Genomic DNA, 72,089 nt, shown 5'->3' on the forward strand with positions numbered 1-72,089 from the left:
GAGAAAAGCCCATGTAGCTCAACTGTAGCAGATTGTTTAGGGACATTGATGGAATGAACATTAATCAGGTTCGACGTTGTTAGTTGGCGACTGGGCTTCTGCTGCAGTTTTCATTTTATTATTGATATTCAATATAATTAAGTTTGTTTGCATGTTAAAGTCATTAAGCAAAATTTAGACATCCTAAAATGTATAAAACCTTCTTGGTCTCTGTAAGAAAAAAGAACATTGTCAATAACTCACTTTAAATTGATATCGTTGTGAACAGCGCATATATCTGATATAACACATCGCTTGGGACACATATATCTTCGCAGTTTTTGCGTATTTTTCTAAATCGAAATTTACATAGCCAATTCAAAAATAGCGTCGGTTATTGTATCTGTTATAATCACTTGACTTTAACATGCTAAATATACACAATGTGAAATAGGAAACCATTATGCGCTAATTTTTAACAGGTAAACTCAGCTGTGACACCGACAAAAAAGTATTTTAACAATGTAAACTGATGTATTATAGGCCTCATACTAGCTCGTTTTGACAATTCTAGGCCTGTCTTGTGGACATTATGTATTTGCTGATTTTGGGACCATCTAGTGTGTAGTCCGTTTACTCTTTGTTCGCTCCATCTTCTGGGTATCGCCCATTTCAAAATCAATAGTTTACAATATTACATTGGAAACAAGAAGGACTATTCTAGAAGCCAATCAAAACACATGAATATGACACTAGACGGGTTGCACTTAATCTTCATAATTAAAAACCGTCAGTCAATTTTACAATTTCATTAATACACGCATAGCACTTTCTCTTTTTCGATATGTTCTTTTATATGATTATAAGTAATATGTTAATAAAATATAATGAACACATTTAAAAACAAAAGGAAATAAAAGCTACAAGGACATGCCTAAAAGCCTCATATTTAACAAACACCTTTCACTTCACTTGTCGCTTTTTAAAGTTTGAAACCACACCATTTCCAACATTGAAAGATGTATCACACGAATAATCCACTGTAAAAGACAAATACAGAAGATGTTGTCCTTTGATTGGAACTCTTCAATGGTAATGGTAATACCCAAATTGCTAACACCAATAACACTGGCTAAGGCATTCTAATTAAAACAACAAACCACACATACAAATCTTTTGATCACAAGGAACGACAAAATTAACCTATTTGAGGTAGAAATACGGGTCCTTCCTTGCTTTCGGGAGCATGATCACGTGTCCTAGCTGGATTCTGGGAGCATGCTTATAGGTTGTAGCTTGCTTCTTGAGGTAGGAATACTGTGTTAGCTTGCTTCTGGGACCATGCTTATAGGTTGTAGCTTGCACTTGAGGTAGGAATACTGTGTTAGCTTGCTTCTGGGAGCACACTTACGGTCCCTAGCTTGCTTTTACTGACAGATGTGCTGTATGCATTGTAACAAAAACAAATCCAATAGTATGTACGTATACAGTTATATTTCTCTACACATGTTGACTCCATTCGTTAGTTGTCGTTTTGTGAAAATAAAACAATCCAGTTTTATGGCTCTTGTTACGGAATGTTGAACACAAGTAAACGCAATTTGAATTCAGTACAGAACTGCGAATAGAAGCGTGCGCGTCTTTTGATAATGACAGATGAGATAGAACACTCGTTCATTACAAATGGTATATGACCGTCATAACGGACAACATGTATTTGGGTTATAAAACAAAGAAAAAATGAGCGGGTGTATGACTGTAACTTTTAAAGTGTGGCAAATGACTACACGTGTGAACAAGAACTTTATGTAACTTGCAGTGTGGCTAAAGGCTAATAGGTGAACAGGAACATATATAATTTGCAGTGTGGTGAAAAGTTACATATGTGGACAGGGAACACATGTAAGCTATATACGTGAGCAGGAATAACTGTAAGGTTAAGGCAACATAGGTGAACAGGAAGATATGTAACACGCTGCGTGGCAAAAAGCTACATATGTGAACGGGAACAACCTTAAATGTAAGGCAGCATATATGAACAGGAAGAAATGTACAGTGAAGTTTATACAAGTGGGCAGGAGCCCCTATAAAGTCAAGGCTGCATATGAGAACAGAAACAACTGTAAAACTTAGGCTACATACGTTAACAGGAACAAGTCTAAAATTAAGGCTACATATGTGGACAGGAACAACTGTAAAATTAAGGTTACATATGTGAACAGGAACAACTGTTAAGCAAAGGTTACATATTTAAGCAGGAACAATTGTAAAGCGATGGTAACATATGTGAACAGGAACAACTTATAAATTAATGCTACGTGTATGGGCAGAATGGGCAGGAACAGCTGTAAAGTTAAGGCTGCATAAGTGAACAGGAATAAATGTAATGCTAAGGCTACATGTGTGTACAGAAGCAAATGTAATGTTAAGGCTACATGTTTGTACAGGAACAAACATAATGACAAGGCTACATATGTATACAGGAACAAAAATAAAGCTAAGGCTACATATGTGAGCAGGAACAAATATAAAGCTAAGGATACATATGTGAGCAGAAACAAATATAAAGCTAAGGCTACATATGTGAGCAAGAACAAATATAAAGCTGTGGCTACATATGTGAGCAAAATAACTATAAAGTTAAGGCTTTATATGAATATGGACAGGAACCTAGGTACAATTAAGGATAGATATATGTACAGGAACAACGGTAAAGCTAAGACTGTAATACGCGTGAAAGAAATAAGGCAGCTTTCTATGTTTTTGTCCGTATATCAATTTGTATTTACGAAAACGAAATGAAAAAAAAATGACTAGCAGGTTGAGGGATGCTTATTGAAAGCATCCCATTATCCTTCAACTCATTAAAATCGTTTATAGTTGATCAACGCAAAAGAGTATTTCATGGGCTGAAAAACACATATTGACGTATTTAAAAAATTACAGCTCAATGCATTTGTGTAAAAGGAGAATAGAAGAGAAACTAGGAATTACCATTTGGCGTAATTCTGTATTTGAATTGTGTGTTCAAGTATTGACAATATTTATGTTTTTTCTTCATATATATATATCAGCATATCAAATTGATAATATATATTTCTGTTTCTAGCTTTTAATCCATAATTGCATTATACCAATGGATGTTGAAATCCAACACCTGGTGCCTTGTCTTTTCTCTGACATTGTTACTTGTGTAACTTATTATGAGTAACAAAGCTTTAAATTAATGGTAATGATTATGTCTATATAACGATATGTATTCTTCTCATAAATAACTGTAAGGTAATACACACATTATCATTGGTTCGCGTTTATCATTTAATTTTATGTTACAATATTACCATTAATGTTTTACTCGATATATTATTTAAAATCCGTCGAAATTTAATACAAAAGCAGTAGATTGTTTTGGTATTGCAAACACATATACCCTATTCAACGATACAGGTTTGGAAAATAAAGAATTCTCTTTTTTCTTTTTCTCGTTGTTCTCAACAGTGGGTAAATTAGAACTATCGTAATCGTAATCGTAATCGCTATCGTAACCTAATTTTATACAACAATGAATGCGCAGATAAAATAATTCCTTATTTATATGTTTATTTTCTATATTTTCAAGGTCAAGTATATTATGTACTGTTTTGTACAGCATCTTCAGCATCAGAGAAAAAATATTTGAAATTTCTTTGTTTATTGCATACATGTAATGGAATCAGGTCTTTTAGTGCTTTTAAAGCAAACGTATAGTCAAGGCAACTGCAGAAATTAAACACACATCAGTTTGCCAGGAAAAAACAACTCAGAAGAAAATATGTAAGTTAGATGCGGTTTATTTAATTTGTTGATACTTGTATACATATACATATGCTGAAATTTGTTTTTGTGCAAAAGTTGGCATCCTTGACCCACTTGCGGTCAGAAACCAGGTCGCTCAGCATCCATTGTTAAGATGCGAGCCCTGAAAGCGCTTATGTAAAACAAAAAGCCGGTTATTGACGGTACTTGAATTTACTGAATAATGCCCGTTTTCTACCGATAATTCCCGGGTTTTTGCGTTTTAACACACCACGATAACGGACCGAAAACACACATTTTATGCAATAATGAATAAAGAAGTACAATTTGTAAATATTAGTGTTGTAAAAGGTGTAAAATTAAACAGTCCTCCATTTTGGACGTTATCGTGTGAAAATGATCGAAAAGGATACAAATACTTACGTCTCTTAAGATGCATAAACAATTCCGTTTTCTTCGATTCAAAAACTGATTGCTTAGTTGTTGTCCCAAATATATCCGGTTACATAGACCTAACACTTAATAAACGACAATGCTCTGTGCTCACAAGTAAACGGTATCATAACTTATCACGGATCTTTTATTTCACATACTCAATACGTTAAAAGATTGACATATCAATGTGCACCATTAGCATAATTAGGCAACGCGTTCAATTTAATATGGCTTACAGAATATGATTATGTATTCTGAACGATTTAATACTTAAACGATAAGGGTTATATGTCAAGATGGATGTGCAAAATTCAGTAATTAAACGAATCTTAATTTTCTCCATTTTAAACTTATTTGTTATTTATACTCAAGGAAAGAGATTCGCAAGCAACGGAACTATTACAGGAACTAAGATATCTTTGTCAGGAGAAGTGTTTGTGACACACGGAAATACAGTTGTTTCCCTTTCTGCAAATCTTTCTGTTATAAACAATATTCAAATAGGTATGACTGAGTTGTGTACGTACAAAGGATATTGTGTGCACAAGGAGATTAATAAAGTTTCGGCACTGGATATAGTGACCTCCTCATCCGAGAAAACGACGTTGCTGTTGGCTTTAAAGTTAGGAAACGGGAACATTTTTACTGTTTCATCATCTAATAACAGTCTGAACGCAAACGTTGTGAATGTTGACTTTGACGAGTTTTTTGACAAAACATCACATTCGTTTGTATTTCAAACTGGAAAAGATTCATGGAATGTAATTTTTGCGAAATCATTGAACCTTCACACATCTCATGGAAGGTCAAGTCTCTTTGCCGTATATGAGATAGGAAAAAATGTATCATATAGTATTCGTCTTCTTGATATCTACAAATTGCAGCCGTCATTCAAATTTGATATTCTATACGAGTTCAAGAATGGATCAAACGCATACTTTATTGTGAAATACTATTCGGACCGATACCCTCTAAATTCGTACATGTACTCCTTCATCCGTGTATCCCTCTCAGGGACTCTAATAGAATTACCGTTCCGAGTTACAAACGCAAACATGTCATTCGTTTGTGCAAACCTATATGACAAAAACGACACCGATAAAACGCTACTTCTCCTATACCAAGACGCCTCAAACAATTCCAATGATTCTATCCTTTACCATGTTGCCCTCGGGAACATAGACGAGGAGTTGGATGAAGCTTTGCGGGGATGCAGGGAAGGAGGGCGTGGGGCGTCTCTCTATTGGCTAAATCGGCCTACCAGCTGCCCTCCAGACACTGCATGTCCTTGTTACCTCATGGTTTGTGCTCATATATTAAGTATTTAAATTACATTTACTTATATACTGTTAAGTTGTTTCATAATTACTAAGCAATACTGTTAGATAAGCTAGAAATAGCTGCACGTTTTTATACCTAAAAAAAGCATATCAATTTTAGTTGCATTAATACAAATGCTGAGACAGCTCTATAATCAAAACAATGTTATATATTCTGCATTCCATTCCTTGTCCATTGTAATGTAAACATATGTATTTCCACATTTTTACAGACAAATTACAGCGAAATTTCATCGGCCAAAATCCTCACTCTTGCTCCTTTTACCTATCCAGTATTTCATGAGGGGGATGTGCTTGCCATGGTTGTAAGCGAGGAAAAGCAATACACGGTCATTTTCTTCTTGTTTGATTCAGGAGTCGTACAAAAGGTGAGATTTAAAAGTCATATAAAGGAATTTTACAAATGAAAGCGTGTCGGTAATAAAGGGCGCGCACATCCATAACCGTGTAAAAGAATAGCCCAGAACAACATACTACGTTAACTATGCTGCCATCCAGATAAAAATGACAGATATGATAATTTTAGGTAAAATACGGATTGTTTCCGCACATTATGGCCACAATTAAAGTTAAAGATACGGAATCGGAAACAATGCTGGACGTCACAAACGCTGCCCTGTGGGTTGTTGCAGAAGGGCTGTATGTCAGGTTTGGAAGACAGGTGATGATTATGCGCGTTCTTTAAACACTTTTTATACGTTTTACACATTTTGTACAACGTCGTATTTCACATTTTCTTTTATTAGCGATGTTCAGTATCAATTGATAGTTTGTATCCCTGTACCTTTCGCTTTATTCCAAGTTAACTTCTCACTTCCGTTCTAATAAAGTCATTGTACTAGATAAAATATATTACTTTACTCTGTTTTACTTTATGTTCATTAACAATAACACAATGGTAACTTTGCCTTATACTATACACTGCGTGTTCAATGTCTGTGCTCTTGACTGACACTTGGGTAATTCTTTATGTGACAACTTCTTCATAAAAGTGTTTCTATCGTTATTATAGTTGATCCTTTTGAACATAAGCACGTGCAACATGCAGGGGGACGTTGCAAGCTGCAGACGGGATACAAGTGCGTGTGTGTGGTGTATGGACTCAGAGTCGTGCGTTCGAATAGAGGAATGTAGTGGTGACCATAAAACCCACTTGGTGAGTTTTAAATGTTGCGCATTGATTAATCAGCTATTTCAAATTTAAAACAAAAAATAAGTGTATTATATATTCTATTTGGCTTTATGCTGTGAAAGTTTTCAGTACTCAAAGACGTACTGAACGGTTACCACAGCATTGACATGAATAAGGCAAACTATTATTTGAAGCCGGGGTCAATATGCCTCGTTGACAATCTATTCATTAATGTCGGTGTGTACACCTATGATGACTTGCTAGAGAAAATCACAAAGATCTGGAGTAAACGGCCGGGGCGCAAACCCATCTGGTAGCCGACCAAGTGGAGAAATATCGTGATCGCAGTATTGAGCGGCCACCAGTGTCACACGACGATGATGTCAGCGATGTAGACCGATCGGGATCGGAGGTTGAATTCGAAAACGAGACATTATGCGGGACGGACTAAGATACAGGTCCTATAAAGATAAATATTAGCACATGGAATGTGTTGCTTAAAGCGTAGAGTGACTTTGAAAAAAACACTTTTGATAACAATCTTAAATCCTGTTGGAAATTTCTAAAAGGTTTCTACCGTTATGATATAAAGGCACCCCTAAGCAAGAACCCTGAAACATGGCAAAACCATTTCCGAGATTTATTGCCTAGAGGTAATCAGTCAAATCGGACTGATATAACTTGGGATTGGGATATGATAAAATACAAATACAACAGCCTTTTAAATACTGAACTTACTGAATAGGAAATTACTAAACACTTTCTTAAATTAAATAGTGGGAAATCTCAGGGGGATGATGTATTTGGTCCTAAATTTTACCAGAGCTCAGGACGTATTTTACTACAATCTTGCGTCCATTATTTAATAAGGTTTTGAATACAGGCAGTTTTCAATACATGGAAGGATAGTATTATTTTCCCCATGCACAATCAGACTCCAAGAAAGATCCGCCTAACTATAGACTTTATGTTCACAATGTTTTCAATTTGTTTAGCTAGGTGAGGCACAGGCGTGTTTTCGTGATGGACATACGCCAGAGGACAATTTATAAACGTTGCAAAGTATTGTACCAACATATCTTAGAATACCTGCGAATAAATTTTGTGTCAATCCTTGAATTCCAAAAAGGCCTTAGGTGGATTGGCGCAAATTAATGTTTTGCTTGTATTCTTAATAACAGGGTTCAAGGAAAGCTTTTTCGTGTATTAATGTATATGTATTCAAATTTACGCCGATCTGTGCGAGTCGGTGGCGATAAATAAAACCAGCTTTTTACATGTAATGTTGGCACAATACAAGAGGACGTATCTAGTACGAATTTGTTAATTTATTCATATATTATTTGTATTCCTTGCTTATATCAAAAGGAATCATGGATATTGTTGGTCACAAAATGCTTGCTGCGGAGGCCTGGAAATCAGTTGATGATATAAATATTTCAATGAAAACTACAAGGAAAAGAACATGGGTCGAAGGCATTTTTTTACAAATTAAATTGATCAATTTTTATGTATTTGTTTATATATAATCCAACAGGGAGATCCTCCGAGAGCCTCATCTATTATTCCTCAAACGTCCTCATTGGTGCCTGGCTCTGTGTTCCGCATACATGGCGTTAATTTGGACATGACCAAAATGATTGCTATTGCTATCGATGTGGCCGGTGAACAGTGCCATATTCAACGGTAAGTCTCGTGTTTTACTGTTGCAAACTTGGACCCTTGAAATACGGTTGTTTCATTATTCTAAAATGTTTTATTCTAAACACATGTTTTCAAAGACATCTTGTAGAGCTCGTATTTATTGAGTTTATGGAACGACATTTTTAATAGCAGGTTTAATTTAATTTTCTTATTGAAATGCAAGGCATGACTGTTTTTTAACATAAAAATTATTCAACCTATTTAATGAATTAAAAATAAATTATAGCCAGACAATATGACACAGTTTGGATCTGTGCTTTCAAAATATCTCTGTTTCTTTATCTATGTTTGACAAAAAAATATTGTTAAGGGAGACGATTAGTTCCAGTGATTTCCTCTGTGTTTTACTGACTGGAGTTCAGACAACTGTAAATACAAGTATGAATATTGCCATCGGCAATGTAACCAAGACGTTCATTTTGAAAGTATCACCACCAGCTCATCTGAAACACGGAGTTATAACTGTAATTCCAAGGTTTGTCAAATTCTGAAGTGTTAAAAGAATAACGCTAAATCCGAGTATAAAAATAAATATGTTTGTCAGAACTTAGGAAACTCATGATGTACGTGTATGCGGCGTTACAAAAATATCATTTTACATGCTGATGAATAAAGACATACAGTTCAAGTATGATTTTACCACCTGTTAAAAAAATAACATTGAATTAAAGGATTGACGAACAAAATAATAATGTAGATTATATTTTATTCCACTACATTTACTTTCTGTTACAAATTATACCTTTTAGTGGCGGAATTCAAGTTACAATGCGTGGCAACAATCTTACTAGTTTAGGAATGGCCTATATCTTCTTTAAAACTGAATCAGGAAATATTGTTTCTCAGGTAAGGATTTTGCCAATTATAATCTAGTACAAATTCCGTATTATAAAACAATTAACGTTGAAATCTTCCAAGAAATAGTTTGGAACCGGGTGTCTACTTTCAATCTTTATATAACAAAACAAATGAACATGTTAATTCCCCCAGTCACTTTACTAAATTAAGACTTCATTTTTTACTTTCAAATGTCTGAAATGTGGTCATTATCGTATGTATCCCTCAATTATGAATATTTGAGATTCCACAGATTATCAAGTCAAGTAATTAGTGTATATATAATGCCCAAGTCCAGCCGCAAGGGCTGTTCAAAGTTATAGATCAATACTTTCAGAGTGGTGCCATGTGTGAAGCAAGCACGAACACAAATCTTCATTGCTTTACACCCCAGTTGATTGGTGGCAATGGTTTGGAAAACTCAACGATCTACATATCTCAGGAATATGTCCTTCGTACAAATTTGTCACATATTGGTGACATCAATGAATCACATGACGAGAAGGGCCTTTATGTGCAAGTGGTTGAAGATCCAGTTGTATTTGGTTTTGAAGAACTTGGACAGGTACAGAATGTGTGCAATCTACCATGGCATGAAGATGCAGTCACATTTGTACTCAAGGTAACGGCTGATGTATCATTCAAAAACATGAGAACATCAATGACTGTGTTGCTTATAAAACTGTATCTATTCAAACAATGTGTCTACTTTGGATGCGATAATGGTATTTCAATTACAATTAACTACGGAGTAATAATTACATTTCAGGGAAAAGGACTACTGAATGTCAATAAAGAAGACATCCGAGTAAAAGTGTATAAAATTGGTCATGTGAACATTTCCAAGGTAACGAATGTGGAGTTGAACTGCTCAATACACGCTGACGTGATCTGGAACAAGTTAGGAATCTTGTCGACACGAAGAAGTCATTGGATGAATGTCGTGGTAACAGAAAAACAAGAATACCTTTCAATTATTGGGAAAATAAAACTTATGTTAGTGTACGTTTCTCTACGAAAAGATACAACTATTGCGGTTTTCTAACTGTATGTTTCAGGTAACAATTGGAGACAATCTAATGTACCACCCTGGAATCCTTCACCTTGACCCACGCAAACCCTTAAATGCAAGTTCCACTGTTCCGACAGGATTAATCGGCTTAACCAACCCAACAAAGCAGTCACACCGTGTCGACTCGGAAGGACGCAGCTCAACAGTGATTGCGGTCATCACAGTGGTGGTTGGTGTAGTTGTTATAGGATGTATAAGTATATTCATCTACAGAAAGATTTCGAATCGCTCCCACAGAAACATATTTAGGTAAAGGACCTTTCTCTGTTTGCGCTTATTTTTCAGTGTTTATGCGGCGCTTAATTAAAGCACTGATTTGAATATATTATCATAAACTTAATTTCTGGTGAACAACAATCTTTTTATTCTTCTGCAATTGAAGAAAAATGATAACATTGTTTCCACAGCAAGACATATTTACATTGTTTAAATTACTTGGAAGAAAAATATCCATTTGGCACACGTCTCTCGTGCCATTTAACAAGGTATATGATCACTTCGCTTGCTCTTGTTCATAGCTTTATTGCATTATTTCCTTCTTTAGAGGACGGTTCGACAGGGACCGTCCCCCAATTGTGAGCTATAGCGGGGAGCGGGTGCATTCAGAGGATCCGAGCACACAGTATAGTCACAGTCTCTCCAACAGAGATATTACCTTAGACGACCGGCCCCTTTCTGGTTAATATGCATTGAAGAATATATTTTTTCATGTTTGGTTGGAAAAAGTGCTGTCTTATCCATTACAAACAGCTTCAGTTGGCAGTATACACGCCAATTTTTTTAATTCATTCACAATTGTTAAATTCTTCCATTGAAGGTTCAGCAGGTCTCCATGTACCATTTATTCCATTCAGTTTTGAATAGTTTTACATTCATTTTCTCAAATATGGCACATTTTTCAAAACTCTCCGAACGCAGGGCTTTTTAATCAGTTTAATACTTTGCTCTATCGAAAATACTTTAGGCAAGATTATTACACGAGTAAAACATGTTTAATGTCAAAAAACGATATCGTTCCTTCATTAACTATATGTCAAAACAATATATACGTAATATATCTCTTGAACCATTAAGTGTGCATTTTTTATCCAGACGCATTGGAAGATTCTACTGCTAGCCTCCTTAAAAGGTTTGAAGATGAAAGACTACTCATCAAAAGGGAACTTTTGTGTTTGGAAAAACTTATTGGAAAAGGTAAAGTATGTTTAATGGTGTTATATTGATAAAGGAGGGACTTATAACTACGACATTGCTTTCTGCTATGTGTACCACGTGATACACAACTTCCTGGAAGGAAGTAAAAATACATATAAACAATGGCTACATCTGATAAAGGTTTTTGCAGTAACATTGATTGAAAATGATGTTGCTGGTGCAAAGTTTCTCTCAGCCTTTAGTTATTAAATTTAAGTGGTGGACTCAGTGCCGAGGTCTTACTTCATCTGGGAAAAGACCAGAACTTATTAACAGGTTAGCAATTTATGCATATATGTTTACATTTAAGTAAAAGTGTAAACGTGTAATAATTTGGTATGTTGTAGGTTTAACATCAAATATTTAGTCCTACAATGCCATTGGAATTGTATTAATATATTGCATTAGTATACCTTACTTCTAAAGAACATGAAGTAAAAACGCCAGGGCAATATTTTTGACTATCATCCTGCACTATCACCCTCTGATGTCATGAAATTGACAATACGCTACAAATACGCCGCCATGTTGGATATTTATGTGTAAATTATGATTAATGAAACTGGCATTACAACCGTAAAAGATATTTAATATGTTGCCTCATTTTTATAGAACATTGCAATTTGCAAAACGCTACGAATACGGGATTACTGATAGTATTTTACTTAAAGTATGTATCACCTAATCGCTTTGTTCACCGGCCGGCAATTGTTCGGTATAATAAAATACATATTGACTGCCTTGAGGATGACAGTGCATATTGTCAACCTGAGGTAAATTCTGTCGACCGATGCAAACCCTCAAGACAGTCAATATTTATATAATATGGTTTCTTGCCTAGAATTTAGGAAAACATGCATATGAGATGAAAATATATCAGTCGGTCAGATCCAGGTACATTTTCTCAGTCTTATCATACAGCTGATTCTATCTTTGTGTTCTTATGTGTATTTGTAAATACATTATGTTTATCCAGATATCAAATGTATACACTAGGTTTCGATGTTTTATTATTTAGAAGTTAATTGCATTATTTATTTTAGATGCTCAGCCTGTATTTAAGCTGGTTTATGCAATGTCATTATAGTGCCTGTTGATGAGTGATAATGCCAGTTCAACAGTTAAAATTTACATTTAACTGACCGTTCCAAGGCAGTACCTAACAAACCTTGATAAACATACCTAATTTTTTATATAATATGCACGGTGTTGTTTGTAGAGTTTTGTGCTGTTGTTCCATGTTTCTTGTATGTGTGGGTTTTTTGTTTTATGTCCTTCGCGTTTACCCTGTGCCATTAAACGGGGTTATTTTTATGTTTGGCTACTGAGCATGTTTCTGTATATTTTCACAATAAATTTTGAATGATGTAAAAATAAATGAAAAATTTCCACAATATCTTGATTTGATTAGAAAAGTGTGTAACCTGCACACATGTTACAAATAATTATTATATATATACAACAATGTGTTGACAATTCATAATATTAAATATAATACTAAATATATTCTTGTGTTTCATTTTAGTGTATTATTTAATGTAATTATGTTTCTGCATGTCGCTTAAAAATGGTGAAATGTCCGCAAACTGTAAGGCTATTATCATATCCCTGTCACTCTTGCTCCCTTTATCCACACCCGACAGAAATGTTATAGCACCAGTGGGTGAAATGCCCATAAGACATTTCCAAGTTGCATGATTTTTGTAAACAGAATACAAATTCCCTTACTCTGCAAATTGTACACTCTGTCTAAGGGATTGATATAAATGACTGAATTGATGAATGATGATGCAAGTGTTAAATGTTTATAGATAAACATCATTCAGAAGCTGCTCAAACGACACCTGTTTTTTTTTCCTTTACAGTATGTATACCCTTTTTCTCTTATTTGCATTATTCTGAGTGGAATCTGTTTTACAGCTTGTCGCTGCATTTCAATTAAATTAAAGTATCCCTTTCAGTTGTTTGAATTGATGTGACTGTATATATTTTCATCTAAAAGATCTACAGCTGACTGACATAAGATAGCATATTAAAATAACTATGCAAGCAATGGAAATCACCATAACATATCATTAGTAGAAACACTTCAATTCATGACAAACATTAGTAAGAATATTCACACGTAATGGTCTTCCTTAATTATATGATGTTATCAATGTATATGCAAATGTCACATTTCCTGCAAGACGTGATCAATCTGAATATTGTGTTTTTCTGTATTTTGGGGAGTTGAAATTGATTTGTCATACTGCAAGAATGCCTCTGAAACTTCAAACAATTTTGTTTTTTTTAAACAGACGCGGCTATTGGTGTTGGGGTGTTTCTGTTTAATGTATATTTATCAATCTGCAATAAAATCATAACCGTATTAACATCACATTCAATAGTTCTAATAAAATTGTTTCTTAATATCACTTTAGTATATTATTTGTTTTTATACTTATTTAGTCATAAGGTCTCCATAAATTGAAGCATACAAAACGACAATATGGCTATATTACATTCAGTTTTAAAATACCTGTGATGCGGTGTGTATCTGGCAATTTTATTTAAAACACCTGATTAAAAAAGTAAAACTTAAGTGTAGAAAATTTAACTTGCAAAATGAAACATGCAAAATTCCCATCACGTTTTACGTTTATTATTACGTTATCTAGAAACATAATATTGTTTACGATTGGTCCAATGTATTAATCTAGTTAATAGCGTTCAAGAAGATCTCAGAGACTTGCATGTGCTTACATGTGATTATATGTGCTTACAAGTGCTTACTTGTGCCTGTTTTTGCTTCCATGTCCTGACAGGGTTTTTTTTGTTAACATCTGTTTACAAGTGCCTATATGCTTGCATGTGCTCAAGGTTGATTATATGTTCCTACATGTGGCTGTAAATGCTTTTATTTGCTTACGGGTGGTTATATGCGCTTACATGTGATGAAATATGTGTACATCTGCCTGTAAATGCATTCATGTGCTAACCGGTGCTTATATATGCTAACATGTGCCTGAAAATGCTTTCATGTGATGACGGGTGCTTATATGTGCCTACATGTGGCTGTAAATGCTTTCATGTGCTTACTGGTGCTTATATATGCTTACATGTAATGAAATACGTTTACATGTGCTTACATGCGCCTGTAAATGCTTTTATGTGCTTATGGGAGCTTATATGTGCTAACATGCCTTTCATAACTACTTTTTTTCAGGTCACTTTGGCTCAGTGTACAAGGGTTCGATGATCATTGATGATATAAAAAGAAAAGTCGCTGTTAAAACTCTGCGTAGTAAGTTAAGTAAAGTTGAGAAGAGAGATCAATATGTTACAAAGCGGGTTAAACAAAAAGTCTAACAAAAAGCTGAAAATACTTGCAAATGACTTCATAGGTATTGCATTTATATTCTTTATCCCTTCAGGATATTAATTGGACAAATCCAAAATAAACACAACAAGTTAGGGTGCACTCGGGCGGGTCAGTATGAAATGAAAGCACTTGTTTCGGTCTGATTGAAACTGTTCATTGACAGTTATAAAACGTGCAACACTTTCGACTCTCGAAAATTAACTTCATAAAATAACGTTAATAACTGGGGAGGGGCGCTAGAATGATCAACTTAATCAATTGCATTTACATGAAATTTATTTTGAAATACCAAAGCCCACTTTTTCAATATCTAGAGAGTGAACAGACGGAGATGAACGTTCCGCAATTCCTGAAGGAAGCCTACGTGATGAAGAATTTTGACCACCCAAACGTCATGTGTCTTTTGGCTATTTGTTTGGAAAAGGAGGAAATGCCTTTGATTGCTATGCCTTATATGAAACACGGCGATCTTTTGTCGTACCTACATGATGAAACTCACGTACGTTTCTAAATATACATTGACAAATGATATGTTCTGCATGCATTAACAAGTATCTGATATATTATGCCAAGCATAGCTTCAGTCATATAGGCACAAAGCGTCTTAATACAAGTATAAGGTAGCAACAGGATATGTATTACACAATGTTTGGAAGGTAGTGGTTTCACAATAGTCAGGGCAACTAGTGTTATTAAAAACTGACCAATACAAGAGAGGAGAACTCATGATATATGTTGGAAATTCGGTATTGTGTGGTCTACCCTACATATTTTTAGAATACATCAAAATGCAATCATTCAACTTATTATTCTACATTGTGTGCATTTTGTTCAACACTAATTGTGTCGCAGAAGAGGCCGATTATCGGAATCATCTAATTGGGAAAATCACAGTAGCTCTCTGAATATTGTGAACAATGATAGTTGTTATTATCATTTAAAGTGCATCAGTGCGATTTTTGAAAGTATCATTTATATTGCTAAATCGCCATTTTTACCAAAAAGATGTTTGTTAACAATATTGTGATGTGTCATAACATTGAAGTGATCAAGTTTGTTCTTCGTTTTCCAACAGATTCCAACCGTTAAGGACTTGGTCTCGTTCGGCCTTGACATTGCTAAGGGTATGGAGTATCTAGCACAGCTCAAGTTTGTACATCGAGATCTCGCCGCAAGAAATTGTATGTACGTATGAATGTGTGATTTTAGTTGTTGAGCATGTCTCTTAAACTTTTGAAACGTATTTTGTTATACAAAGCGTCTTGCAATAAATTGTACATCATTTTCTTTTGACAACTGTTCAAATACAAAAACATCGTGAATACAAATCCGTTACAAGTAGCTAACGAATGGTTTGCATTGAAACTGTTTATTTACAGTATTTAAAAGTGCATCACTGTCATCGCTTCCTTAATACGGTTTGAAAGCGGTATGCATGCTCAATATTTATGCAAAAAACTACAGAAACAAGCTCAGTAGCAAAACGTTTAAACATTAACCCAGTTTAATGGCACTGGATAAACGCCAAAGACATATCAGTTAGGATCGCAAAGAACATAAACATCATGAAAACATTCTGCACAGTGTGCACGTTTTTATGTCTATAGTATGAAATCATGAATACAGTTAACATAGAAGTTTATTCGATTACAACCTGACGCTTTAAACGTATGTTATTGTTCAAAAGGCTAGACGAAAATTACCAAGTAAAAGTCGCGGACTTCGGGTTGTCACGTGACATTTACGAGAGCACGTACTACGCCACTCAAGCGAAGGGTGCCCAACTACCGGTCAAGTGGATGGCAATAGAAAGTTTGTCCAGCGGCGTCTTCAACGAGAAGACTGATGTGGTACGATCTGTATCAATTTGTTGTTTTTTTGCGTTAAATGCAAATATCGTTCATCGGATCAATTCATTCTTCCCCAAGACCGATGGACATATGTACCCGATGGGAAGTTTACAACCCGAAGGGTATTTCCATATGTATATATCTACACACAATATCCAGATAAATAATGATAAAATGTAGGATCAAACAAGAGAAACTATGATACTAGTAAATTATTTTAGCCAAAAAACTTAATGTTTCACGAATAGTTTGTTTCATTCAGATACCGAACATGAAACACTATTGGATATTATGACTCAGGGTGTCAGTCCGTACATTGTCGTAGATAAGTGTGTTATTTAACGCCATTTATTTTAAATGGTCTTTCGGCTTTACGTGGACAACTGTCTTATTTCACGCCATTATTATACCGTCTCTCGAAGGCTTATTAATATCCCTGTCTGTTTTCAGTGGTCGTTCGGCGTAACGCTGTGGGAGTTGATGACTCGAGGTGTCCGTCCGTACTCCGTCGTAGACAACTGGGATATGGAGAAATATGTCAAGTCTGGTCGACGACTACCACAACCCAGATACTCGCCCTTACCTTTGTATGTTCAGCTGTTTGTCATAAAAATACAATCATAGTTCCCTACCCATCAGGACATGTTTCGAATTTTGTTCGATTTCGCAAGCATGTTTGTACCTTCGATACTGCACAACCAAGGGCGATATCACTCGGTACAAATGTTTTTGTTCACTGTAGGGTACGTTTATGGTCTTGTCCATGTCAAATGTATTGCCCAACCAGCTTCCAAAATGAGATGTTATGGTCATATCATATATTTTTCTAAGTAAAATGCGTTATTGCGTACGTTAAGATAAATGTTTCAGATGAACGTTGAATCTAAAAGGTACGCATGGCTGTGTTGAATTGTAAACAGAATAATATGTAATGCTCTACGCAGAGCATTTCACACATGTGTTTGACTTAGTTTTTTTTTGGAAAAATGAACCTGTTCTCCCTATTTGCAGCCCATTGCATTTATCTTAATGTTAATGTTTTTCTCCTTGTCAGATACCGACTGATGCGGAGATGCTGGCTAGAGACACCGGTCAAGAGACCGTCATTCGCAGATATCCGGCAGTGTATCTCAGGCATGTTAGAGCGTGTGCAGCTTCGTCTAGGAACAGTTGAGAACGAGGCAGATATTGGGGCAGTGTATGTGAAACTGAATATGGGGTCGCAGTATGTATACGCTAATCAGGATATGGAGGAGAGTGTTGATCAGATTGACTCTGCTGAAGCAGTTGACGACTCTGAGAGACGTGATATGAATGAAATCATTAATGATCTATCTGAAACATAAATGCATATGCTTTTGTAGGACTTCTGACTTTTACTGGCTCTATTACTTTTGACTTGCCCCCATAGCACAAGATGCTAAACTGATCTACTTACCCTATACTCTGTGGGCTCAAGGCACTTTCGGGAGTTGTAATGGACTGCATCAGTCCGTTTCATTAACTTCATGTGGATATGATACTTTACAGGAGCATATTAATATATATTACGTTATCACGCGAAACGGTCCAACTCATGCCTCGATTACGTAGCGCTAAAAAGGTTTAAGCATACCTCAAAACTTCGCCAAAAACCTTTAACAAACATGAATATTTATTCGATTTTGGTATTGATTTATTGTTAAAGTAAGTATTCTTGACAGAAAAATTGTTTTCGCTTTTGTACCTTCCACGACTTTCAATGTTTAGTTTTTGTAAGCATAAGCTCATTTCATTAGTTTAAATACATATTTTTCACAGAAAACATATCGGTGATTTCCCATATTGATTGTAGTGTTATCATTTTCCTTTATCTACATTATATATTTCAATTGTTTAATTGAGATGCTCGCGATATAAATAAGCGTTTTGGTGAAAATGTTCATGTCTATTGCATGTATGTTATTTGTATATGCTGAATGTATTCTATAATAATTGTATATACCTGGAGATTTTCAACAGTGTAGTACTACTGTAGGACATATCCCCGGTTCCAGGATTCTTGATGCAACATAAAGATCAAATTTATTCAATGCTGTTTGATCCAAATACATGTACGAATGGTAACTTTAATGCAAAACTACTAGTAGTAACAAACATGTTCGTACTCATAAATTAAACTTACTACATACATAATATAATTATTCTTCTCATAGCTTTAATTTCAAAAGCACTGCATCAATTCAATATGACTTTCTATTAGTTCGTACAAGTCCCACAAAAGGTTGGATTAAGTAAATCTAAGTCACAATAAACAGATTGTTCCACGCCACAATCAAGTCATTAATAGAACGCAGCTTAACGACGAGTTTATCGGTAACATGTTGGCATTAATTCCGATTTATTGTGAAATCACAACCAGTGTGGTCATTAACTTTTATGTTCTTGATGATGGTTTCTCTAGTTTGACGAGGATGAGCTGAAGATGATTTCAAACCATGCATTGAGATTATGCTAAACCATAATGGGACTATCCTATGGCTAAATCTAAACAAGAACGCATATAGAATCGGAAATATTCATTTGTAGGGTATATATTCGTTGTGATGATTCACCTATTTATACTATTGTAAATGTTGCTGTCTTTGATCTTGTATAGAATGGCATTAATGACTGTATGGATTTAGGAGCTGTTCATTTAGTCGGAGAATTGAAAAGAATATTGTATACTGAAAACATTATACTTACCATGCACGTTTGGGTGTTGCGGGGTAAAGCCCTGATTCATATAAACCAAGATACCTGAAACTACGCAAATGTATTAAGTAATGTCACAAGGTACTTTATCTTTGTAAATCTACAGTTTTAGAATTGCAAAATGGAAAATCTTATAATGATGTAAAGGGTAAATATACATTTGCAAAAAGTAGAGATGCTTCAATTATTGATATATGTAAATGTGTCGATATAATATGAAGAAATGCGCTGTGGGTGAAGATGAGTATCCAGAAATTCAAGGTAGAGTTCTACTTATGATTAAAGACTTTGTATCAAAAGGATTCGTCCTGTGTTGGAAATCGTTAAAGCTATAATGAATATTTTGACAATGCTACTGGACTGAGGTTAGGAGAAATCGTGTATCCTTTGTTATTTTCTTATTTGTAGAAGATTTAGTGTTACGATGATATTATACTTATCTAAGTTTGGCAGTAAGAATTAAGGAGTAAGAATTAATACTGAAACAAAGTAAAATTATTTTTTGCAGAACAGTGGAAGAGAAATGAGAAATTGACACATAAAAGGCGTGATTTTGAAGTTGTTTTACATAATAAGAAATCGTTTTCACTTACGCAGAGAAATAGGTCTAAGATAATATATCACTGGTAACAGTTTGAAAGCCTTAAATATATTGCTAAATCATTGTAAAACGTCTTAATTTAAAACAACAATACAATATCAACAGTTCGATGTTTTTGTTAGTTCTGTTGTATGTTGCTCTTCGAATGAGGGGGGGGGGGACTAAATATAAACATATATAATACACTTGAAATTATGTAAACGTGTTCTGAATGTACGGATCAGTATAAGTTGTGTTGGTATTTATAGTGCGTTAGGAGGGCATACGATATATATTGTAAATTGGATAAGAACTATAAAATATCAAATACAGATAATATTATAATACAAAATGAATATGAATAAGCAGTAGATTCTTGTAAAACGGTGCTAAAAAGCGGGTGTAAAATATGAAGAACTTGTTTAATACAAATTGCTATATATATGAATGGGATAATCCACAGAGAGTGACTTAACATTATTTAATAAGTATGTTTAAGAATATACTGACCGATAGTTTTGTACTAGAGTGGTCAGCATGTTTTAATTCAAGAAATGCTTTATTTCTCTACAAAAAAGTAACGAGAGTTTTATATGAAAACTTATATGATATACTACAAAAAAATCTTCAAACTTATGATATTAGATTACAAATATTTGCAAACTCTTTGCGTATGCATACAGGTATATATAAAAGTTATCGTAACGCTTTATGAAGAATTATATTATGAATGTTGCAATACCAGAGATTTAGAAGATGAATATTAGTCAATATCTATCTATGCATGCTAGTTGTTTTAGAAAGCGAGATATGGTTAGACCTTGTATGTTAAATGTATAGAGCTAGTGAAGACTGAAATGAAACTATACTTAGAATATCTAGCCTTTATTGTAAATATTCTACAATTAAGTTAAACATTCGGACATGTATAAAAATGTACATATGTTATAGATTGTTTTAAATAAAATTGCAAACAGCTATAGAGAAACTTTTCCAATTTACGTGTTCTATACTTGCAACCCTATATATTGAGCTTTTTCACGAAAGAGACGCGGTAATAAAATTTAAACATTAACCACAAACGATCGCACTCGAATGTTGTACAAATTGTAGTTTATAATAAATGTTGTATTTACCAGTGTAACTTTATTATTAGATTCTAAGAAATATACAACAACGTATCGTGCATGCTTATAGTATGATTTCCTTCCACTTTGAATTGTTATTTTTTCGGAATGTTAACAGTTATCTTATCTGATGTTGCTGAACGCCTGTCTTGTAAGCGTTATTTAATAAAACACCATGCATTAAGTGTCATTAAGACATAGTTTTCATTAAGTGATTCTCAAAATATGCACGCAAATACTTGAAATAAATAACAGCATTTTATATGTTTAAAACACGTGTTCTTAATAAAAGGTCGTAAGTAAACACATACATGTGATTCGATAGTAAAATCTGGTGACCGGTATCGCGAGGAAAACCTCCACTAATAGTAAAAATGCGGTACAGTTAGTTTACTGATATGAAGAGGGGTTTAAATCGAAATTAGTTCAATGAGGTCATAAGAGATATAAGATAGAATTTTTTCTTTTTTGAAAATATGCTACATCCTCGTTACATTAAAACGTTTTTGTAATATGTTTATGGAAAATGTATTACTTTCTTTTCCAAACTACGCTCTAATGTATTGTTAATACTTCATGTTTTGTAAATTTTGTATATAGACGATTTTCTATGTAAAAACCTAAAATAAACACTTCTGTCTGCCTGTCTGTCCTGTTAAGATTTTCCATCCAACTATCTAAATGGCCATAACTCAAGGAGTCGCATTTCAATGTCCATCCTTATTACGATTATGACCGTTTTTAAGTTCTCCGGCAGTGAATTGCCATTACATGAACGTTAGACAACATAGCTGGCAATCAAAACTGAAGATAGTAAGAGCATTATTTTTTCAAAATAAGGCCATGATGCACTAAACTTAATCCAATTTGCAACCATTTGATACTAACTGTTACTTTGAATGGAAAACATTGCAATTGGGTTTGTACTAAGGGAAAATAGGCTATAAAGAACCAGATTTATTGTGGACGTGGAAACAAGCTGATTTCCTTTATTTGAAATTTGACATGAAAGTTCTTTGATACGAGTTCTTAAAACATGAAGCTCTTTTGTCCTGACCTTTAGAATATGAATTATTTATATTGGAAATAATGATATTAACAGAAGTGAAAAGCCGAAGTCAGAAAGCCATACCTGATTTGTGAGATGGAATATTAAACACCAATATACCTTTACCACTGTCGTTTGGTGCAATTCAGTTATTTTATTTTATGTGCAAATACATTTTAAAAGATAATAACAAACTTATATAAACCTTACAGAGTTTAACTTAAAATGTTTTCAAAGCACCGCATTATCTGAAGTTTAATTTTTAAAGATATGTCATTTCATCAATAGAACATTACATTGTCATCTAAGATAATTGAATTCCATTTCGTAGTATTCAAATAAAGCTTTGAATAAAATGTCAGAAAAAAATATAAAAGAATATAAAGTGAGACAACTTTGAATAAAAGTGTCCTGAAGTGAAATTTTCTCCGCTGTTAACAACTAAAGATTGTTATCAATCGATATTCCAAGTTAATTCAAATTATTTGAGAAGTAACTGAGTAACTTTGAGACAAACTTTGTTTGAAGAAAATCAAAGTACAAGGGGAGATCACTTTGCATGAAAGTGACAAAGATTTATGCGCTGTAGACAACTGCACATAGCCATCTATATCAGTTCAGTTTCACATATGTCAAGTAGTTTTCATTTTTTCAAGATTGTTATCAATCGATATTCAAAGTTAATTCAAATTATTTGAGAAGTTACTGAGTAACTTTGAGACAAACTTTGTTTGAAGAAAATCAAAGTACAAGGGGAGATCACTTTGCATGAAAGTGAAAAAGATTCATGCGCTGTATTCAACTGCGCATAACCATCTATATAAGTTCAGTTTCACATATGTCAAGTAGTTTTTAATTTATGTTTTGTACAAAAATATTCAAGTACATGAAGAGAAATAGGACATAGTACTCAAGTCTAGATGATGTGTGCAAAGCATCAAAGACGTCGCGAATGTTTTGAAGCATGACCAAAAGGAAGCAGATGCAATACATCAGCATACCAAGTTTGAGGTATGTGGATATAAGCATTCTTTAGTTATTGAACGAATTCGGACTTTCAGCTCAATATTTAAGCAAAAAGCTACAGAAACAAGCTCAGTAGCAAAAAGTTTAAACATAAACCCGGTTTAGTGGCACTGGCCAAACGCCAAAGACATAGAACACAATATCACAGACAAGAAACATAGAAGAACAGCACAAAACTCCACAGTGCATAAATACTACATATATAAAAATTAGGTATGTCACCACGACCTTGACCTTTGATCAACTGACATAACAAAAGTTAGAGAACTGGTCATGTTTGAGAGATCTTAACTAAGTTCGAGGACTCTAGGCCTAAGCGTTTTTCATATATTGATTGGAAACCGATTTTCAGCTGAAGGTAACCTTAAAGTTACCACGACATTGAACCTGTAGGTCCATGTGTCGACCATCTATATATCTCTTTTTTAGTAAATATCAGTTCAAATCATTAGATTTTCCTTAAATTTTATCACAAATATACAAGATTCAAAATACAATAACTTTTATTTAAAGTCGGGATTGTGATAACAATGAGCTATTTTCCGACATGAATAACAAACATAACAATGAGCTTGTGACCTGGAAGTAAAAGCATATAGTTTAAAATAGGTACAAATATTGCAACAAGTATTTATTTTAGTATTCATTTATTTCAAAGCTTTTATTTCTTATATTCATGCATACAATTACAAAAAGTAAGACGGATTTGAGCACTGAATACAGTAATGACATCAACTAGTTTTCCCGGCTGTATGGGCAACCCACATGCGCACGGTTCCGTTAGTTGACTATACCACTGTCCGGTTAGCTATTTAACGCGTTTAACTTAAAAAAAAATCGTATACGTTAAATAGCAAAATTGTAAGTTACATTATATACATGGGAATTACAGCATGGAACATTGATGTGAAGTTGGTAAAAGTGTTATCATTAATTTAGCTTGATGGGAAAATTATCTGGAAGGTGTTACTAAGAGGAGTTATTGCATTTTTCATGTAATTTAAATACTACTTGATTTTGCTGATATAATCAGAAACAATAGCGCACAAAAGCATGGTTTCTTCCATGATAAGGTCAATCCTACCCACAGGTAACCACCCAAACCTCTGCCCAGCCACGGTTCTGACAATATCAACACCTACGTGTAAGAACGTTAATATTTTGGTATATGTTATACACCCCTCCAACACAATATAGTTTGAACCCTAGCCGCACCAACCCCCTTCGCATACTCTATTGTATATACTTATGAACATTAAAGTGTTTTCCGGTGTTTCTGTTTTCCGGTAATTCCATCGACTCTTTCACAACAAGTTATTCTTGCGGGTAAACTCAAACCGGAAGTATCTTAACTGATGTTCCTGCGATTTGATTGGCTGACTGTTTATTGTGTGAGCCTATGTAAATTGATGGGTTACGTACAATTCCAACATTGATATCAATGATAGTGTTATATGTAATGAATTGTCGTTGACTATCGTTGTTAATAATCAGTTTATTAAAATAAGAAAAAAAAAACATCTTCCGAAACGTTTTCCTTGAGCTTTGATGAATCGGATCCTAAGGTTCGTAATTAAAGACACCAAAAAACTTAGCCTACGAGTTTGAAAACAAGTTATTAAATACCCATTTAATGTGCCCAAAGGTATGAAATAACGGTATAAGACAAACGTTGTTTTTTTAGGTATGCTGATGTTTTCGTTTTCTTTAAACAGTTTATACAATTGTTTGTTTATAAAGGTTTTTTTTTAAATATATCTTATAGTGTTTTTTTTTACAAAAAATGTAGGCTGATCCATTTTGATCTCGTGATCGTCGATGGTACAACATTGAGACCAATCCCAAACTAATATAAAATACCTGTCTGGTTGAGTAGCGGATTTCTTACAATTCAATTGCTATCAAAGCAGCGTTAATAAAGTTACAACCACCAACAAGCCGAATTGTAGATACCGTTATATTTGGACATTAATCTTGTTACATCATCTTATCGAAGATAGAATTAGTGAAACATATTTAGATTTAACTATCCTACTGGCCGCCCCTATAGCCTAGTGATTGGCTTCGGTGTGTACGTTCAAACCAAAGGAGTTTCCTTGTCTAACACTCGGCGTTAAAAGGTTAGAACTGGGAAACTAATGCACTTAGTACTGGTATTAACACGGAAAAGTTTTATCCCGTGTAGTGTTGCTTTAAACAGAACACGTTAAAGAACCAAAAGGTCTATTCGCGAAAAGCCAGGGTATCGCATCCGACCAATATCTGGATTTGACTTGGAATCACAGTCACTTCTTTGCAACACATTTTAAATCGTGATGACGTCACGGCGGGGTCAATAATACAATGAAAATACACGGACAAGCCCAGTAGTTTACAAGTGAAATATAAACCATGTTGAAAGAAACAGGGCTCAAGCGACACTGAAAGAGAATTAAAACAAACAAGCACCACAAACAGTCCACCAACACATCAAAAAACGCTCTATCAATAAACTATTTGATTACCGCCCTGAAACGGTCAGTGAATCAAAACTGCACTGGAATACGAATTCAGATGATTTCTTAAAACATGGACATCTAGTTTTGCTTTTACTGCGCGCAATTTTCTATCATATTTTCAGTAATTTCAGAAAGGAATTAACATAGACATCAGACGTTTGGAGAACTAAATTTGTTTGTCAATACTCCTGGATTTGGTTAAGTTGACATTTGTATAAAATCCTTCCTGTCTATTTAAGAATGTCCTTTTTCATTTAAATAAAAACATGTATTGAATTTGTTATTGTTTTCAACATTTTGATAATGACTTGATCTTGACATTATATAACCCGTTTTTAGTAAAATTTGTATAATGTTTGACTTAAATAAATATTGAATATGGCTTGTATTTTCCAACTCATTCCTTGTTAGGTCAACACGCTCACGCCATTAATGATCTTATTCCACAGACCTTCTTAATCAAGATATCGTTCTTACATTTTTTTCATTTAAAAATATATTGTGAAAATGAGGCCCTGCCTTCAGACACCACTAAAAACACACCTTCATTAGTTTACATTTAAAATGAGTTTTTTTTTTCACTTCATTTTGGTCACTGCTTAAAACAAATACATAAAGGTCAGCAGCGATATTGTTGTGGGTTAGCTCTGGCCCTACGTGTATTACAGTTCTGGCGCGGACTATAGGCTGACATCCGGGTGATAAGTCACAAACGATAATAACCGTTAAAATATTTATTCAGTTTACTATGTTAACATCAACAAGAAAACATGCATGGTAAAACCGTCGTTTTGAGAAAGGCTAAAATGTTGTTATTGTTTATGACTAAAACAGTTTTATTTCCCTGTCAATCAAACACTAAAACAGTCAGCCATCAAACGCCTTAAATTGATAAAATGTTAATAAAACTTTAGCAAAATCTTATAAATTACTTAAACGTTGTAAAACGGTTCCACTTATTATTTAACTAATGTTCTTTAATATTTCTTGATTCTTTTATGCTATAATTACTTTTAAAAAATGCCGAGATGTTAAACGCAGGCCTCCGCCACGAAAGAAAACTGGAGAACTCCTGAGCAAAAATCTACGCTCCTTATATATATGCGTGATGCAGACTACTGCATCGACTCGTAGATCGACACCAAAAAAGCGCATCGACTACAGCTGATCGATCTAGGAAAATGCGATCGATCGCCTAAAATTGAATCGACTAGTAAAACTTTGATCGGTCTAAAAATAGAACCGCTGAAAATATGGCGATTAAGATAGTTATGCTAGAATATACATTTTCGCCTTAAGTTTTCAGGGCTAAAGCAAAGCAAAGTAAAAATACAAGGTAAAATTATCAACCTCTAGAGTTTAAACTTCGCGGTTATAGCAACCTTGGTAAAAGGATGTGACGTAAATGTCAAAAATCAATGAAACAAGATGGCTGACTGACTATGATATTGCAATAAGTTGCTATGAAACAGACAAAATTACGTGATATTCCTCATGTTTTAAAAGTAAGAAGCTTCTGAAATGAAGTCATATAAGTCTGTTACACAATATAGCTAAGTTGCTTGCATGTTCTAAATCGGAATATACGTTGGATTAGCAGAAAACAGTAAACGAAATGCCGGGTGGGGTAATTCTACAAAGTAAACTCGTGTCTATAATTGGGTTTAAAATTAAGTTACCCCATCGCGGACAACAACAAATTTGACATGACAACTGTGAGTACTTTGATAATAACACGTTCACTTAATATAAATGTACAGTCAGTGTCACAACACCGGGGCACATCATCATCAACGTATATACGCAAGTTGTTTCATCTTTTCAACAAGGTATGTTGGAAGATTTGTAAGGACTTGTTGAATCAAGTCATTATTATAGGCCTTGCGAGCATGAAGGGTCGATAACACCGAGGTCCCTTTACTATCCTGGGATGTTTAGGTTAAGAGTTATATGGTGAGTTATCAGACTATATGCAAGGCCTTATAACCGTAGCTAAGTAGGGCTTTTGAAAGTTCACTAATAGTTGAAGGTTTCAGGGATTTTTAGTACGTCTATATAATAATCCACAGCGCTGAAAGTACATAAATGTAAACTTAAGCATCTTACACAAGAGTACATATTCAAGTCACTTTATTATGGAATACTTAGAGATATAATATTCCTCATTAAAGCCGTAATTCTACATAATATATTCATATTAAAATAATTTAAACATCTTATACAAAACAGATACAAACACATTCCACATATAAACTCACCGGGTGTTGGCCAAACTGCCTATATGCCCTTATCGACAGACTCTGTCTCTCACAATAAATGGAATGGTAGACCAACTGAAATATTGAAATACAATTGGTGCCAAACATCTTAAATAAGTGAGTTCATAGTACTTATAGTATTAACATGTTAAATCACCATCTAGACGTTTAGAAATATCACATATAAACTGCCAAATAAACTTAGATGCTAAAATGCAATTATAACTCTTTTTATCAAACTATACTAAATAAATACTAGAATTACTAGATTCAAGAACTAACTAACTAAACTTCAATTATTTTTCCCTCCAATTACAAATTTACAAATTTATCAAATATTGTCAACTATATTAAAACTGTGGTGACAGATCACCACACATTCATTATATTTTGAAAAGACCAAGAAGGCAACTCCGTCAACTAAGTCAAAGCAGTTTTGCTTGTATTTTACCATACTCTAATTAGAACTGTATTAAACCTAAACTATAATGAAACTCTGACTTTGTTATGAAATTTTTCTATCTCATGAAATGACGTCCCGCCATTATCTAAACGTCAAAACATAATAAAAACACACAAAAACAACAACAATCAAATCAAGTTAAAACCCATATTTCCAGGCAATTAAGTTTCAACTACAAACTTGTCAGTTTAACTATAAGTGCATATTATATACAAAACCGTAAACATACAAAGTAATTTAGTTAGTAAGACATTCAAAACATAAATCACATTCCATATTATTCCCCTTTTATAAATCAATGACCACATGAAACAACCAATTACTTGAAAAAGTATGTCTATGAACACCTGTTACCAAGCATATACATAATTAAAATTGCAATAAAAATATCATTCACGGTTATCTATATCAATAGTATTTCATAACTTCCGTCACCATTCTCCTCGCAATCTCACCATCCATACTTCCCAATGCACCATAACTCATAATAGTCTCCAATGCATGGAATCCGGCATAATTATTTATGACCATTCCATACATCACGTTTCCCTTGTGATTCTCAGAAGCTCTTTTAGCCCTTTTTATGATCTTCAATTTGTTTGGTGCGGTCTTTTTATTTTCTTCTTTTGTAGCTAACTAAACCTCCTCAAGGTTCGTATCCGACGACACAGAAAGTGTTGTGTCCGTCTCGTTGCGAAAAGAATTTTCAATAACGGTCCCACCCTCTTCCACTTCATTTGTGTTCTCATTTATCTTAGGACCTCCTGAAGCTCTTCACTTTTCTCTTCATCTTCATCATCCATATTTATCACCTCTATTGCAACTTCTGCCTCTGACTGATGCACTGGCACCCGGCTTTCCCCATTATGTTTGTGGAATAAATCGCACAATCATTATCATGGCTGTCATTGGTTGTACCCCTTGACTCTATTTCATGTCTGGATTCATTCTTAATCTCTTCTTCTGTTTCCTCGATCTTCTTGTCTTGGACACCATCATTTTTCACCCGATGATTCACTGAGAATGAGATGGTTCCGGTAAAAGTTCATAACTCTTCCGGTACTGTTACCTTCCAATGTGTACACGGGTACTTCTCCGTTTTTCCTCTTACCATGTAAACCTGCTGTTGGAAATTTTCACTAAGTGTGTGATTCCTTCTCCTCTAGCCTTTTCTCTAACACCTGATCTCCTAGTTCAATGTTGACACCTCTAACTTGCATATCATAGTTTTATTTTTATTTTGTCTTTGTCAAGCAACCTGTTCATGGACAATATTTCTTGTCTTCCTCATATTCTCTCTTGATTATAATATATACTTTTTTGAGTCTTAACCTTTTCTTTTTTCTCTTCCTCAATATCAAACATGACCTCAACAGGAGAACGTGGCTTCCCACCAAACATGAGCTCGAGCGGTAAAACTATGGTTAATTTATAAGTCGTGCTATGGTAGGCAAACACTGCGGAGCTTAAGTACTTTTGCAATCATTCTTCTCATATTACTCAAGCATAGTGATAAGAGTCCAGTTAAACCTTTCTGGACCTGCGTTTCTTTGTTGATGGTACAATGAAGTGTGACTCTTCTCCATGTTGGAAAGCTCACATAGCTACTTGATTAGTTGACTTTCAAAATTGGCACCTTGGTCTATGTAGAATTCCATACTTTACAATGAACAAATTGTAAAACGCCTCGGCAGTAGTTTTAGCAGTCTGATTGCGTGTTGATATTGCAAGTGGGTAATTTGTAAAATCGTCGGTGATAACTTATATGTTTGAGTATCTTCCCTTTCTGGTTACCACTGTCACAAACTCAAAGCAAACAAGCTTAAAAGTTAAAGTCGTATTCACACATACTGATGGTGCACGCGTGTTCGTGACAGACTTCCTCCGCAAACAAAATTTGCAAGTATTGACAGTCTTTTATGTATTCTGTCATACAAGACCAGAAATATCTTGGTCGTATGAGATTTATCCTTTCTACGCCTGGATGGTCTACAGTAGTGTGCAAACCTGTCAGCACATTTTGCCGATTACACTCAGTTACATTGTTACATCCTTTCACCATCTCGCTCTACTTCTCTGTACAGAACACCTCTTTTGATTTTGAAGTGTTTCCGACTTTACTTCATTACTGTACCTTCTTTATTGTAGTGATTTTCTATTGCACTCTTACCTTGTAACCACTCACTCTTACGCAATCCTCCATTGTCCTATCAGGGGTTCACCTTTTTGTTTCCTTCTGATCTCCTTTAACTCTACGTGGGTCATTGAGAAACTATTGTCTTCATTAACCTCTAATAGGTGCATGTTCATAAAGGGTAGAGTGTCGATGTATGGTTAGGAAAGTGCATTACAAATTTCTCTTACTGCATCTAACTGAATTATTTCTTCAGTTGCATTCTCATCTTGTTTCATGACCCCTATCTTTTCACATATGTACAAACTGAAGGCATCTCCGACTGTAGTGTTAGTTCCAGGTCAGTGTCCGATTTCAAAATCATAATCTGCCCATCTCTACCTTGTAGCATCAAAGTTGAGTAAAGAGTGAGACTGAGTCAGTGGATTATTGTCACAAGGTACCATGCAGAGTTGTTGTCAAATTATCTCAGTTTTTTAAGTTATTGCCCACTTCAACACTAAAAGTTCTTTATTTTTTAATTCAACAAAACAATATCAATACAGAACTAACTATAGTAATCATATACTAGATAACATGTTGTAGAGTTTATAATGTAACAATCAACAACAAAGTTATGTTCGATATTGTATTGTAATGTTTTTTTTGTTAAAAGAAAGAGGGTGTTGGAAAAAAAGAAAAAAATATAAAAAGAAAAATATACTAAGACAAATTGAAAAAATATGTTTTTGAGAGAAATACTGGGATTCCAAATTTGATGTTTTACGATAAAAATGCCCATTTATTTATATGGACATTAAGTTTGTTTTTCATGATAGCTATTTCACGTTCAATTTGAATGCGTATGTGCAAGTATTTTCATAATGAGAGAAGTTTGGAAGTTTGTCGGTATTTTGAACAAAATATGTAATTATTCATGAGAAGAATAATGATGTTAATACTGCTATATTTACTACTTACATTTATTCCAAATAGAACGTTAACCAGGTTGAGTTCAATAAATATACCTCTTGTCTGGAGATAGGTCTTTAAGTTATTCCATAGGTCTTGTATGATATGGCACTCCCAGAATAAGTGATTAATAGTTTCAATATTGCTAGAACACATGTCGCATAAGCTAGTTTTAGATTATTTGCATTTGAGTAAATATTCGTTTGTAGGTATGATTCTGTTTATTAGCTTAAATTAAAAAGCTTGTATACATGTATCAATTGTACCAATGTATGGCATTGTGTAAATTTCTTTCCAGACTAAAACCTTATTTACAGAGCTTTCCCACTTCTGTTTGTGCTAATAAGTTATTTTTGGTATGTGTATTATACAGGAGTTTAGATATTTTCTTTCTGGATTTTATTTTTTCAAGGATGGATGTATATGCAGCTGGAATCGTGATATCTGAACACTGAAGTTTTGATTTCATATAGTGTGGTATACTGTGGATTAGTTACTGATAAATTAAACAATCACCAATAGGTATTTGGTATAAAAATTGCATATTATCAAATGAGTAGTATTTCTTTTCCCTGAAGTCAAATATGTGTTCTAGGTACAATATTCCCTTCTTATGCCATTCTTTATAATATATAGTCTTATTATTGCATTTAATTTCTGAGTTGTTCCATATGATGAATTTTCTGATATCAACTTGTTCTTGTTTTGGTTTAAGTATGTTCCAAGATTTAAGGATGTCATGAATAAATTCGTTATGACCACATATACCCTTTATATCGTTTTCATCCAGACTACATTCAAATATAATGTTCCCTCCGTTTTTATCTAATATATAAGAAAAGAATGTTTTCCATTTACCATGATTAGTTTCATCGATAAATCGTTTTATCCAGCTTGCTTTTATGGCATGTAGAAATATTTTTAAAATTGGAAGGTTCAATCCACCATTTTCTCGGGTATGATATAATTGTTCTCGCTTTATTTTATCCGGTTTGTTATCCCATAAGAAGGCAAAAATACATTTTATTATTTCTTCTATTAGTTGACCTGGAGGATTTGGTAGCACAGTAAATGGAAACACTAATTTTGGAAGTGCGAACGTTTTAATTACAGAGACCTTTCCTAGCAATTTTCTGTGTTGCCACTGTTTAAGACATTTTTTTGAACTCCTGTATTTTAGGTATGATATTATTGGTTGAAAAAGATGAAATATCATTTGAAAATGTAATTCGTAATGTTTTCGCTGTTCTGGATGTCCATGTGAATCGACTCCTTTCACTAAAATTTATTCTCTTTTCTTTTAAGCTGCCTACTTGGAGAACTAACGTTTTCGAGTAATTGATTTTTAAGCCTGATGTTGCACCATACTCCTGGATTGAATATATTAGAATTTTTTAATGATAATTCACTTCTATTATTAAAAAATGTAGCATCGTCGGCAAATAGTGTTTGTTTAATATGAGTGTTTTTTACTTTAATTCCTTCAATTTCAGGACATGAGTCAATATAATTTGAAAGTATTTCGATACATAAAAGAAAAATGAAGGAAGACAACGGACAACATGGTGTCGTACACCTCGTTCTATTGCAAAACTGTTAGAAAGGTGACCATTATTTAGAATGATTCCTTTAATATCAGTATAAAACAGCTTTATCCATTTAATAAGTTCATTTCCAAAATTAAAATGATTTAAACATTTAATTATGAAATTGTGATCAATGCTATCAAAAGCTTTTTCAAAATCGACGAAAATGAGTAACCCTGCCTTGTTAGAGTTATTCAGATGTTCAATGACTTCTTGTATTAACCTTATATTTTCACCAATATACCTTCCCTTGATAAATCCAGTTTGATTTGGTGATATTAATGTAGTTATTATTTTCTTAATTCTGTTTGCAATTGCCTTAGTTGCAATTTTATAATCTATGTTAAGTAGACTAATTGGACGCCAATTTGAAAGTATTTCGAGGTCCTTACCTGGCTTAGGTATAAGGGAAATTAGACCTTGTTTTTGTAATACAGTAAGATATTGGTTTTGGAATGAGAAATTGATTGATTTAACGAAATATTCCTTTAAGATATCCCAAAATACATTATAAAATTCAACTGTTTACCCATCTGAACCAGGGCATTTCCTTAAGAGAATCTGTACACTCAGATTCAGTTAGTAAACATTTTATTTTCTCTTCATTGCTTAATTTTGTTGAAGGAACATCAAAAAAGTTAATATCACTGTTAGTTTGTGTTTGTTTTTTGTATAAACTTTCATAAAAATTTCGTTGCTCATTTAAGATATCTTTTATGTTTGTTATTATGATTTGGTTCGATTTGAGCTTAGTAATTGTTTTTTGTTCATAGTGGCGTTTTTCAAGACTTGTAAAATATTTACTGTTTTTTTCATTATATTCCACATGTTGTGCTTTTGACCTTAATATAATTCCATTAACTTTTTCTGTAGTTATTATATCCAATTCTTGTTTAAGAAGACTTATTTCTTCTATCTGATTGTCATTATTACTGAATTGTGTGTTTTCTTGTAGTTTATTGATTCTTTCGATTAAATCGTTTTCTTTTTTTACTTTTTCTTTGTTAACATTAGTTAAATACTTGATTGAAATGTTTCTTATAGTCCCTTTAATTAGTTCCCATAGTGTATTTGGGTTACAGTTACTGTTTATTTCTATAATTTCCCCTATTGCATTTTTTATCAGATGTTGATATACAGTGTCATTAATAATGCTGTTGTTGATTTTAAAGTAGCCTGGTCCTCTAATTTGCTCATGTGTGTTAAGATTTAGTATTACTGTTGAATGGTCTGTTTTAAATCCTGGTTTAATACTACTTTTAAGTATTGTATTGCATAAATAATCAGAAATGAGAAAATAATCCAGACGAGAGAATATGACTGATTTTGTATTAGAATGCCAAGTATATTGGTGTAAATTTGGATTGTTTTCTCGCCAAATATCAATCAAATTATAATTAGATATTATTTTGTTAAGTGTTGCTTGACATTTTTTATTTGTGTCTGTCCTACCATTCTTTTTGTCAATGGAAGGGTTAAGCACAGTGTTGAAGTCACCTCCAATTATTATATTTTGTTCAATATTGTCAGCGACAAACATTTCTAATCTGTCGAATAGCGTTGTTTTGTCATCATTTGGCCCATAAACATTAACTAAAGTAATATCTTTATTATTAACTTGTATGTTAAAGGTAATTAGCCGACCAGCTACTAACTCATAAGAGTTTAAGCATTTAACATTGGATTCTTTATTTACAAGGAAGGCAACGCCTTCCTTATTATATTTATTTCCACTAAAAAATGAAAAACCCGTCCATTCTCTATTCCAAGATTGACTTGTTAAATGGGTTTCTTGTAAAAAGATTATATCATAATTTATCGACTCTAGATATTTAAATACTTGTAGGCGTTTTTGCTTATTGCCGAGTCCATTAGTGTTTAAAGTACAGAACGTGATACTCATTTTTTGAGGATTGAAAACATGTGTAATACTTTCTTAGGAATTGACCAGTTGTCTCTCAAAAACCTAGGATTGAAAAATAATTGTGGCATGTGATCTATATTTGCCAGTGAAGAAAACAAATGAAAATAAATAGTTTTGTTAAGCTTATGAGTAAATGATAATTTTCGTGCCAGACAGATAATTTTTAAAGTGATGTGTTTTATGTTTTTTTTAATTATGCATTATCATCATTGCAATATCATTTAACCAACATTCAGTATAATAACATGGTATCATTAATGCTATGTTTTAGCGCGATTGTAAAAAACATATTATTTTTCAAAAATTCAATGAGATAAACACAATGAATACATACATCAGTCGTCAAATGAACACTAATATAATTCACGATAACTATTGATTTCGAACAAGTGTAAGATTAATTGAATAATCATGTAATTCTATCTGAATAATATTTTCATTTGCTCATGTAATTGAACAAAAAGCGTCAAACCATTTAAAATAAATCATTTTCATATTATACATATTAAGATATAGTTTAGTCCACTTCCAAAACTATCAAAATATAACAATTCTTTAACGTGTTAACATATATGCTTGCAAAATTTACCAGTCGCTAAGTATCCTCAGATAATCTATTGACACTATATTTTTTCTAGTACATAATCGCACATGGTTGACTTGTTTAATAAGTAACTATAATGATATCGTACTCATTTTAATTATGTATGGCTTATTCGACTGGTCATATTTATCGTACATCATATTACACAATCCATCATACGAAGCATTGTGTATATATGGCTGTAATTCACTAATATATATCTGACTCAGTATGCATTCTAATCGTATATCCCTTTAGTAAATCTATTAAATCAAATAACTATTAGTAGATGACAGAAAAAGAACTTGATAAAAACAAATTCTTTTATCAGGGATACTTAATCTATGGTTATAAATCCAAATTCTAAATGGTTTTCCGAAAAAAAAAACGAAATAAAAACCAAAAAGGTTAGGATATCCAAAGTTATTGTGTTAAAAAATGAATGTATTTAAGTCGAAATCTCCAGTATGACAATGTGTTCTGAAATATGTAGTTTAAATAATTTATTTTTATGTAAAGATATAACACCATTAACAATTTTCGTTGACATCTTTGACTTAAATAAAATGAATCATTCAGAGCATCTTAAAGTGACCTAGATATTGGTTACCTTAACATATTTGGATTGAGCTACAAAGTGGAAAAGGAACCTTATTTGTTCAACAATAACAATTCAAATGGTGTCAAAAACAGTTTTTAAAAATAAATAAAAAAAAACATATTATGTGTATCCGATATAGCTGAGTTAAAAGGCTAAGCCACCTCAAAAACTACTAACATATAATAACAATCCAAAGTGTCAACATATCTGCTCTAGATCAATTTACCAGTCACTAAGTATCCAAGGATAATCTATTGACACTATAATTTTATATTTTGCAAGTATATAACCGTACATGGTTAAATTATCTAATGAGGTCAAGAACAATAATTCGTCAATCAAGCGTAATAGAACATCTTACAAATTATAGATAAGTAAGCACACTAATTGTCATAATAAATTGTTATACATAGAACAACAGTTAAAGGGTCCCTTGACTACAGCATGTCAAAACAAGCATATACTGGTGATGTTTTGATAATAATCTTTTCAATCTTGATAGGAGTTTATATAATGGGTCAATACTAATAATCTATACCGCTCCACAAAAAGTTTGCGCCTTTTACTATTCGCGATGTTTTTGAGGCCAAGGTAGTTCGAGCCAAGCGTTATAGTCCTCATACTCGACATACGCTATGGTATCATCGTACCGTCTGAGTAGAATTCGGCCATTCCTTGTCCAGACTGACTTAACTTCATCTTGACCTTTCAGGCGTATCGCAGTAAACACCATTTGGTTAAGACGAGTAAGGTCCTCATTTACGAATATCTTGCTCTGCCTAAGATTTTTTTTATTTCGCATCACATCATCTTTCGTCAATCGTGATATGAACTTTATAATCACCGGTCTTGGTTTGTTTGTTTGATATCTTCGTAGGCGGTGTCCAGTGTCAATATCCGTTTCATCGACGTTGATAGACAGTTTCTTCAACTCATTAAAGAAGTTGCCTATTGTCTGTGTTGGTGTCTCGTGTTCAATGTTATCTTGAAGGCCATACACACGAATGGTGTTACTTTGTGTATATTGTTCGAGTTCGTTAAATCGTTTCTTAGTCTGGATTACTTCGTGAATTGATATTCGTTTAGTCTCAGATGACTCTTTTTGTTTCTCTTCAATTGTTTTATTTAAGGCACTAATCTCTTCTTTAAGTTTCTCATTTTCTTGAGATTTTTCAAATAGTTGCCCTTCTAAGATATCAATTCTCTTTTCGAAGCTAGCTTTTAGTTTATCAACTAGTTTATCGACTATTTCTTGAATAACGCCGTCGTCTTTTGCTGTGACTTTCTGTGTGCTAAGTTTCTTTACAACTGCTTTTTCTACTATATCCTGGATATGCTTATCATCTTTTGTTAATACATTGGACAGTTTTTTTATTTATTGAATCTAACTGTTTCATGATTGCTTTGATTGTGTCCGTGTTGTCAGTAGGATCCAGCGTTTCTTCAAGAATTTCCGTCTGTTCTTGGGTTTTCTTACTTTTCTTCTTTTTGGGTTTGTTTTGTTTTCCTGTTTCGTTCTGACTAGATATACTTTGTTCATGCTCACTTACACTGCTGTATTCATCTCGTGTTCTTTTCCTTTGCTCGACTTCGCTTATATTTGCCCCCTCTTTTGTTTGGTCTTTTCCACTCATTTTAATCTGTGTAACGTTCGTTATCTTTTTTGTTCAGTATACTTAGATTTATGAGCAGCACTTGTCCCCTATATAGATGAGTTCAATATATAGGTACACTGTTGTCACGCACGAGAGGTTAAGAGTTAATGTACATGTTAATGGTCATTTATTGTCTATAAAAGCATTGGTAAATAAGTCACCTTTTTGAATAAATGTTAATGGTTTACATCCGAAATTCATGAAGAAACATTCTGTTTACTCACTCAGCTTCACAAAACTATCTAAGTCCTATTAATCCATTTTAAATTCACATTTTTATCTGAGAGAAAAAAAAAACTGCACGTTACAAGTAAGGGGGATAACTCTCTTATCTGTTAAGTTCTTATCTGTTAGTTGAATTATTTACAAATTTACTGACTTCATCGCTTGCATAAGTGAGAACACTTTTCATACCCTCATGCTGTTGAAATAGTACTGCTTAAAATCTAGTGTTGCATGCATCAGTGTGCAATGCAAAGGGCTTAGTAAAATCTGGAAAGGTTAATCAGCTCGTCAATATCTTTTTCAAATCTTGAAATGTCTTCTTTTCATTCTATGACCATTTCCATTTTTCATGGTCTGCTTTCTTCTTTGGGCCTTTATTTAAGGTGGGGTGTGGTATCAACTCAGCTAAGGAGCGGGTAAACCGTAAACAATCTTTCATGAACCTACCTACAGAATACCACGCATATTCTAGGCAACTGTTAAACTATTTTGGTGTGTTTTGTGATGGCCAGAAAAAATCCGTATCATGATGCTGTAGTTTTCCGATTCCGTATACCGCGAGTACCGTGTGTAATAACGGAACTACTTTCGCGTTGCTAGAAATAGCGGGACCAAAAAAACTGGTTAAACCTGTCAACGTTTGAATACATTAAATTAGCTAACTTTACTCACGCTTCATACATGTTAATATTCATGAACATGGTTCTTATGATCTTCAAAGAACCATGAGGATAATCACGAAGCAGAGAACACTTCCAATCTATCTTGACAGCTACTTCAGTGAATTAGTTTAAATCGAAGTTCATAAATTGTTGCATTATCCATGCTTATTATCATAAATATGAGCAGCTCGCCAACACAAAGAAGAAGGCGAATTCGCGTCATTGATAGAAATAGCGATTGACTCACGAACTTCCATCAATTCTACATATTATGATCGTAAAAAAAAATCCACAAATATTTACTTTGTTAAAATTGGCGATGTTACGTCTACAGGAAATGTCGATTAGTGTATGCTCGTAAAATAAGTACCGTTTTTGTGCTGTGACATTTAATACTTGTTTTCGTATGAGAAATTGGTTAATTTTGCAAAAAAACAAAATACTTTGTTCATATTTTGCTCAATAAAGTGAATCCAGCTACTTCTGTCTTCGTTTCGCTGGAGTAGCCTCCCTTGACTTCAATACACAAAACTACGTAACACATTCGAATAAAACTCGCATTTGACAGATTGCGGTAAATTTAAATCCAATTAAAACAGAAAAATAATAAGGAATAATTAAATAGGAGGGTATATAAAAATTGGAATATTACGATAAAACGAGTTTCTGGTGACCTGCATCACGTCTCGTTCGGTGAGTAAGCATAAACAGTTTCAGTTAATCCGACACTGCTATTAAAGCTCTCAGTGAACAGTTTCAGTCAATCCGACACTGCTATTAAATCTGTCAATGAACAGTTTCAATCAATCCGACACCGCTATTTAAGTTCTCTATGGACAGTTTCAGTCAATCCGACACTGCTGTAAAAATTTGTCAAAGAACAGTTTCAATCAATCCGACACTCTGCTATTAAAGCTGTCAATGAACAGCTTCAGTCAATCTGACACACTGCTATTAAAGCTGTCAATGAACAGTTTCAGTCATTCCGACACTGCTATTAAAGCTGCCAATGAACAGTTTCAGTCAATCCCAAACTGCTATTAAAGTTGTCAATGAACAGTTTCAGTCAATCCGACACACTGCTATTTAAGCTGTCGATGATCAGTAACAATCAGTCCGACATTGCTTATGTAGCTGTCATTGAACAGTTTCAGTCAATCCAACAATGCTTATATGTCTTTCAATGAACAGTTTTAATAAATCCGACACTGCTGTTTAGCTGTCATTGACCAGTTTCAATCAATCCAATTCTGCCAATACAGCTATCAATGAACAGTTTTAATCAACCCGGCGTTGCTGTTAAAACTGTTAATGAACCGTTTCAGTGAATCCGACACTGTTATGAAAGCTATTATCAGTTTCAGTCAAACTGATACCGCTGCCATTGAACATTTTCAATCATTCCGTCTTTGCTATTATAGTTGTTAATGAACAGTTTTATTCTCTCCGACACACTGCTACTATAGATGTCAGTGAACAGTTTCCATCAATCCAACAATAATAATATAGATGCAGGGGAAAATGTTAATGAATCCGACATTGCTCTTATATCTGTCATTGAACGGTTCCAACCAATACGAATATAAATCGCACGGCAGTTTATTTATCATCAAGAAAATTAGCATTTATATGGCAAATAAAACATATGACTTAACACGTATAACAGTTATGTATATAGTCACTGTCACTTTTCACTTCTATCATTCAATGTGGCGAAGTTTCTTTTTAGTTATTCATTTGGCCCCAAACTTGCCACACTGGAGTTGAGACATACTTTTCTTCAAGCTTTTATGTATTTCTTTTATTAACACAAAGTTACCACAAATATATGATTTTAATTTATTCACATAGATGGTTCAAAAATGTCCAAAATAAACTGATATAATTTAAGTCCAGAAAGATCCAACGTTAATTTATCCCTTGTGAATATAAATCGCACGGCTTTATATTCTTAGTATAAGAGCTTCAAATACACGGGAATTCCGAGTTACATGATATCCCGTTTCAACAGAGCAAAGGCACCGTTAAAACACACCGGCGGTGCTAATCCATAATGTAAACTTTTGCGGTGCAATTCCGTAAAGTAAATATTTACCATGTGAACATATAGTACATGGAGTGAGTAAACCTTTGTTAGAGTTGCATACACAATCTTACAATTTTAGTTGATACAATACTAATATTAAGAAAATTGGCATTTATATTGCAAATAAAACATATGACTAAACACGTATAACAGTTACGTATATAGTCACTGTCACTCTCGCGACAATTCGCGACAGTCCGGCCGACGAAAGTGAAGTACAACCTTTGTCCTTTGATATGCATTAAACGTATTTTATAGGTTTGCTTTCAACGGAGAAGACTCCGGCGGGGCAAAGGCACCGACAAAACACATCAGCGGTGCAAATCCATAATGTAACCTTGGCGGTGCATAGTGGTAAGTATCCCCGCATATAGGTTTTCAATCAACAGTTTTAATCAATCCGACACTGCTATTAAAACTGATAATAGACAGTTTCAATCAATCCGACACTAATATTACAGCAATTAATGAACAGTTTCAGTCAACCCGACACTTCGTATTATAGTTGTGCTTACATGGTCCCCTTTCCAGTTTATTGTTTCACATTGTCGAACAATACTTGAATTAGGCCTAGAGCTAAAGGGAAACTCTTTTTACGGGTTGTTTTTATACTTCTGTTTCCACAATATCCCGTCTTGTTTACCTAATGAATAGTTAATAGATTCATATGTTTTAATGTGAATAAATAAGAAATGTCTTATTTATTTATTTTAATTTCAATGACGAAATTATTTAATCATGATGGGCTTATGAAGATTGGTAAATGAGACGTAGTTATTCGACAATTTATTAGAACAATGGATTAAGGTAACAGTTTTAAAATGTATGGAGCTCTTTAGTGAGGAAATTTAAGTAAAACCGCTATTAATCCCAAACAATTAAACACCAAGCCTTCGTGATTCATAGCAAGCAATTGTTTTCAAAGAACAATATCGGAATGTGAAAGCGATAAACTTCCGTAAATAGAAGGTTTTGTTTAAGACATCATTGCATTTGTACATATATAATTGATCATTATAGTAATAATAATATGAATTGTATTCAAGCAATCAAAGTGATAACAAAATGGATACCAGTGTATACGTTATTTTATGTTGCCTTGGTAAGTGCTTTAGATTTATATAGAATTGTGTTTCCTTTGACACTGTATTACAGTTGATGATGTTTTGATCTCGTTTTTCTTTCCCTTAATATTCAATGCAAGATGTATACACATAACGCAGGAAAATATATACTTCAAAGCCAAACATAAGATTTATATAGATATGCGTTGGTTGCTTTGGCTAAAAACTTTCAGATATCATACAACGTATTCGTAATGATTTTTATATTGAAGATGGGCCAGCCGGTATCCATTTTTTTTTAATATAAACTCTTGGATATCTTTTCTAATTGTAGTACTTGGTGTAGATGTGTCTTGCTCGTGTGGGGCATTGACAATTATTAAGCCTACATTTGTTAACAGAAACGTCACTTTAAAATTCATCCCTCACAACCAATGGATCACAAACATTGCCTGGAAGTATACTCCGGTGTGGGACGAAACAAACGAACACACAGTAGAAGGGCTGAAGGGACGTTTTACACAAACTGTTCAGGATGCGTCAAACTATCATACTTTCTTGTTCTATGCGAACATATTTTACAATAATTCAAAATTTCATGTTCAATGTAGCAATCTAAAAGATGTCACAAGATCAAACACAGTAAAGATACACTTACATGGTATGTATGCTCACGATTTGTTACTTTATCGGTAATGGATTAATTTATGAGACTATTAATATATATCTTGAAATGGAAAGTGAAACGCTTTGGTTTCAGAAATCAAGACCAAATGTGGCAATCTGGTCCTCCTATCCCCGGAAATAAAATATGGAAAAAATGTTCAATTAGCGTTTTACCCTTCTGATGCTACATTGGCCAACGAGAAAAATTTGTATAATGAACGTACAATGTTAAAATGGGTTGGACAGCCACTGCACCTTCGAGAGGTCATTTTTGAAAAGAGGAAAATGTCAGCTTATTTGTACACAATATACAACTTTACGGAGAATAAAGCTGGACATTACACTTTGAAATGTAATAGACCAGAAACATTTTACACTAACTGGGTAAACATACAAATAACTGGTAGGTCTTGATTTTTTGTTGTAAAAGACTGAGCGTTTCTAACAGTTAAAAATATTTACTATTTCTAATTTATTATCACATCGTCTTTGTAGATGTTATCTAGCACTTACCTCATGTTTTAGAAAGGCAGCTAATTGGACCAGTATGGAATGATTGCCTTTACGGTAATGTAGACACTACCATTTATTGCAACTCAAGTCGTATAATAGGAAAACCTCGTGTGACCCTTTCCATTGAAATCAAAGGAGTTACAATTCTAGCGAACAAAACAGAGCCAGGGGTATATACAGTTGTACTTGGCTAAAACACTTGGAGAGACCATGACGGCGATGTTATAACATGCACCGTCTCTAACGATAATTATATACATGACCTGAAGAGTTCAGCTAAATTGTGTTACATGGGTAATTGATGATTCATTTTTCACAGAGCGAAATATGTCTGTGCATTTAACCTTTCGTGATAAAAGCAAACAAATGTGCACTATTGATGTTTCTACATGACCAAGTGTGTACTATTCTAAAACATATTTGTTTTATAATGTGTATATAATATGTATTATTGGCACAAGTTATGGTATATCAGCCCTTCGTAAATTATGCTGAAAAGTATAACACTTGAGAATTAATCGTTTGTGTACGTAATTTTATTCATGGATCAAATGTTGTTGTCTATATTCAGAGAAAGGCTCGGACCCTTTTTCGACCATGCCAGAATATATCCACAATGAAAATACGACAGTCAGTTGCGAGGTGTCAAATGCACGCCCACCAGCGATGATTGAACTGTTGGTAGACAACCTAGCGATCATTGATGTCATTCAAGTGGATTCTATTAACAAAACATCAAAAACATACTCCAGTAAAGCTTTGATATCAAAGATAGACAAGAAATGGAATGGAAAGGAAATATGCTGTCGTCGAAAATTTACAATATACGGAAATATAGGAGCAAGCTGTAAAACATTAAAAATAAAATGTAAGTGTATGTATTGTATAAAATTCAATAAGTAAAATAAATTTGCTTTTACGGTTTATTTGTAGTGACCTGTATCCATTTTTTCATAGAAAAAACACCAGTTTTACTTTTCCCGACATAGTATAGAGAATGGTAAATTAAATAACAATCAGCGAAACTGTTTTTCTTGAAGGCGGTTTAGAGAATGACACACAAGCAAATGGTCTATGTAATGAGACGAAATGGACGTCAAATTTAACTGAAACGAAAGAGAACAGGAAAATTGAACAAAAACCAACAAATCCTACGAAGAATGGAACTAAATTCTGCCAGGAACCAACGATTGTTGCAGGAACGAATTTTTTCTTAATATAACAGAATTTTACTTTCTTGTATATCTTTAAATTTGATTTACCTTTTAAGAATATGTATTTCTTGGGTTAAATACGTTTGATTGAAAAAATATTTTTACATTGAATCATGTAAATGTAATGGTGTTTTATCGCTATTACAGGCGACAACAGTAGACGGTCGTTCAAAGTTTTGCTTAAGCCAATATTGATAGGATCAGGAGCGTTTGTTGCTCTTTGTATATTTGTTGGGTCAGCAAGTAAGTATATCAGTGCCTTTAACTATTTAAGACTTTCAGAGCTGGTCGTTCGTCTGTTCGTCATATCATTTTTGATCATAGGTCAGTAAAAGAGTTCAGATGCGACACGGTCAAGATTCAAGTACCGTATTTAGCGGTATCATTTTTTCAAGGGTTCGATTATCCAAAATAAAAATTATAGATTATCCTCACGGATCACGTTTCCTTACTGCATTTCAGGAACACTGGTACGGTGGCATAAGAGTAGAAGCAGAACCAAGTAATAACTACGATAACAACTATTAACAATGTCCCAAACGTCACATATCCGTTGTATTTACTAATTTATTCCAAATCAACTATAATTTGAAATAACTTGATTATTTCATGTACAGATGTAAATGAGTGTGCATTTGTTTTATATAGGGTACCGGACAAAACAGAAGGTAAATGAATTTGTCTTTTTTCACTTCAGAGGCTGCGTTCTTTCTAATATCAAAACAAATTTAACTTCCTCATAAATCAATACGTTTGATTTTCGTTTTGTTCCCAAACATTTTCTCAATAGATTAACATCATTTGAATTTTGCCCTTAGAGATATGGATTTTGATAAATGAAATAAAAAAAAAACGTTCACGTAATTCAGTCGATGCAATGAAAACCAGGTAGCCAGAATAAATACCTTTACCCATTATATTTTACAACAGTCACACCATCAGCGATCGAAACTTCTCCCTCTCTTGATACAAACGTGTTTGTGGAAATACCTGAGACATCAATTCCTATGAATGCTTCTCACGATCTGGTAGATTATGTTATTGAAGATACGGGAAGAAACAATAATGGCCCGGAAGCAAACCACAGCTATTGAGGTATTCCATAGATATTGGAGAGTCGTGCGTGCGTGCGTACGTGCGTGCGTGCGCGTGTGCGCGTGCGTGCGTGCGTGCGTGCGTGCGTGCGTGCGTGCGTGCGTGCGTGCGTGTGTGTGTGTGTTTATTTGTGTATGCATGCTTATCTTTACAAAATGCAAAGACTTGCTAAACAGGTTTAGAAGTTAGAACTCTATGTTGATAGGTACTCTTTGCGAAAAATAAATGAGAACAAAAGAAAAGAAAACTAAGCTTGTAACTTGCAAAATGAAATATGATTCTTGAACCTGTTATTCTTAAATTAGGGGCCCGGCTTAGTACTGGTTTTAAAAGCATTGTATTTGTATATTCGAACAAACATGTTTGTTGATAATTGCTAATTCAATCATATATATATCTTTAACATATATGTACAGTTAATAATAACTCTTACAGTCACAGCATGCGGAAAGCAGTCTGATTTACGCGAATCTGGACATTGACCATCTACAGAAAGCCTTTGTCGGTCCGATACGTGGCCCACGTCCAACCATACGAAAAGAAGCAACGGAGTATCAAGATATAGACTTTTATCACACAAAACCTGCGGGTCCACATTAAATATAATAAGAAACGTGTAGAAACGCGTAGATTGTGTAATGACTCTGGCAAAACAGGATGACAACATTGCATACTGTAGTCTGCAGACTGTGTTATGACTGTTGCTTGTACTTGCAGCGCGTAAATTGTGTTATAACAGCATTGCTTTTGTGTTGATTGTGTCATGACTGTTGAGAAACAGGATGACTTCAACGCTTATACATGCAACGCGTAGATTGTGTAATAACAGCATTGATTCTGTTTAAACTGTGTTATGATTGATGCAAACCAGGATAATTTTATTGATATGTAAACCGAGAAGATTGTGTTATGAATGTTGCGGAACAGGTTGGCTTAATTGCTTATGTGTATTTAGCGCAGCATGTGTAATGACTTTTGCAAAACAGGATGAATTCATTATTTATATGTAACTCGTGTATATTGGTTAACTGCTGTTGTAAAACAGAATCACTACATTGCATTGATATAACTCATATAGATTGTGTAATGGACGAATGGCAATTACAAAACAGAATTACTTCATGGTTGATATGTAAATCAGGTAGTTCGTATTATAACTTATTCAAAACAAGATGACAACATTCCTGATATGTTAAACGCGTAGATTGTACAATGACTATTGCAAAACAGGTGGACCTCATTGCTTATATCTGAAGGTGTAGATTGTGTAATGACTTTTGCAAACAGGAGGACCCGACTACTAATACGAGGGTGTTAGGGAAGTTCGCGGGATTTCAATATACTTGTCGTAAAATGGGGTATTCTAAAAAAGAAAATTCGGCATAATAATATTTTATATTTTGTTATGCAAATTTATCATTTCCTAACGATAACATTAAAACGTATATCCATTAGTGTAAATACAAAATGACCGTCCAATACACTCCGGTTCACGGGTGACGTTACATTACGTAAACAACGTCAAAATCTAGCACTTTATTGACTTTCTAAACATAGTCTCCGCCCGTCAGTTCACATTTTTTATGTCTGCCAATCCATTTACGGTAAGTGTCAAATGTAGACACGATCCACTGTGTCGTCTGTTGAAGGTTGTCTCCGCAACTGCCGCTTTATCTCCGGAAAAAAACATGGAAGTCAATTGGGGCCAGAACGGGGATGTTTCAATATCTAACCCCAAAACATAATTTCAAGCTGTGTGGACGCTGCTCTATGTGCCGGGGCATTATCCTGGTGGATAATAATGCGGTCAATGTCCATATTCCGCCGATTCTTTTGAATCGCGTGCACGAGATCCTTCCGCAGTACTTTGGAGTTATAATCGCCATTAACTGTCCTACCTGGAATGCGGTGTTGCAGAATCTTGCACTCTCGATCCCTGAAGAAAATATACATTTTTTTAAAGTTTTTTGTTTGCACTTTAGCTTTCTTTGGCAAGGGCGTTCTGGGAGTTTTCCAATTGGTTGTTGTACTTTGGTTTCAGGGTCGTAGTAACAGTGCCACATCTCGTCCGTTGTGATTATGCACCTTAGAAATTCTTCTCCCTCCGTGTCTTAACGTTGAAGACAGACAAACAGGCCGAACGTCCTTCCGCTTCTTTTAACGAACGAGCCACACATGATGCACTTACTTAGGACATTTCTAGTTCATTTGTTAATAATTCGTATACAGAAGTCCATTTAAGTTCAAGGTTTTCTGCTATGGTTCTCGTTGTTGTTTTTCTGTCTTTGTTGATTAGTTCATGGACTCTCTCCACGTTTGCAGCTAATATCACTTACGGGCGTACACTCCTGTCTCCATCCTCAATCGATATTCTTCAATTCCGAAACCGCTAATGCCATTTGTAAACGAACGTTTTCCCGCCAAATTATACCTTAGACGATTCTTTAATAAGTTTTAGAATTTTGGACGCATGACTTCCTCAGTACAACACAAACTTTCACCATTTTGCGCTATTCAACATCACCCGTTGACGTTATGGTGTTACAGTTGTTTTGCGAAAGATGTTGCTAATACACAATCAAATCCTAACGATAGCAACTACAACGTTCACATTTTAAGGAAATGACGTCAAGATGCGCACCTAACGTGGCGACTTTTGGGGGGAAATTTGGCATTGATTGAGTGATAAAAACCGTGATAATTATCGTTTAACGTGTTTGAAATTTGTACGTGCTCCGGGTTACTGTCAGTGCGTCGATTCAAAATTCAAGTAAAAATATTGCTTAGTTACTCATACATACAATTTCAGAGAAATAGAAGAACAAATTACCATTTACAGAATATTCCCGCGAACTTCCCGAAAACTCCTCGTATGTCAATTTACAAAACCTGATGACTACATTACTTATTTATGAAACGCATCGATTGTGTAAAACCTATTGCAAAGCAGGATAGCTACATTACTTACATGTAAAACGCATCGAGTGTGTAACGACTGTTGCAAAGCAATATGGTTACATTACTTATATGTGAAACGCGTAGACTTTGTAACGACTGTTGCGAAGCAAGATGGCTACTTTACTCGTATGTGAAACGCGTAGACGGTGTAATGACTGTTACAAAGCAAGATGGCTACATTACTCGTATGTGAAACGCGTAGACGGTGTAATGACTGTTGCAAAGCAAGATGGCTACATTACTCGTATGTGAAACGCGTAGACGGTGTAATGACTGTTGCAAAGCAAGGTGGCTACATTATTCGTATGTGAAACGCGTAGACTGTGTAATGACTGTTACAAAGCAAGATGGCTACATTACTCGTATGTGAAACGCGTAGACGGTGTAATGACTGTTGCAAAGCAAGATGGCTACATTACTCGTATGTGAAACGCGTAGACGGTGTAATGACTGTTGCAAAGCAAGGTGGCTACATTATTCGTATGTGAAACGCGTAGACTGTGTAATGACTGTTACAAAGCAAGATGGCTACATTACTCGTATGTGAAACGCGTAGGCGGTGTAATGACTGTTACAAAGCAAGATGGCTACATTACTCGTATGTGAAACGCGTAGACTGTGTAATGACTGTTGCAAAGCAAGATGGCTACATTATTCGTATGTGAAACGCGTAGACTGTGTAATGACTGTTACAAAGCAAGATGGCTACATTACTCGTATGTGAAACGCGTAGACGGTGTAATGACTGTTACAAAGCAAGATGGCTACATTACTCGTATGTGAAACGCGTAGGCTGTGTAATGACTGTTGCAAAGCAAGATTGCTACATTACTCGTATGTGAAACGCGTAGGCTGTGTAATGACTGTTGCAAAGCAAGATGGCTACATTACTCGTAAATGACTGTTGCAAAACAGAAGGTCTAGATTATAAATTATTCCAAACGATCGTAGATTTGGAATCTAATATGGCTAAACAATTAGGACCGGATGCATGAGAAAACGTGTTAATTGTGTATTGATGGGCATATGAAAGTACATGTTATATAATCTTTATGATGCACAATCTAATATCCATACAATAATAATCATTATTTGGTGAAAAAATAAATGACGTTTATAATGAATTGCGCTATCTTAATAAATTTTCTCGATTTCACTAAAAAATAACTCCTGTTACATCTCGCACCTGTATTCACTGTAACCTAGACATGTCGAAATAATTGTTTCAATATTTCCTCTTTTGTGTGTTAATAAATCACATTTAATATGTAATAATTCCTGTAGAATAAGCTTGGTCTTTTTGCAGATATGCACATTGTAATATAATGATATTAAAATTTGTGGAACTGGTATTGATGGAAATGGAATTATGGCAATACTATACAAATTGCCAATGAGACATTGTTAGTTCCCACTCTTAGATATGTACTGGTATTCAAACATTTGACAAAATTACGAACTCTGAAAACCCTCATGTATGAGAGTTAACATATGCGTTCTGTTTGCTTTGCTAAATTGTAGCAAACATCTTTTAAGAGTTTAATGGTCTTCGCTGGGTCATAAGCAACATTTAATATGAACATAGCCAACTGGTGCGATTTTACTGAAAACTGAGTCTGACATGCTTTTGCATATACATGTTGTTTTTTTTATTTTGAAGGATTACCTTTAGGAATATGACAGATGATTATCAAATGATACAATTCTAGTATTGCACAAGAATTTATGCCTTTCCATCAATGTATGGCGAAATAATATGGCAATGTTTACACTATTTTATGTAAATGATAATTCATATTTTAATAGCATTAGCGGAACTGGCAACCATTATAAAATGATGCATTATTGTATTGCTTTTTTCCTTATTGAGCTACAGACGTTTAGTACTTGTAAACATTCCAGCTATGGTGTCTTCAGGCGGACAATCTACCGTGTTGTCTACAGATGACCAAGTATTATGGGCTGGCGAACCTCTGACTTTGACGCGCGAGAGCAGCGCGTACGTATATACGATATCATTTAATGTTGATGATATACGATAAAAAGTCTAACAGCTGTTGGTTCCAGCTTTCTTTGTACAAATTATTCCCTGACTTTGAGTATTAAAATTGCGACAACCGTTGGGAAGAGTTGACACTTCGATACACAAATGATCGACAGCAGGATTGCTAAAATTTCTACAGATTCCATCTCATGGTTAATTTTAAATCAGTTCAGAGGCGCACATATATATATATATATATATATATTTCCTGGCACCTTTGATCACCTATACCAGAATACATAATTTTTGACATCAAGATTAATGTTGAGAAAATTAGACGAATAGTATTGTGTATTTTAATTTGAAGACAAAAACATGAAATAAAATACATGTAATCATCGTCCAAAGTCATCCATTTGAGATCTCTTTTGTTGAATAAGCCGCCCAAAATGCTCCTGAAAATGCTTCTTCATTACAACATTGTCACCTTGTACATTAGTTGGACACTATCTATTTGGTGCAATATAATGGGGAAAAATACAGCCGTTGTAGAAGAGGTATTGTTAAAAACTTTTGTTTACTATCCCTTACGTGCAAATAAAAACAAAACAAAAAATAACGGCCAACGTTGGTTCAGTTGTATGGGTGCATCCGGGTCAATATGGAAATAGAAGAGGTTACCGCTACTTCAACGTGTTTAATGACACACAGATAAAACAAATTTCGAATGGCGAAATAAATTTTACTGCACATACATTGATACATTGTCCTCGAAGTATGTGTACGACATTATAATAAAACAATATTAGGCACACAAGCGGCATTGTCAATACACTGTATTTGGGGTCCTTAATTATTGATAAGGATATTAGGTAAGTGCACAAAAAATAAAAATATCGCAGGTGTTAAATCTTGAACTAACTCAAGCAATAGGAAATAGCAGTTATATGAAGAATAAAACAACGTATACCCATGCTTTGCTCAACGATCATGTTTCTACATGTTTTGAAGCCGACCCCGCCTGAATATTGTCAGGATCTGCAAAAATCACGCATTGCTCAGCTATCGGGCAGTTACATCAACACTTTAAATCAAGTAGACGTGGAAGTGTCGAAAATAGTTGAACGAAAATTGTTTCGTTGTAGTAAAGTGCGACGTGACGTACTTAATATCTATTAGGAGTTGCAGCGTCAGTAAGTCAATTGTTTTGAGACATAAATCCGACTGTTTGATTGCAAGCAGGTCTAATGCCTGTCTACGTTTAGCTATAAAAGCTCTCCTTTGCAATATTTGTGCCGCTTTGGTAATATATTGAATATAAAGATAATCAGCTGCCAAGATACTACAAATAATGTTCTTCCGTATAAATCAAGATCAAGTTTCACATCTATCAGCATTTTATAACGTTTAATTAAAAGATAAACTATTTCCTAAAATCTAGTTTCTCAATTACGTAGACTAAACCCAATGTTTAGTTTTGTGTACTCATTAAGAACCTTCGGCTTTTGAACGTACCAAAGTATACGTAAACAATGATTTAAGCCATGTGTAAACTTGAGGATCGATTTACTGATGTTGTGTATGTTTCCTTCATCGGTTTAACGCTAAGGCAATCAACTCTAAACAGTATGTTTTTCGTTTGAGAATGCCTTGATGGCAACCCGTTTATTGCAAAAAATTAACCATAAAGATTAGTGAACATGAAGTAATCAAGAACAAAATACACGGACAAATTTTACGAATTGAAGGAAAAAAGCGATAACAGCCGAGCGTAGTTTATTACCATAACATCTAATCAAACAGATTTTATTTGATGCAAAAAGTACAAATAACAACACATACTTTTATACTTAGGCCACACCAAGTTGATGTTTCGTTCCTCGAAAAAATAATAATACAATTGTGTCGGTTTTATAAAACCCGAGGCGGGCGAAGAGGGAAAAAAAATTATGATCAAATAAATAAGAAATATTGTTCAATAAAATTGCCCTTAAACCTAATTTAATGCAATTTAGAAGTGAACCATTAATGGACATTGGGTACATATATCAAATTAAAACTTTTTTTAGTATGACGATCATACATAATACAAAATAACGCTGCTTTTAGGAAAAATATGAAACGACCTAAAATCTACAGGAATCACTTTAACATCGCTTGAAACTGTATTTAGACAGTCATTATGATTGATTTTTGATGTTTAAAAATGATGATATACACTGGCATGTTCAAACATCAGACTCCATCATATACATGTAAACTTCTTGACCTAATTTCGTTTTGACTAATTAACACAATAAATGCATGTGCTTATCGAAATGTAAAGTAAAAGAGTATGTTCAGAGTACGTTAATGGCTAGTGAGACGTTTTTATTATCCCGGATTTTGCTGTAAAAGAAAGTTGAAAGTAAGGTGATAAACTTAGGTTAGGCTTACCTATTTTTTGGTCTATCCTGACCAGTGTTTATATCGCTATTTGTGAAAAGATATTTGTTCGAAACTGTTGTTTTGTCAGAATTTGGTCAAAATTGATTTTGATACATCACTTTGGACCGAACAATGAACCATGCTCCTGTTAAGTGAAGCCGTCTTCTTCAGCACTGACGTCTTAATGTAACATTCTGGTAACTTGTATTATGACTTGTATGAAATCATGCTTAATCGAGGCATTGTTCATCATTGTAATTTATATCCATAAAATAATTACAATAAAATATCCACTTAAATGGCCGTCAATGAGTCTGTTGCAATTTTTTTACTATGGTAGACTCGAGACGTCGTTACAGGGATACATTAGAAATGTCACAATAAAAAGTGTCCCTGTGCTCTCAGTAGCTACACTAATAACGCTACCAGTATCAGATACACACGTTTTATTGCATAAATATTGATTCAATTAATGAGCCTTAAGTACATGCCACGATGAACAATGACTTCTAGAATGGTCAGAATACATTTATTGTCAACGATTAGATTAAATTTATAAAATTTGAGCCACAGTGTTTATACCGGAAGCCGGTATTTTGATAGCGCAGAAAAGAATATAATGGATTACTTTTCTACCTTTAAAAAAATACTTCAAATCATTTGGTTGGCGATAAAAATATAGTAGCGGGTGCACATTTTTGTTTAACTTTTTTTACATTTTCAAAAAATAGGAGTGGTGAATCTGCGGAACGACACTTCGATTCGGTGTGGCCTTAAATGCAAATAATTCAGAACTTTATCGGTAGATAAAAGCTTCCCAATATTATCTTCTTTTGCATATAACATCCTTTTGTTAATATGCATACAACCCGTGACATTTGAATACTATCTATGAAATTGGAATATCATAAAGGTTCATGTGATCACGAAATATAGTATATTTGTTGTTTTATGTTTATAGTCGAAGAGGGAGGCAAGGTTGCTGTTTTTGATATTAAAGGTATTATGCAAAACATATATACGATCAATGTTTCATTTTCAATAATCAATTTATTTTTCGATTTGTGATTTATTAATGTATTGAAGTCCATCAGTTTTAGTATTTCATATTCGAATATGTGATTTGGTATTTTGTAACGGAAGAGTATTTCCTTTGTACTAAAATCATGTTATGGTATTTTCATATTCAGTAGGAAAAGACCTTGCATCGGAATGTCACAACATTATATATATCCACTGTGACGTGAGGAATGACGATGAAATGAAGGTTACAATACAACTTTCTTTTGATGAGACATGCTTTGTCCAAATATTATCAAGATATCTTAAACAAAGTTAAAGCTACAGAATAGTTAGAGTTCAGTTTTGCTCGTCTGCAAACAGATATTCTGCTATGTATTCATTAATTTCATCAGAATGGTGTACACAGCTTTATTCAGATTTCTGGGAAACAGGATTTGCTTGTCAACAATGCAGGATATGGTAGGTTGACATTTTTTTGAGTTTTTATTTTTAGAAATTTGATTGCCTTCTTACTATTTAATACGATTGCGATTATCACCTATTCGAATTAGTTTGGTTATGTCTGATCAAAAAGAATATTTGAAAGTTTAATTGTATTGTTTTTGTTTTCCACCTGGTTTATACAATGATGCCTTTTCTATAAGATTTTTGCAGACAAAGTTCAAAACCTTCAATTTGTTTTAAGCGAGCTTAGTCAGAAGGCTGTCTTTGAATAACTACATCGTGCTTTTTAAGATTTGACACTGCTTCCCTGGCTTGATTAACAAATTAATCTATTTTGCAGGCCTGTTAATGTTTATTTATTTTGTAATTATTGGTAAATGGACAAGTGTGAGATTTTGCCATATTAACTAGTTGAAACCCCAAGTAAACTTTTGTCCCAGTGTTCCACAGCTATAATCCAATCATTTCTTTGTTAAAGCTATTTTGATGTTTTTGTTGTGTTTGCACGTGTGTGTCTTTTGTTCAATGTCGTTTTTGCCCTAACCTGGTGTCTCTAAACAGTTATATATTTACAATTTTGTCTGCTGTGTTTGGTCCTGTAGTTTCGTTGTATTACTGTATATGACCTATATTAACTGTTATTCTCAAATTCATTCATTTTAGCTCCACAAGCTCACGTTATTGATGACGTCAATCCGCAGGATTTCCGGGACCTTCTCAATTTCAATCTCGTTTCATATTACTCAATGTGCAAGGTGCTTACTTTATTTTTTATCATTTTAACTACTACTACTACAAGTACAAGTAGTAGTGGTAGTGGTGGTGGTGGTGTTGGTGGTGGTGGTGGTAGTGGTAGTGGTAGTAGTAGTAGTAGTAGTAGTAGTAGTAGTAGTAGTAGTAGTAGTAGTAGTAGTAGTAGTAGTAGTAGTGGTAGTGGTAGTGGTAGAAGTAGTAGTAGTAGTAGTAGTAGTAGTAGTAGTAGTAGTAGTAGTAGTAGTAGTAGTAGTAGTAGTAGTAGTAGTAGTAGTAGTAGTAGTAGTAGTCGTAGTAGTAGTAGTAGTAGTAGTAGTAGTAGTAGTAGTAGTAGTAGTAGTAGTAGTAGTAGTAGTAGTAGTAGTAATAGCAGCAGCAGTTTCAGTAGCAAGAACAGAAGCAGTAGCAGTAGCCGTAATAGTACTCTCAATAGGATTGTATTCCTTACATTGAAAATCAAAATTTGGCATTATTCATTATTCAGGCAATTGAAATCGTTAAGTAGTGTTTGTAACGCAGGATACGGAAGTACAACGAGGAAGTTTTGGTACTCGATGGTGGAGGGGGTACAAAACTCATCTAATAGACTAAGGTATAAATTGCGTGCCTACTAAATGCATCTATTTGTGTTCTGCTCTGTGTCTTGGAACAACATCGTCTTCTTACCGACGAATGTGGTATCCGAAGTTGTCGGTCTAGTAGAAGCATGCAATTAAGGATATGGCACAAGGATGTTTCTCCTTTGTTTCCATTATAATAATAAAACGTTATGTATAATTCTCTGATAAAAATCAGGTAAACACCTATAAATGACTTTTGATATTATGACGCTGTGTGTATTTCGTCACTAAGGCCTTGAACTTTTTGCCTTTAAACAGGTTTATTGTTCAAGGTTTGACTACTGGTATCGACTTTGTAGTTTCCATTGTAGTGTAGTATCTTGTTGTTTCAGTTCAGTCTTCCTCATCTCCGTAAGAGCAAGGGGAGCATTGTGAACACCTCCAGCATTAGTTCATCTTCCGTTGCCCGCGACATAAGCATGTACTGTGCAACCAAGTTAGATGATTTTAAATGGCAATACATGTAGAAAAAATATGAATCTTTAAGATCTTATAGGAATAATGTTGACAGCCATAGTGTTAGATCTTCTGCAGATGCCTACAATATGAAAATTTACTGTGTTACAAAAGCAAATTATTTAAAATGACGTACAATATATATATATATATTCTTGACATTACTCGTAAAATATCATTATCTTAAAGCAATATGTATTACTTTAAGAACACATTGGCCTAGAAATACATAGTTTGGCCGATGAAACACCCATATTTGGTCATATTTTGGCTTGGCCTTAAAGGATCTGAGGATTTATTACAAACTGTGTTGGTTTTTACCTACGACTTAGTCAGGGTCTGAATGTCTTTCGACAGTCGTGCCTGCTTTAACCTGCTCCAGAAGCTACTTAAATGTTTAAGGAATATTAAAACCTAGACCGCTGTCAATACTCCTATGTATTTTATTATTATTTTTTTATCTTCCAAAATCAGTCCGATCAGGGGTTATAATTTATGTCTGGTATTTTTCAACAAGCCATGCACGAGTAACTTACTAAGGGATCAATCGAATCAATGTGTACTGGAAATATTTCGCCAGCCGTGTCGCATTGTTTTACAAAGAGAAGTACTGGGATAGGGGGCTGCGTTTGTCGGGTCGTAACAATATATAAACGTACCCTACGTTGTTTGATGTTGGTCATTCCAGGGTGGAATCACATCTCTCACCAAAGCACTAGCTATAGACGAAGCAAAACATGGTGTACGGGTAAATTCGTAAGCATAGAAGAATAATAATGTTGACGTCGAACGTACGCCAGAAGATAATAAGATTAAAAACAAAGGTATAATAACAATTTGAAATAATGTTAGTCTTACCTTTCGTTTGAAATATAAAACATATCTACTCGGAAATAACGAAAATGTGATCTTACGATTCTTCTGTTGATAATATGTGTGCATTTTTCAACGGCTTATACAGTTGCAAATACTTGACAATAGCGCGTTTGACTTTTGAAAAAAAATAGTATGAAAAGTTTTTAGATTGGTGTCGTACGACACGTATTTCTGTTTTTGTAAAGGATAATAAATAATTAAATAACAGTAAACTTATTGAATTTGATTAAGAAAAACTACCTTACATGTTACTTGACGATTATCAAAACATTACCAATTGTCTAGTAGATAAAAGAAAGAAGTGACATTGACACATAAAGAACGCATCATTCAAATTGATAGTTAACCCAAGTTGCTTCTTTATTTTAAGCTGACATTTTAGCTGATCTTTAGTGGTTTTTATTTTCTAGATTTGCACCTTCGACTATACGTACATCGTTGGTGGAGGATTATGTAGATTCCCTGCCAAGCCCTGGAGATGTCATGCAACAGTTGAAAGACAGCATGGTTATATCAAAGAAATATTTTGTTGACATATCCATTTCCTGTACACTATTTTTGGTATCATGAGCATGGTACATGGTAACTATCGCTACTTGACTGTGTCCATGACTGTATTACGCTATTCATATATCAAACCACTCTGAAACATTTACGTCGCAAAATCACAGAACTTAACAAGACGTTTAAAACAAGATGTTGAGACAAATTGGGACAAACGTGACAAACTTAGCCTTAACGAAGACCATCTTTGAAGAGCCAAGGATCAAGATCACACAAACATTAAACCAGAGTCGTTCATCGTCATGATGCACAAAAACACGAATTACATCAATTAACTTAAAGACAAAATGTCGTTATCATTAACTCTGATCTCGCACTTTCATTTTATTTCAGCTCATTGACCGACTTGGCGAGCCACGAGAGATCTGACTGGCATGTCTCTAGCTTGCTGAAGACGCTACGTTCACCACAGTCTTTAAGCTAAATTGTACCGCGTGTCATGTAACGTAGTAACGTATAAACACTTTAAAGTGTCAGGTAACATAAAAGTTTCGTATGAAACACTTTAAAGTAATAACACAAATCAATAGTAGAATTCAAAGTTTATTTGTAACAAAAAGCAAATATTTCATCATGATTATCAAATGTAGATTTACTTAGCTGTTGACAGGTCGTGATAACCGCTGGCTATTAGTCCAATTAGCTTGACAGTTAATGACTGAAGAATACATTCTTTTTGTATATAACAAGAAATTAAATATGCACACCTGTCAAGAGCTAGACGATAAAGGTAGTATATATGAACGCATGTTGTAAGGTTAGTTAGAGTAGGTTTTGGGCATGGAATAGACTTATAGACTATATGATAATCTAGAAAGAACATAATAAAAGAAAGACTTTAAACACTGGAACAGTTGTTGGTTGTTAACTTAAAGAACCATCACGAAAGATAAGTGAACAGTAGCATTACGCGACACGTAAAAGTTTGGCGCCTGGCGACCGCAGATATTCAAGAACAGGGTTGACGTGGAACTCAACGGCGAAGTACTGACGACCACCTGAAACGAAAAAGGGGTGAATGACAATTTCGGTTATATTGGATAAAATAGAGAAATGGTATCACAAGTAGTACCATATTTTGACGGGGATACCAAACAATTTAAATATTGGATAAAAAATATTGAAAAATACGGCGTTCTCACAGGTCTCGATAGCGAATGATTAAAAATAGTAGCATATCAGTCTAGCAAAAATACAGTTAGTGATTTTATACAAAGGTATCTAAAAAGTAACCCTGATGATAACTGGGATACACTAAAAGGGGAATTAAAATCAAGATTTTCGGAAGTACAAGATCCACAACATGCTTTCTGTCTATTAAGGGCAATAAAACAGACACCAGGGAAAATGTTCAAATATATGCAGAACGACTTTTAACTATGGCGGAAGAAGCTTTCGTAGGACATAACGGCGACCTAGTAGTTATAGAAAGGCAATTAATCGGGTTCTTTATTGATGGTTTGGCACATGATTTCCTAAAAATGAAAGTAATGCGACAAAATCCAGATACTCTGCAAGCCGCGGTACGTAGTGCTACAAATGAACAAAATCTTAGAACTAGATTTTTTTTTCGAATAAGCAATGCGCCGAGTCAAAATAGCAGCCATGACCAAAATAAATACTGCATATACTGTAGATGTCCCGGTCATAACATAAAATATTGTAAGTCAAGAAATCGCGAAATAAACGCCATAGGTAAAGAATTTCAAGTTCAAGATAACCAATTTAGTGAAAGGCCAAATAACGATTGGAAATCAAAGATTGAATGTTGGAATTGTGGGGAAATGGGTCATTTTCAAAGGGAATGTCGAAATGGCAGGGGACCATATTACCCCCTCACGTAATAAAAAACTAGGTGTCTCTTATCATAAAGAAGTCGGTGATAGGAAAAAACATATGTCAACATTCACAATATCAATTTGTGGGAATCCAAGTTCATGTCTGATAAAAATAGGAAACATTTCTTTTAGAGGTTAAGTAGACACAGGTGCTGAAGTTAGTTTAATTAGTCGAAAGGCTAAACAAACCTAAACTCTCAAATAAACGCGCTCATTTACAATCAGTTAACGGTAATTCGCTACAAGTTGATGGCTCAGTACAATTAAAATTTAAAATCGGCCGAGTTCACAAAGTGCGCGAATTCTATGTTGTCCCAAATAAAAATAGAAATATTATTTTAGGCAGGGATTTTTTTTTATCAAAAAATGGGGGTAAGACTCTATTTTGATTTAGAATGTATGCGCATCGATGATAGTTATGCACCTTTGGAAGACGATTTACATATTGCATCAATTGTGAGACTTCAAAAATGTACATCTTGAAACCACAAACACGGTATTATTAAAAGGTAGGGTAAAATCAAATCCCAATATAGATACAAAATAAAAATGTTATTAGCTTAAAAACATAAACAATTCATTTTTAGATTCTGAACCAGGCCTTGTAATTGTTAATTCCGTGGTGAAGTTTCAAAGCAAACGTGCATTTCCGATTGCCATTATAAATAACACTCATAAAACAATTAAGTTAAGGAAAGGCAGTGTTATAGGCAAAATAGATCAATTAGAAGCTCAAGAGATTGCTTCTGTTCAAAATACTTGGTTAAAAGTAATCCAATGACAGATGATGAAATTTTGACAGAATAACGAGTACCCAAAGATCATGCTGAAACGCTCTTACCAATTATAATGCAAAATCGAAAACTTTTTCGCTAAAAATGACTCCGATCTTACTCAAACTGACACCGTTACCATGACAATTGATACGGGAGATCACCCCCCCCCCCCAATTAAATTACGACCATACCGCACACCTTTGAATAATAGGAAAATTATTGACAATGCAATTGACGAAATGCTTGAGGCAAATATAATTAGGAAGTCACTTAGTCCTTGGAGTGTTCCCATTGTAATAGTAGATAAAAAAGATGGCACTAAACAATTTTGCGTAGATTTCAGACAAGTAAACAAAATTACAAAACCCACATCTTATCCTTTACCTCTCATAGATGACATATTGTCTATTTTAGGTAAAAGTTCATGGTTCAGTTCGCTTGATCTTAAATCAGGATATTTTCAAATGAAAGTTGCAGAACAAGATAAACAAAAGACTGCTTTTACGACCGGATTCCGAGGTCTTTAGGAGTGGAATACGGCTCCTTTCGGCCTCTGTGGAATCCCAGGTCGGTTCCAGGAATTACTTAACCAAGTATTAGAAGGCTGTTAAAGTTTTGCTATATGCGTATTTAGACGACATCTTAATATTTTCAAAAACAAAGGATGAACATTTGGTACATCTCCAAAAAGTATTCAAACAAATTGAAAAACATAAACTCAAATTAAAAATGAAAAAAAAATGTCAATTAATGCAAGAAGAAACAATGTACATAGGTTTTGTTATTGATAAATTAGGAATCAGATCAGACCCTAAGAAGGTAGAAGCAATTAGACAAATTCCAACTCCTAAATGTGTAAGAGATGTTAGGTCAGTCTTGTAAGCTGCCGGCTTTTACCGCCGATTTTGTCCAAAGTATTCTGAAGTGGTTGAGCCATTGATTAATTTAACTAGAAAAACAGTCAAATTCCTTTGGTCACCAGACTGTGAACGAAGTGTTCAACTACTTAAAGACAATCTGACGAAAATTCCCTATTTATCTTATCCTGACTTTAACAAGCCATACATTGTGTATACAGACGCTTCAGATAAAATATCGGAGCATGCCTCACACAAAAATTTAAAGAAAATGAGATTGGGGATTATGCTAATGAAAAACCAATTTATCTGCTTTCAAATGAATTGTCCGATACACAAACTCGGTGGAGTACCGTGGAAAAGGAAGCGTTTGCCATACATTACGCATTACAAAAATTAGACCATTATTTGCACAATGCTGAGTTTGTTATTAGAACCGATCATAAACCCTTAAAATATATTTTAGAATCACCAATGGAAAACAAGAAAATTCAACTCTGGGGGCTAGGAACAGCTGGTTATAATTGTAAAATCGAATATATACCCGGAAAAAACTAATATCATAGCAGATTTCTTGAGTCGCCCACCATCGTCCGATGCTATCAAAATTGACACCCCCACTGATTACGAACCGGATATAAGTGATAACACCTTTCAAATTTCCGAAAATTATGTTCCAGAGGATATTAAGCAAGTCAACGCCATTAATTCCCATTATCTAAATAAAAAACAGATTGTTGATAAAGAATATGAAGAACAAGATTCTTTCGTAGAACCGGTAAAACAATTTGAAAATATGTCAATGGCTAATGAACAAGATCTTGATGCCAATCTTTTACAATTAAAGATAAAACTGCCAAATGGTCAGCCTAGCAAAACGGAGCAGTATAAATATATTGAAATAGACCGCATTCTGTATTACTTGTCAAACGCCGATCAGGAGCAAAATTTAAGATTAGTAATTCCCAGCCATTTAACACTTTTAGTCATTACGCAATATCATGATAATAACGGGCACCCGGGTAGCCAAAGGTTATTTTCAACCATTAAACAAAAATACTTTTGGCCTGACTGTTTAAAGAATTACACGCATATGTTGAAAAATGCGTTACCTGTCAAAGTCGGAATTTAACCAAAATAAAAGCTCCCATGCAAGACCGTTTGAACATGGCACCATACCCATTCTCAGTAGTGTCTGTAGATGTCCAGGGGCCCCTACCCCTGACCCTTTCGAGGAACTGCTACGTTATTTGCTTCCTAGATATGTATTCAGGCTTTGTAGAGGCTTTTCCAGCACCTGACAAAAGTTAAGAAACCTTAATACACTTACTGGTAGAAGAAAACTGTTGTAGATACTCAACTCCCCTTCGTTTAATCTCCGACAATGGTAGCGAAGTAATTAGCGGTGCTTTCCTGGCCTTTCTCAATGAATTAAATATAAATCATGTAAAAACTTCCATCTATCACCCCCAGGCCAACGGCCAAAATGAAAGATCTCATGCAACTATCAATAAAATTTTATCAAAACTAGTAGAGGGTAATGTCCGACAATGGGCTGTACATCTTAACATGACCTTGGCCGTAATGAGATTTTCAACATCAGAGAGTTCTAAACATTCACCCTATTTCTTTCTTTTTAATCGAGATCCGGTTCTTCCAAACGATAATCTACTACGATAAGCCCAGAATGAAATACCATGGAGAACAATATTATAGAATCATGCTAAATGAACAACATAAAGCATTTGTAGAAGTCCGCAGACAACTTAAAAAAATCTAAACAAAAACGTATGCAAATAGGAATGCCAAAGACATACGCTTTAATTTAAATGACCCTGTCTATTATAAGAACTTTCAAAAACATAATAAGTTGGATGCTAAATGGAAACCATATTATCGTATAATCGAACAGAATCACCACTAACCTACTTAATAAAAAAACAACTTGATAACTCTATCGTTAAAGTGCACGCTGAACAAATACGACATGCAAAAATTGACGAATGGCCAATTCCCAAAACAACTAATAAACGACCTATACGAAGAGCAAACTATGTCGTCGCCCCACCAAGTGATTTATCAAGTTCTGATTCAAATGATTCTGAGCCCATTTATTCAGAACCCCATCAAGTTAATTTACCTCTTTAACAAAAAGGGTTAAGCAAGAACTTGATACAGAGTCTGATAGTGAAAATGAAATACCCCTCGCCGAACTCCAAAAGATTTTACGAAATAAATCTAAAGTCACAGAGAGGCCAACAGAGGTGACGAATGATACTCTAAACAGTTCTGATTCTGAATCCCTTATGAGCGGCATCATCTACATAACTCACACGCAGATACAAATCATATTGATTCTGATAATTTGATAACCCCTGAGTCTAGCGACGATGAAGCAATGAATATTGAGGCTGTTTCAGCTCCCCCACTTAATGTCAAAAACATAAGGAGTCGAGGCATAAAAAGAACGCGATAAAAACAATCTTTAAATGTGTGTCCGTTATGCTGTAATCACAATTCCTTTTTTATGAGTACGATGTGCTAAACATCAGACACCTACGACTTGCGACTACGAGTTGCTTTAAGAATGTTGACATATGTAGAGGAATTCGCACTGTATAAGTGCATTGTGTTAAAATACTGTAATTGTTTGTGAATACTGTAAATATCTACACATCGATTATTAATGATTGATTGTTATCAATTATATTAATCATCTATTTTCAGAAACAAGGATGAATTACATTAATTACCTTGTACTCTGGTACGCGATCGGCATGAGTGATACTTTTGAGATATACGATAATGTCATATTTCAAAAACTTAAAGATATTTTAATTACTAAGTCACACTGGCAATTAGCACTGGTAATTGACACTAAGATGTTTGCAAACTTTCTTGATCAAGTTGATGAGAGATTAATAAATTTTACCGAAATGGCTAATCAGGTTATTATGCATTTTAAGGAAAATGATAGGTATACTGATAAGGACGCATTTATTGAAACAATTAGGAACATTCAATTAGATTTGGGAAATGTACAGGACAATTACGCGAAAATATTAAATAGCTATACAGATTTACAAACTCTAGGCCAACGATCTGAACGGTCTTTATTACCTTTCGGAGGCATATTCAAATTTCTATTCGGGGTAGGAGACGATTCCGACGTTCAAGCTTTGAGACATAACATTATTAATTACAATCATAGCAGCTGGTGGTCTGCTTGTCAGTGTGACCGTTCTCATTCTTTGTAAATATCATTCTGCCTTTCTCCAATGTCTTCCTGACCGATCGCGTCCCAAACACCACCCACAATACAGTCAGGTGGTCTACAAGGCCAGTGAGGAATAGTTACGTATAAACACTTTAAAGTGTCACGTAACATAAAAGTTACGTATAAAACACTTTAAAGTAATAACACAAATCAATAGTAGAAGTTTATTTGTAACAAAAAGCAAATATTTCATCATGATTATCAAATGTAGATTTACTTAGCTGCTGACAGGTCGTGATAGCCGCTGGCTATTAGTCCAATTAGCTTGACAGTTCATGACTGAAGAATACGTTCTTTTAGTATATAACAAGAAATTAAATATGCACACCTGTCAAGAGCTAGACGAAAAAGGTAGTATATATGAACGCATGTTGTAAGGTTAGTTAGAGTAGGTTTTGGGCATGGAATAGACTTATAGACTATATGATACTTAAGAAAGAACATAATAAGATAAAGACTTTAAACACTGGAACAGTTGTTGGTTGTTAACTTAAAGAACTATCACGAAAGTTAAGTGAACAGTAGCATTACGCGACACGCGGGGTCAGAGATCGGTTATGGTGTAAAAATGTGATCCTTTTCATCCTGATTTAGGCCATACAAACTGGACTTTATGAATCATCATGCTTCATTGCTATATTTTGACTTAATACAATCGTTGTGTTTTTGGTTAAGAAGACCTATAACGCTCAACATAACGGTGGTGCAACTATTTGAGTTAACAATAGTATAATAATATTCATGTATTTATGTGTCAACAAAGGAAACAACATATGCATACGCTTTGCACTGTTATAATCGGAAAATTACGGATTTAGAATATCTTACATATATGTCATCACCTTTTAAATATGCATATGCAGGAGGGTACTGTAATATACAATAGACAATATTAAGAAATTTAACATTCATGCATAACTGGAGCGTTTCGATTCGGTGTTTTGATATCACTGAGTATGTCATGATGACTTTAACAAACATAATATCGTTAAAACCGTTGCTATGTGGCGTTGACAGTATTCAACTTCTCATTGATGTCTATGGCCAGTTTCAATTCCGTTCTACGGTAGCATCGAATATGTCTGAATGACTCTTGGAATAGCATATCGTTAACGTTAAACCTGGTGCTAAACGGCGATGACAGCGTTGCACTTTTCAATTATGTCAAAAACAGTTTCAATCAATCCGACACTACTATAATAGTTGTCAATGAACAGTTTCAGTCGCTCCGCCACTGCTATTGTAGTTGACAATGAACATTTTCAGTCGCTCCGCCACTGCTAATGAAGCAGTCAATGAACAGTTTCAGTCGCTCCGCCACTGTTAATAAAGCTGTCAATGAACATTTTCAGTCACTTCCGCCACTGCTAATAAAGCAGTCAATGAACAGTTTCAGTCGCTCCGCCACTGCTATTTAAGTTGATAATGAACAGTTTCAGTCGACCGCCACTGCTAATAAAGCTGTCAATAAACAGTTTCAGTCGCTTTGCTCTGCTAATAAAGCAGTCAATGAACAATTTCAGTCACCTTTGACACTGTCAATGAACAGTTTCAGTCGCTCCGCCACTGTTAATAAAGCTGTCAATGAACAGTTTCTGTCACTTCTGCCACTGATAATAAAGCAGTCAATGAACAGTTTCAGTCACTCCACCACTGCTAATAAAGCTGTCAATGAACAGTTTAAGTCACTTTGCCACTGCTAATAAAGCTGTCAATGAACAGTTTCAGTCACTTTGCCACTGCTAATAAAGCTGTCAATGAACAGTTTCAGTCACTTTGCCACTGCTAATAAAGCTGTCAATGAACAGTTTCAGTCACTTTGCCACTGCTAATAAAGCTGTCAATGAACAGTTTCAGTCACTTTGCCACTGCTAATAAAGCTGTCAATGAACAGTTTCAGTCACTTCGCCACTGCTGTTATAGCTGTCAATGAACAGTTTCAGTCACTTCGCCACTGCTGTTATAGCTGTCAATGAACATTTTCAGTCACTCCGCCACTGCTAATAAAGCTGTTTATGGTCAATTTCAGTCACTTCCAACACTGCTAATAAAGTTGCCATGTGAACAGTTTCAGTCACTTCCGACACTGATAAAGCTGTCAATGATCACTTTTACTTTCAGTCACTTCGCCACTGCTGTTATAGCTGTCAATGAACAGTTTCAGTCTATCTGGCTTTGCTACTTTAGCTGTCAGTTTCAGTCAACCCGATACTGCTATAATACCTGTCAATTAACAGTTTCAATCAATCCGCGACTGCTTTTATAACTGTCAATAAACAGAATCAATCAATTTGACACTGCTCTTATAGTTTTGCTTCAAAGTAATCCGATTTCCAGTGTATACCAATTTTCGTGTCCATATGACAAAAACTCCTCAAATTGACCGCCGGAAACCGATTTTCTATTTAGTCATGGTTAGTGTTTGAAAATCGGACTCGATTTGCTATCGATAATCGAATCGGACCAAGCATATCGATTTACTATCGGACAATAATCGAAAGTTTTAATATGAGTAAGGAATACACATTGCCAAATAATGTTTGTATTAGGTCTGAAGCTGCAGGTAAACTCATTACTTATTTCTCATTTGTTTTTCACTTGCATACATAATCATTTCAAAATAACATGATATCATGTGTATGCTTTTCCAACACACACAGAAATACACGAACGCACTCAAACACACACACACACGCCCACGCACACGCACACACACACACACACACACAAAGACACACACACACAAACACACACACACACACACGCACAACAGAAACGCACACACGCACGCGCGCGTACACACACTTTTAAATTTTTAAATACTTTAGTGTTAATTGAACTCTAGGGAATGCCTTTTCAAAGTTTTTTTACAATTGCTTACATACATTTGTGTAAAGGTAAGTGAACACGTTTGTCCAAAAATGAATAACGCTCGATGTTCTTGAAAGTTAGTTCAACAATTCGTCAATGAACGTACTTAGATGTTGTGGATAGTTTTTCATAATAATCCTTTTTGATTTACAGCTCCCGAGACCGGACACGGTTTAGCGCTAACGTTTGTTTTATTTGATTTATTTGTACGGCTTGTTTTTATACTTCTGTATGCACAATTTTCTTTCATGTAAATTAACAAAATCAAATATGTTTAAATGTGATTAAATATGCAATTGTATATTTGTATATTATATATGTGTATTTGTTTTAAGGTTTATAACGAAACTCATTTAATGTTGACGTACATGAATCGGTAAATTCCACGTATTTCTGACAGTTTAATAGTATAATGAATAAAAGAGAAGTGTAAAATATATAAGGGTCTTTGGTGAGAATATAAGTTAACAATCTCTATTAAAATCCATATAAATAAACACCAAGCTTTCGTAATTCATACTAAGCAACTGTTTTTTTTAAAGAACAATGACAAGATGTGAAAGTATTTAACTTCCTTGAAGGCTTAGTAAAGCATTTCTTCTTTACATATATTATGACTGATAATAATAAGGACATATGTTAAATAGTTGTATTCAATTTATTAATGTGCGCACAAAATGGACGCCAGCTTTTACGTTCTATTATGTTGCCTTGGTAAGCGCTTTGGAATTATTTATTTAAATGGTACCTTTGATGATTTTCTTAAATCTCATCTCGTATTTCTATCCCTTCATATTCTTAACTGTATTTAAGGAATGATTTGCGGGGTTGATTGCGTTCATATCCCCGATAATGACATCAAACCCGCAATTCATTCCTTATATTTACACTAATAGTTCATTATTTCATTCAAGAATTGTTAAAAAAATTCTTTTTCATTTAAAAAACCTTTCCAGCAATCATTTCTTACCCATTCTCTAAATAGAACGACCCGACTGTAACCGGAAACATTTATTTCAAATGACGTCACAATAACGCGGGAAAATCTTAAAATCACTTTTTAATGTAAAAACAATGTAATGCAAAACACTTATGGCGGCAATACATTTAAAATATAATGAATAAACCCTTTTTAATATGTTGATTTTTACTTTACGGGACCTTCTGAAACAATTCAAACACTAACAAGATCAATAGTTTTTATGTATATTGTTATGCGATGAATCACGACTCGAACATATCCGAAGATGTTGCGTTCATCGATTAATTAACGCAATTGCCGAAAGGCAGTTTATTTAAGGAATGCAAGTTGAGTTTCTAATATAGTTATATATATATATTACACGAGATAACATTTCCCGTCTTAGCCAAACATACTTCAAGATAAATATAGATATGCGTTTGACTTTGCTTCTTTTATTTTCTTAGGTTTAAATAGTCTCAATCAATATCTTGAAATGAATGCTTAATGACTCTGTTATTGAAGACTGTCCAGTCGTTATCCACTTTTTTAGCAAACAAAATATATATACTATGTTATTTTTTTCTTAATATTATATTTTAACTTTTCTAATTGTAGTGTTCGTTGGAGATGCATCTGGCTCGTGTGGGTCATTGACAATTATGAAGCCTACGTTTGTGGACAGAAACGTCACCTTGAAATTTATCCCTCGTCATCGATGGATCGCAAACATTGTCTGGATGTACACTCATGAGTGGGACGTAACAAAGGAACACACAGTTAAAGGCATAGAGAAACATTTTCAACAAAATGTTGAGGACGGGCTAAACTATCATACTATGATGTTCTTCGCGGAAGACTCTCGCAATAATTCGAAATTTCATGTTCAATGTAGCGATGGGAAAGGGAATAGTTCAACAAACACTGTGAAGCTACACTTACATGGTTTGTCTAGATATGAATATGATTTACATATGCTTATTGGTAATTTTAAGTATAAAAATATAGATTTAATTGCATTTTGTAAAATTGTGTGCATAGGCGTTCGTCAAATATTTTACCTTTTGTATTAATTTGAGTAACTCTGCATAGTAAGTAAAGAACAAGTAAGGGATACTTCGAATTAATCATATCTTTAATTTCAGAAATCAGGCTCGATTGTGGCAATCTGGTACTACTATCTCCTGAAATAAAATATGGAACGAATGTTGAAATAGCATATTACCCTTCTGATAGTACCTTGGACTTCGAGAATAATTTAAATAACTGTACATGGTTGAAAGGGTTAGGACAGCCCTTGTATCTTCGAAACGATACTTTTGAAGAAAGGAAAGTGTCTGATTATTTGTACACTCTAAACTTACACAATTTTATGGAGAAAAACGCTGGACACTACGCTTTGAAATGTGGGCGTTCAGTTGCACATACCACAAACTGGTTACACATAAATGTGACAGGTAAGGCTCAATTATTTTTTCATATAAGACTGAGCGATCACATTGTGCGTACTTTGTTAACTAGCACCTTATTCATCTTTTTAGATAAGCAGCTTATTGGACCAATAATGGATAACTGCGTTTACGGCAATGCAGACACTATCATTTATTGTAACACAAGTCGTACGACAGGAAAATCTCATGTGACCTTTTCCATTGGAAGCACAGTAATAACAATGCCAGAGAAAGAGACAGAGCCAGGGGTATATACAGTTGTACTAGTCTCAAACACGTGGAGGGACAATGACGGTCACATTGCAACTTGCAAGATCTCTAACAATGATTATGTACACGACCTGAACAGTTCAGCTAAATTGTGTTACATGGGTAATTGTTTTTTTTTTCCCAGAGCGGAATATAGATGTGCCTTAAAATATTCATGTTAGGAGTATATTAATCATTTCTAAATAACGAAGTGTGTGAAATTTAAAACAAATAAGTTGTTGTATGTAATGTGTGTAAAGTACTTTATAAGAAAGTACAAGCTATGGTAATTTAGCTCTTTGTAGTCAAACACATAGAAATTAAGGTAAATAACACCAATTCGGTAGTGTCTTCTCATTGTTACATGGGTTTTTTTTTCTTTCGTTTCAATGGCATGTAGCAGTAAATCAAAACATGCTTATACCATTTCAGACCACTGTCTACTTTTTATCTGTATAAGTTTCGATGGTTTGTGATTTCTGAAGAAGCTGAACAGTCTAGATCTACTTGATATACTTTTATGGCTTACAATTTCATCGCATTGTCTGTGCTCATACACCGGATTTGGACACTATTGAATACCGTATTCTTTTTTCTTTCGTTTCATGTCTAGTAAGGATGTGAAACTATTTGCCATATACGATGTTGGGGTCGTGAATCACCAGAAATGAGTGTTATATTGCGTACAAAATGTCTATAGAATATATCGGAAATGTTTCAAGTAGTCTGTGGCCATTAGTCACTGTCTTTGTGCGTTGTTGTGGTATGAATGGATCAAATGTTGTTGTCTATTATTAGAGAAAGGCTCGGACCCTATTTTGATCATACAAGAATACATTCACGATGAAAATACAACACTTAGTTGCGAGGTGTCAAATACACGACCCCCAACGATGATTGAAATATTGGTAGACAATACACCCATCAGCAATGCTGTTCATGAGGATTTATTGAACGAAACGTCAAAAACTTTTGACAGTAAAGCTTCCATATTGATAATAGACAAGAAGTGGAATGGGAAGGAAATATGTTGTCGTAAAATATCAACATTTTATGGAAATTTGAAAGCCACCTGTAAAACATTCAACATAAAGTGTAAGTTCATATATGGTGTATAAATCCATTCATAAGTTTTATCGTCCATTGAGATCTTTACATTTTTCCTATATATTACTAATTATTCAGACAAGCTCAAACTCTTACTATTTTCTCAATAAAGTACAGAATGACACCATGTTTGTTGATTGCACAACGGGCGAAATCGATTGTCTGGAAGGTAGTTCTGGGAATGACACACGTACTAGTGGTATACGCATCGAGAAGAAATGCCCGCTAAATAAAACTGAAGCGACCGACAACGGAATAATTAAATGCGATCGAACAAATGCTTCGGAAGATGGATCTAAACCACGCCCAGAGTATGTTGCAGGTATGAGTATTTCAAACGAAATATCACATTTGTTCGTATAACCTCACCATTTGATTTACCATTTAAAAGTATTATTTTCTGTGTTGAATACGTTGGACTTGATTATTTTGTTTGGAATGTAATCAATGTAAATGTTAAAATGTATTGATCGCTATTACAGGCGACAACAGTACGAGGTCGTTCAAGCTTCCGCTGCAGCCAATATTGGTAGGAATAGGAGCGTTTGTTGTTGTCTGTATAATCGTTGCGTCAGCAAGTAAGTATCCAATTAACCCGAATGTGAAAACAATAAATAAGTTCATAAGTACTATGAGTGTGCTAAGTACGGGTGACATTAACGACCATTTCATGCCATTTAACACCTGTTCTAGAGATTTAATATATTTTATAAACTTTAACTAGGATAAGCCTAACAGATGATCTTGTTTCTATATTATTCCATTGTAGGGACATTGGTACGGTGGAGTAAAGGTAAAGGTAGCATCCGGTAAGAACTGCTATTACAACTCATAACATTGCCCAAAACGTGTTATATTTTTAAATTCAATTATTGAAATTCATTCCAAATTGTTTAATAACTGATAATTTCATGTCCGGGTGTAATTTAAGTTTATCTGTTTTATATAGGAATCCGGACAATATAGAAGGTATGTTAATCTTGTTTTTCAATAAACTTCAGTGCGAAATCATCAAATTATACATTTATTAGGACTTTTAACGAAATCAAAATAATTATTCAACCGAAAATAATTGTGTCTTTATTTCACTTCAGAGGTTCCGTTTTTTCTCATATCAAAACAAAATTAACTTCCAAATGAATCAAAACGTTTGAGTTTAGTTTTCATTTTAAATGGGTTCGCAGTAGATATATAATATCG

At 34.3% G+C, this 72,089-nt stretch overlaps 3 protein-coding genes across 7 annotated transcripts in view; all 3 read left to right on the forward strand.

Moving 5' to 3' along the window:
• The first annotated feature begins 4,334 nt into the window (after positions 1-4,334).
• LOC128234129 (hepatocyte growth factor receptor-like) lies at positions 4,335-21,693 on the forward strand. Of its 3 annotated transcripts, XM_052948159.1 has the most exons (18): positions 4,335-5,510; positions 5,762-5,917; positions 6,076-6,210; positions 6,562-6,705; positions 8,219-8,367; positions 8,696-8,860; positions 9,135-9,231; positions 9,560-9,844; positions 9,992-10,168; positions 10,281-10,543; positions 10,839-10,972; positions 11,387-11,488; positions 14,697-14,774; positions 15,167-15,351; positions 15,928-16,037; positions 16,540-16,702; positions 17,153-17,289; positions 17,757-21,693. In XM_052948159.1, the coding sequence occupies exons 1-18, from the start codon at positions 4,506-4,508 to the stop codon at positions 18,046-18,048; spliced, it is 3,777 nt and encodes a 1,258-aa protein (XP_052804119.1). In that variant the 5' UTR covers positions 4,335-4,505; the 3' UTR covers positions 18,049-21,693. The 3 variants fall into 3 exon arrangements, with proteins under 3 accessions (XP_052804119.1, XP_052804121.1, XP_052804120.1); XM_052948161.1 differs by lacking the exon at positions 8,696-8,860; XM_052948160.1 differs by lacking the exon at positions 6,076-6,210.
• A 20,186-nt stretch (positions 21,694-41,879) lies between these two features.
• On the forward strand, positions 41,880-49,491 carry LOC128234130 (uncharacterized). Of its 3 annotated transcripts, none has more exons than XR_008260881.1 (10): positions 41,880-41,947; positions 42,244-42,570; positions 42,670-42,978; positions 43,101-43,382; positions 43,660-43,956; positions 44,129-44,545; positions 44,765-44,804; positions 44,951-44,970; positions 45,233-45,397; positions 45,833-49,491. XR_008260881.1 is itself a non-coding variant. In XM_052948162.1 (10 exons), exons 1-6 carry the CDS (start codon positions 41,911-41,913, stop codon positions 44,308-44,310), a joined length of 1,194 nt encoding a protein of 397 aa, XP_052804122.1. In that variant the 5' UTR covers positions 41,886-41,910; the 3' UTR covers positions 44,311-44,545; positions 44,765-44,804; positions 44,951-44,970; positions 45,233-45,397; positions 45,833-49,491. The 3 variants fall into 3 exon arrangements, 2 of the variants coding, with proteins under 2 accessions (XP_052804122.1, XP_052804123.1); XM_052948162.1 differs by having other exon boundaries at positions 41,886-41,947; positions 43,101-43,142; XM_052948163.1 differs by lacking the exon at positions 43,101-43,382 and having other exon boundaries at positions 41,886-41,947.
• Positions 49,492-55,540: 6,049 nt separating this feature from the next.
• Positions 55,541-72,089, forward strand: part of LOC128235980 (uncharacterized) — an 18,048-nt gene continuing 1,499 nt past the window's right edge. The window contains exons 1-10 of the mRNA XM_052950764.1: positions 55,541-55,552; positions 55,939-56,042; positions 57,349-57,485; positions 68,701-69,027; positions 69,624-69,905; positions 70,581-70,817; positions 71,002-71,211; positions 71,372-71,467; positions 71,659-71,698; positions 71,839-71,858. Of these exons, the coding sequence (XP_052806724.1) occupies positions 55,541-55,552; positions 55,939-56,042; positions 57,349-57,485; positions 68,701-69,027; positions 69,624-69,905; positions 70,581-70,817; positions 71,002-71,211; positions 71,372-71,467; positions 71,659-71,698; positions 71,839-71,858 (1,465 nt within the window). The remainder of the gene's footprint in view (positions 55,553-55,938; positions 56,043-57,348; positions 57,486-68,700; positions 69,028-69,623; positions 69,906-70,580; positions 70,818-71,001; positions 71,212-71,371; positions 71,468-71,658; positions 71,699-71,838; positions 71,859-72,089) is intronic.

This window comes from Mya arenaria, chromosome 5 (genome assembly GCF_026914265.1).
Source record: "Mya arenaria isolate MELC-2E11 chromosome 5, ASM2691426v1".
In the NCBI taxonomy this organism is placed as follows: Eukaryota; Metazoa; Mollusca; class Bivalvia; order Myida; family Myidae; genus Mya; species Mya arenaria.

Coding starts and splice junctions, on each gene's coding strand:
- LOC128234130 (XM_052948162.1), top strand. CDS start 41,911: ATGGATACCAGTGTATACGTTATTTTATGTTGCCTTG. Junction 43,143..43,659: donor ATGGAATGATTGCCTTTACG/GTAATGTAGACA, acceptor GTCTATATTCAG/AGAAAGGCTCGGACCCTTTT. Junction 43,957..44,128: donor TAAAACATTAAAAATAAAAT/GTAAGTGTATGT, acceptor TTTTTCTTGAAG/GCGGTTTAGAGAATGACACA.
- LOC128234129 (XM_052948159.1), top strand. CDS start 4,506: ATGGATGTGCAAAATTCAGTAATTAAACGAATCTTAATTTTCTCCATT. Junction 8,861..9,134: donor GTTATAACTGTAATTCCAAG/GTTTGTCAAATT, acceptor TATACCTTTTAG/TGGCGGAATTCAAGTTACAA. Junction 10,169..10,280: donor GTCATTGGATGAATGTCGTG/GTAACAGAAAAA, acceptor TGTATGTTTCAG/GTAACAATTGGAGACAATCT.